Source organism: Oryctolagus cuniculus, chromosome 1 (genome assembly GCF_964237555.1).
Source record: "Oryctolagus cuniculus chromosome 1, mOryCun1.1, whole genome shotgun sequence".
NCBI classification, from domain to species: domain Eukaryota; kingdom Metazoa; phylum Chordata; class Mammalia; order Lagomorpha; family Leporidae; genus Oryctolagus; species Oryctolagus cuniculus.
Genome location: NC_091432.1, coordinates 11,569,465 through 11,639,185, shown reverse-complemented (window position 1 = coordinate 11,639,185; position 69,721 = coordinate 11,569,465). Strand labels below are relative to the sequence as shown.

The following is a 69,721-nucleotide window of genomic DNA, read 5'->3' as shown; positions in this document are numbered from 1 at the left end:
GCGGTTCCCCCTGCCACTTTCCCCACTTCCGCGGGGGAGTGGCACACCGCCAGCCGGCTCTCTCGGGGGCTGCTCAGGTGTTCCTTCAGATAGGTGTTCCTGGTGCATGTTGTCTCTCTCCTCCTTTATAGTCCTCTTCCACCAATCCCAACTCTGCTACCCACACGCCGAGTACGCTGCTCTCCTCCAATCAGGAGCAGGATCAGCTCCTGCAGGTCATCACTCAAGTTGGTGAGAGGCAGCTGCGTAGAAGTTGTTACTCCCTTCTCAGCGCCATATTGTGGGAGAGCAGATGCATAGAATAAGTCTTAATTCCAGTAACAGTCTAGTCCGAGTTGCTCCCCACACATGCTCACTGACATTGTATTGTAGAAAACTGATTGGCTGTCATGCCTGTCCCCTGGGTCCTGCCCACCAGCTCCACTGACATGGTCGGTTTCCTGTCCACACACTTATCTGCCTGCTCCACAGTACTTGCCCCAGCGTGCCATGCTTGGACCACTGCAGTAACAGCTTTCCGTCCATGTCCAGCACTGTGGGCAGCCAGCATGCTTGGCACCCTGCAAGGGCTCTCTCATTCTCAGGATAAAGTCCCAACTCCATTGTCCAACTTTTTAGGATTATTCCTTAGGATTACTTCCTCATAGGCCATCACCCACATTCCGCCTGCTGCTGCTCTCTCTGCATGCCTCCTGCCTCGACTCTGCCCTTGAGTCATCTTCCATCACTTTCTCATCTGGGGTTTGGCACTTGCTACTCCTCCAGCTTAGAACACTCCATGACCATTCGTATTGGACTTGATTCCAGGTGTCACCTCTTTTGAGCAGTCTCCCCTGATTTTCTCTGCAATGACTGTTGTCATAATCACCTGCTTACTTGTCTGCTTCCTTCACCACACTAGAGACTCTCTGAAAACAAGGGTTGTGTTTTCTTCATTCTGCGCCAATGGGCAGTGGTGTGGGCACCAGGCCTGGTGCACGGTAAGCGCCTTCTCTCCAAGGGAACTGACTCCGGGCTTGGGCATCTGAGGGGACCTCTTAGCAGCTGTATGGTCTTCAGCAAATTGCTTAACCTCGTCAGTGTCTTCGTCTGAGAAATGGAGAATAGTAACAGCTTAGAGGTGATTTCGTGAGGATCCAAATGAGCTAGCCCAGCACTGTGACTCATATATATGAAATGTGGGGGAGTCTTCAAAAAGTTAATGGAAAATACATATCATGAAAAAGCTAAGCATGAATATAGAAATTTTTTGTACCAAAATAAACTTAGCTTTTAATTCCATATTTAATATCGCATCTCATAAAGGCTAGAATGAGAAATAAAGTTGGAGGAAGAACTGAAGGTGATAGTGGATACATTTTAAGGTAGATGGTCACACCATCGTCTGCTCGTGTAAACTGGAGCTCTTGGCACCTAGCAGCAGGTCAGTTTTGTTGGGGAGAGGGGCCGTCCTTCACGCTGTCGGCTGCTCACCATTATCTGTGGCCTGTATTCACACGATGCTACCTATATCCTCTTCCCCTTGGCTGCGACAACTGAAAATGTCTCCAGATGTTACCACATGTCCTCTGGAGGCAAATTCATCCCTGGATGAGACCTGCTGGTTTAAATAAATGTCTGCTGAGTGGTAACCCCCCACCATAGGTCCATATCCTAATCCCTGGAACCTATGAATATGGGGAGGGGGGAGAGATTACATTAAGAATCTTGAGGGGAGGAGCTTATCCTGGCTCATCAAGGGGTCCCTGACTGCACCCCAGGGTCCTGGTAGGAGAGAGAAGGAGGGGCATCACACAGACCATGCAGAAGGGCAGGTGCTGTGGAAATGCCCTGGCCACCAGCCCAGGAGTGCCAGGGACTCCCTGCTTCCACCAGAGGTGGATGAGGCAAGAGACAGATCTGCCCTGGGGACCCTGGAGGGAGGGCAGGCCTGCGACACGTTCACTGCGGACCCCTGGCCTCCAGGACTGCAAGAGAAGTCCCTGAGAGTTTGTGGTGATTTCTTAAGGCAGCCGAGCAAATCCACACAGAAGGAATACCTCCTCCATAGGCGTGGCTTCACTGCCGACAGGTGTAATCCAAAACTCTCATTCCCCCCACGCCGGAGGAGCCAACAGGCTGCAGCCCCTCTGTATTGATGTGCAGCTGTTTGTGGATAGAGTGGACAGATCTGAATATCAGGTACTCTGCCGGGGCCCTCTGACTCAAATGGGAGGGGCCGGGGTGATGTGGCTTAGAGGCAGAGCAGGCAAAAATAAAAAAATAAAAAGCCTCGGGAACTTCGATCAGAGATGAGTTGTTTGGAGCCAGCTTAGGCCACAGCCTAACAATAGCGGTCAAGGTGATGTGACTACAGAAGATTGCTTTCCTTTTCTGATTTCCCACAGTTCCTCCAGTGTGGTCCCCTAGCTTTGATTATGACACAAAGGTCAAGTTTCATATGGGGGTGGGGTTGGAGGAGGCATCTCTCTGTTGACCCCAGCCTGCTCAGGCCCTCCGTGGAGTGTTGGGTTCCGTGGGAACCACCTTACAGGTTCAATGGGAACTGACCAGGGGGAAGAATCCCACGCATGGGATGGAAGAGACGCCGGGCTGTCCTTGAAGAGAGTTTTCATGTCTCGGGCGGTGCTCAGGGAAGAAACAAGGGTATTGGAGACGCTGAGTTCTGGCTCTGAGCGCTGTGGTTCTTCCACAGAACCAGCAGTTCTCACTGCGAGGTTTCCGGGCTCCCTGAGACCCTTTCAGAATTCTCTTCATGATACCGTCCAGATGATGTGAGCTGCCTAGAACAAAAGCAGCAAAGGGCAAAATTGCCGGTGCCTGGCATGATTTATAGCTGGGGCACCCAACTGTGCTGGTAGCCAGTGGGTTCTTCAGCCCTATGCACTTGGAGAAAAACTAGGGGGAGCTACTGCTGGGGTACTCCACAATGCCCTCAGTGCAATACGATGAACTCACAATCCCTCAGCACACGTCTTTTTAATATTCTCTGTGTCAGGGAGAAATGGACACAGAACGCTTCTGCTTGCCTCCAGCAAAAGCACTTGTGCAAGTCTTTGATCTGCCAGCTGAACTCACTGGCTTTTTTTATTTTTCTTCATGAAACACCATTTGCACTTTGAAACGATGGTTATCAAGACTTAAGGATTTGGCAGACAATTTTTGAAAATGAACGAAGTGAGCCTTTTCCCTCAAGGAAAGCCACCGACAGTACTCATTGCCAGTGGTGAAATTGGAGCTTTCGAGTGAAAATTAGAATTTTAGGAAACCAGGCTCTGCCACCAGGGTCTTCGCATCTTTCCCACGCTGGAAGCTTCCTGATGGGATCACAGATGATGTCAATGACTGATTTCTTGATACCGTGAGTAAAATGTGTGACTGTGGGGAAGATGTGCCCACCTCTCTGTACGAGCGTGTTCCAGAATGAGTGCTGCATGTTATTGCAAAATCATGCCTCCCTAGGAGAGCCTTTCCAAGTGCAAACTAGACCGGTGGATTTCCGTTTCCCAGTGTAACAAAGGTCATTATAAGATTTCAGATTCCATATTGCAGCTAACCTTTAGAAACTCTCACTTGTCAAGTCTTGCTGTCATATGAGAGAAGAATATCTATAATTATCTTTAAAAGGCAATTACAATAGTCCTTTCTCCAACTGCATATGTGAGACCAGATTTTTCTATATTCTCCAACCAAAACAACAAGTTTCAACAGATTGAATGAAGAGGCAGCTATGAAGATTCAAGTATCCTCTATAAAGCCAGACATTCAAGAGCTGCCAAATTATGAAACAAAGCCACCGTTCCTCATAATCATGGGGTTTGGAATATATAGTAATTGTTCATAAAAACCATTATTTGTGTTGACATATAATCAGTTTATTTTTGCTCTTTTCAATGGATTAAAATATTTTGAATTTTTCAATTTTAATCTCTAATGTGGCAAATATCAATAGACAGAATCCACATCAACAGAAGCTCTTTGGAATCCTTCATGATTTTAAGAAAATAAAAGGGTCTTCTGATCAGAAAGCTTGAGAACTGCTACCCTCTGTTTTCTAAAAGGTGGGACATAAGCCCAGCAAACACGTGGTGGCTGCCATATTAGGGGTGATGTCAGGTGTTCCGGGGTCTAGGATGTGCTGGGACCTTGCCCCTGGGATACAGAATAAGCTTTTTCTTCACATCCCCTACCACTAAGAATGAGCCACAGAGCACGGTGGGCCTCTTCCAGTTGTAGAGCAGATACTAATCTGGGGATTCTGTCTGACTCGCTTGCCACGTGCCTTGAAGGGCTGCCAGTTCTCAGTGGGGATCCACAGCCAGAGAAGGAAGGCTCTGCAGCAGGTGCAGGCAGTGGTGCAAGCCGCTGCACTGCCCTGGCTATCAGACCCACAGATCCAGTCTGCCGGAGACACCCACGTGCAGCGAGTCTCTGGAAGTTTCCACAGGAAGAGCGTTTGCAGCATGAAGCTCTGGTGTGCAGGACCAAAGCTGCGTCTGCTGTAGCAGAGAACCTCTGGGCATTTGCAAACCATCAGCCAGGGTGCTATGGGCTCTGAGAGGCTGTGCTTGGGGATGAGCTGGCAATGACTGGGTAACCTGAGGGTCCACTGTAAACTGGCTAGTATCTTACACAGCAGGTTATGAGATCTGGGGAGAGGGGCAGCCACAATCCAGTGGACAGTATCCTGACTCAGGCCCAAATAGGTTCCAAAGGCACAAGTAGGTTACATGGACAGACGGCATCTTCTACTACAACCATATTTCTCTTTCAACTCATACCTATGACCTCTAGGAAGGTCCCCTTGACAGAGGAGGGGGACCTTGAGCTTAGTTCTCAAGTGGGGTAGCACAACAGAGTGGTGCCAGAAACAGACAGAAGCTGCGTTACAGCCTCACTGGGCCACTCTGAAGGACAATGACAAAAGGAAATCCTTGTAGTGGGTAGAGATGTGTGAGTGCATTTGGTCTTCCACTCTATATAGGACAAGTGGCTTGAGGTAGGGATACCTGTGGACTCTTGGGCAGAGGCCCAGAAGGAGCAAGACTAAGTAATCCAAGACAGGGACACCCAGGGTGGAGGCGTGGATGGCTACATGGAGGTGGGCACAAAGTGTGAGCCCAGCAGAGGAGCTCTACCCCAAGGCACGCCTACACCAACACAGTGAACAGGGTGCCCCTTCCTGTGGCTATGAGCCGGCCTCTCTCTCGGTCACGCCAGTGCACGTGCAGTGGGTGGCAGGAATGGAGGCTCATGGGGAGCAGACATTCCCAGGAATGTCAGGAGCTACTTCCTAAGTCTGTGGTGGGGAACTTGTTTCCCAGAGTGTGACCAGTTCCACGATGCATCCTTTAATTGACTTACCTTCTTTTCTTATTTCATGCGTCCTGTTCTTCACTTCTGTCCCCCTGGGATCACATTCCCAGAAAACCTAACTCTCGCCCCCAGGTTCTAGTTAGTGGAGAATCAGGCTAAGAGTCTCCCCTATTTAACATTGCAACCCCTTCCTACTGCTCTTAACCCCCTTCACTCTGCTCTCTTCTCCATGAGCTTTGCTCTTATGTCTGGTGTTCATAATGTCTGGTGTTCAGAGTCTGCCACTAAAAGGCAGACTCTGTGAGAATAGAAATGTTGGTCTGCTTGGGTCGATGTGGCTTCCCCAGTACCTAGGACAGGTGAATGAATGACTAAGTGGTTAAAGGCAATGCATTCACATTTAAGAATCGAATATTTGGACCATGATTGACAAACTCTGGGTGTCAGGAAAGACAAGGGTTGGCTGTCGCTGGTTTGGGGGTTGTGGTCAGGACTAAGGAGTTTCAAAACTCAAGAGACTGAGGAGTAGGCCTGCCTTTGGCTGAGGGCAGGACCAGTCTAGAGTCCCATAGCACCAGAGCCTTTCCTGGTAGGGGAGCCATGTATCAGCCTAAACCTTAGGCTTAGGCAGCCACCCCCATCTCCCACAAGGGCTGGATCACCTGTAGTTGAGATCTCAGGGTCTTGGGTCCAGCGGATTTCAATTTGGAGTGTGGCCTGGCTCCTTCTTGGCTGCGGGATGTTGAGCAAGCCACCCCTATCCTCAGCATCATTATCTGCAAGGATGTGCTAAGGAGAGCCCGGATTTAGCAGGGTTGCTGTGAGAACGGAGGGGGAGATTCCACGTCGGTGTTTGACACATCAGACGTGCTCACTGAGTATGAGTGCGACACTCGCCCCTCTGTCACGTGGTGGGGGTGGGATGCTGTTCTCTGGCCTTTCCTCCTTCCGGCCAGAGTCAGGCTTCTCTCAAGGATGCTGCTTATTGCATTTTTGGCCGGGTCAAGGTCAGGAGAAAACCGGGAAGAAAAATGCCTGAGTTCTTCAAGAACGGTGAGCTGCTAGGTATCTTCTGCAAATTGAGTTCAAAAGGTCCTGGTTGCAAGAATTATAAATGAATGTGAATTCAGCTGAGTGCATCTTCCAGCTCCTGTGCCAATGTGGGCTGTTGGGAAGGGGGCCAATCATTCAGTGCAGCCCCAGAAACACTCATCCTGCGCCCCCTGCCAGGAGCCCCTTCCCACCCCTGCACTGAGCTCCTTGGTGAAAACTGCCCATCCTCTCACCTGTCCTCTTCTTCCTGTTTCCTTTCTTTCTTTTCTTTTCTGTCTTCTTTTGGGTCTATAGAAGAATCCCCTCCCCCCTCCTCCATGCCATTTTGTTTCTCCTAGTTGTGCATGCACACTGAAGTTAACAAAGTCAAAACAGTCAGTGTTTGTCTTTCTCCCCAAATAATAACTTCCTTTTTAAAAATTTATTTATTTAAAAAATCAAAGTCACACAGAGAGAAGGAAAGGGAGGGAGGGAGAGAGAGAGAGAGAGAGAGAGAGAGAGAGAGAGAGAGAGAGAGAGAGAAAGTCTTCTATCTGCTGGTTCACTCCCCAATTGGCTGCAACAGCTGGAGCTGATCCTATCTGAAGCCAGGAGCTTCTTCCGGGTCTCCCACGTGGGTGCAGGGGCCCAAGGACTTGGGTCATCTTCTACTGCTTTCCCAGGTCATAGTAGAGAGCTGGATCAGAAGTGGAGCAGCTGGGACTCGAACCAGTGCCCATATGGGATGCCAGTGCTTCAGGCCAGGGCATTAACCCGCTGCATCACAGCACCGGCCCCTACTTGGGCCATCTTTCTCTGCCTTCCCAGGCACATTAGCAGGAGCTGAATCAGAAGTGGAGCTGCCAGGACCTGACAGGCACTCCATTATGGGATTCTGGCTCCATAAGTGGCAGCTTAAGATTGCCCCACAACACTGGCCCCCAGTTAGTGCTCTGTCACCTACTTCTGTGCTTATGTGTTTCTTTTCTGTCATTCCTATTTGAGTCTTAGACTTTCTTTCTGGGATTATTTTCCTTGTTCTTGAAGAACATCCGTTAGAATTCCCTTAGTGAGAGTCCATTCATTGTAATGGTCTCATTTTTTAAATCTTTTTTGTTTTAAAATTTATTTTATTTATTTGAAAGGCAGAGTTACAGAGAGAGAATGAGAGGGAGTGATAGAGAGAGATCTTTCATCCATTGGTTCACTCCCCAAATGGCCTCAGTGACTGGGCCAGGCCAGGCTAGAGTCAGGAGCCAGGAGCTTCATCCAGGTCTCCCATGTGGGTCAGGGGCCCAAACGCTTGGGCCATCCTCCATTGCTTTCCCAGGTGCATTAGCAGGGAGCTGGATCAGAAGTGGAGTGTCTGGGACTTGAACCAATGCCCATATGAGATGTTGGTGCTGCAGATGGCAGCTTAACCTGTTATGCCACAACACCAGCCCCTCACTTTTTTTTTTTATCTTGTGAAGGTGTCTGTCCTAGTCTTTTATATTTCTGTCACAAAAGACCACAGACAATATAACTTATAGAAACAATGTATTTATCAGATTTCTGAAGGCTTGAGATGTCCAGTGTCAAGCTGGCAGCACCTGGGGAGGCATCCTTTTCTGCTGTGTTAGAACCTAAGGGAGGACACCACGTGATGAGGGCCAGGGAGCACAGGAACCTGCAACTCAGATCTTTCTTCTTTCTCCTCCTCCTCTTATTCTTCTGATTTACTTGTTTGAAAGGCAGAACAACAGAGAGAGAGAGAGAGAGAGAGAGAGAGGGAGAGGGAGAGGGAGAGGGAGAGGGAGAGGGAGAGGGAGAGGGAGAGGGAGAGGGAGAGGGAGAGGGAGAGGGAGAGGGAGAGGGAGAGAGGGAGAGAGAATCTTCCACCTGGTTGTTCATTCCCAAAATGTCTGCAATGGTCAGGGCTGGGCAGGCTGAAGCCAGGGGCCTGGAACTCCATCCAGATCTCCCACATGTAGCAAGGGCCCAAGTACCTGGGCCATCTCCACTGCCTTTTCAGGTACGTTAGCAGGGAGTCGGAATGGAACCAGAGCAGCTGGGACTCAAATTGGTGCTCCAGTATGGGATGCTGGCCTTGCAAGTGGCAGCCTAACCTGCTGTGCCACAACACCGGCTCCTCTCTTCCGCTTCTCACAAAACCACTAATCCTGATGTTGGGGTTCACCCCCATGGCATCATCTAACCCTGATAACCTCCCATAGGCCATGCCTCCATCAACATAAAGGAGATTAAGTTTCCAACACATGAGCTTTGGGGAAGCCATTCTAACTATGGCTTCATCTTTTCAATCTCATTCTTGAAAACTATTCAAGGTAGACAGTCATAGTTCCTCAGCACTTCTTTATTTATTTGACACTTTTCCAGTGAATTTTTGCTAATAGTAAATCATGATTCAGGGTCTCAGAATGGATATCATCATGACTTGGGATCCTCTCCACCACCTGGGAGAAGGACAGAGGAGAGGTGGGAGCTCAGATCTTTCCAGGAAATGTGTCTTCTGTCTGGTGATTGGCCCAGGGACTCGGACACACAATGGCACCATTTGCACTGGCCATCGTCCCCTTTCATGGTCATTGCCTTCTTCAGAAGTGGAAGACCAGGTGGTTCTACCAGCAGTTCGTTGTCTGGTTTGGGTTTGAAGAAGTCTGTAGTTCTTGCTGTGGTCTTGAGATGTCTTCTGCCGTGGTGCCGACTCCTGGAGTGGGTATTGGCAGGGGTTCTCAGAGGCCTAGAAACTCCCCAGAAGTACCTTGCTGTTTGATGTGACCCTTGGCCTCTGAGCTGTCTTCTGGCTTCCGTTGTTGGTATTGGGACAGTCACTGCCAGCACCTTTAATAACTCATCTTCTCTCTACTGATCAGCAGTTTAGCTAAATACTTGGTAAAGGTTTTTTTCTCATTTTCTTGGGTTAGAGGAGCTTCCAGAATCTGAGGACTGCATATTTCACCAACATTGGAAATCTTCCATTTCCTCCTAGAACTCTAAGTGAACATATTCAAGTCCTTGTTCCATCTTCTATGTCTCTTAACCTTTTACACATTTCCCATCTCTTTATCTCTGTGTGCTGTATTCTGAGTGAGTTCTCCAAACCTGTTGTCCAGGTCACTAATTCTCCCTTCAGCTATGTTAATCTGCTGTGTAATCTGTCCACTGAAATTCCAGTTTCAAAACATTATGTTTTTTATAAGTACTACTTGATTTTTTTCAAATCCTTCTGGTCATTTCTTGGTAGTCTCTTGTTATTACCCACTTTATCTCTTTAAACACATGAATCATCCTTATTTTATATTACATACACTATCTTTATAAGTCTAAAGTTTTTAAACATCTGACTCTATGGTTTACTGCTTTGTGCCACTCTCCAAAATTCCTTGTGACTTGACTTTTAGGATTTAATGCTTGCACGTGAGCTCATGTTCCTGGTGACTTTTCTGTGGGAATCCTTACAGGCCTGAGTTTAAGGTGAATTACACCAGGGGTGATTTGCATCTTCCTGCCATGTGCCTAGGGAAATGTCAGGAAAACACCTTCACTTTTTATATTGCTTGTTTGTTGTTGTTGCTGTATGGCATATTGCTGCTTGGTTATTGATGCTGTAAATCCCACTTCCAGACCCATCATGGGCCAGCGAGCAGTTAGGAGCATTTGGAGCTGAAATGTTTTTTCCCTCACCTGCAAGTCATGGCTGAGCCAGGCCAGCTCTGTGTCCACTCCGTTTGTGTTGCTTTGTGGTGGTCTTTGCTGTGGTGGCGGTGGGGGTCTTCTGATTCTGTTTTTGATTTTTCTCGAGCTCTGGGTTTTGTCCAGGCCCGTTGAACTGGAGTTCTTGGCCATGGGGATCAGCAGGCTCCTCAGGGACGCCTTTGCTCCTGCTGTCTTTGGACTTGGACTTGTCACTTCCGACAGCTGATGATTCGTCCTTACTTCTCGCCACCTCAGCGGTGCGTTTTTAAGGATGACGTGAACTGGTTTTGTTGGACTCTCTTTCTCCGGTGTTTTGCATCAGAGACATCTCAGCTTATGCTGTCTATCAAATTGTCAGCAACCATATCTGGCCATCTTTCCCAGCCTCTCTTAATCACGTTTCGCTCAGGACCAGAAGACCGCGTATTGTGGTCGTCTCACGCTGGCTTGTGGTTTGGTCGCTGTGTTTGTGAATTGCATGCTCCTTGCCCACAGAATTCCACACACGGACGTTTGGGTAAATGCAAATGGAATTCCAGCAGGGAACCCAACACACCCGTGCACTGCCCTGTGCTGCTACACACCATCCACTAGGGGGCAGCCTCAGCTGATGGCAGAGACCATTCTGCCCCCTCCGCTCCACAGGGTCTCAGGGTGGGAGGAGCCTGGCTCCCTGTGGCCCCAAAACCTCTTGCATCAAACCACCCCTTGAGCAGGACTCGATGGAGGAGGACCCCCCAATAAGTGAGGAAACAAAGATGAGGATGTGGGGAGTGGACAGGGAGTGGCCGGCCAGGAGAGGTGACCTGAGAGGGGTCACAACCAACCCTCTTCTGGGCTAATTCAGGATTCTGTTTGGACATCTAAAGAATCTATTGGTTCATTTACTCAGCAAAACTTTATTCGGCACCTACTGTATGCCCACCGGGGAATTAAGCACTCTTAGTCCCTGTTTTCTTCCTATGGTGCCCAGCTGCTGCCGTCCACCTAGACAGCTCAGCATTCCCCAGCCTGCCCCGACCCTCTTCCTCCAGCCTTCTCCTTTTGCTGTTCCTTCCAGCCCTGAGCCTCCGCCATCACTGCCTGTTGAATCCCTCCTCATTCCTCCAGGGCTCATCGCCATGCTGGAATCCTGAACCCAGAGGTGAGGGGAGCTGGACCCCTCTGTACCATCTCAGGGGGCAGCCCCCACCTGGGCCAGGGCTCTTTCTCTGCAGAAGGAGGTGAGAGATGTCTCCTCCCAGGCTCACCCCAGTTTACGTTTCTCTGAGGGAGACTTGCGCTCTTGGCTCTCAAAGAAGTGCATCAAGGGGCAGGAACTGTGGTACAGAGGATCAAGCCACCACCTGCAATGCCAGCACCCTACGTGGGCGCCAGTTCAAGTCCCAGCTGCTCCACTTTGATCCAGCTCCCTGCTAATGAGCCTGGGAAAGCACTGGAAGATGGTCTAAGTACTTGGGCCCCTGCCACTCACATGACAGACCCAGATAGAGCTCCAGGCTCCCGGCTTCCACCTGGCCCAGCCCTGGCCATTGCAGACATTTGGAGAGTGAACCAGCAGATAGAAGATTTCTCTGCCTCTCTCTGTCTCTGTCGCTCTCTTCCTTTCAAATAAATGAAATCTGTAAATATGCCTTTCAAGTAAATGAAATCAGTCTTTAAAAAAAAGTGCATTGAGGGGCGGTGTCGCGGCATAGCAGGTTTAGCTGCCACTTGGGACACCTGCATCCCATATCAGAGGCCTGCCTCTGCTGCTGACCCAGCTTCCTCTGAGTGTGCCCAGGGAACAGTAGATGATGGCTTAGGCACTGAGTTTCTGCCGCCCACCCAGGAGACCTGGATTAAGTTCTGGGCTCCTGGCTTTAAGCCTGGCTGTGGTTGGCATCTGGGGACTGAAGCAATGATAGAAGATACCACTTTGCCTCGCCCTCTTTCTCTGTCATTCTGCCTTTCAAAAAAAAAAAAAAAGTGCTTCCTGTTTCCCAGCTACCTTTGAACTAAAGGACATGGTAAACTTGGGATGTGACCCTATGAGAGCAGAATCCATGGAATGGGACATACAATGGATCATTCATTCCCCTTCCAATGTGTGTTAATTGAACATCTACTATGTGCCATGGGACACAGTCCCTCCGTTTCCCTCTTCATTAGAGGATCCTGGGGAAGTGTGTGTCCACACGTGTGTGTCCATGTAGTCTGACTCCATGACTCTTGGGGTTCACTCAGGCCTGGGGCAGAGGCAGCTGCACCCACTCAGCTTGCAGCTGTACCAGCTTGGCTTCCTGGAGACCGAAACCACAAGCAGAAGAGAGAGGCGTGAGAGGCACTCACAGGCTGGGTTTGGTTGTCTGCGTGTCAGAGAGCAGCAGAGAGAAAGGCACACGTAGGACCAGCAAAGGGCAGGGCAGGCAAGAGGGGTGCACCTGCTGGCCCCAGGATGGCGCTTCCCACTGGTGGACACGCATAGTGACAAGATGGCCCCGGACATACGGCTCCTCGTCGTGATGGCTGGATTGCTGAGGGCAGCTTTCCCAGGTAACCAACGCCTTTGTTACCTCTGCTGCTTGTGCTAAGAACCTGGGTCTTGTCCTTGGAGCCCGCCTCCTGGTTGTTTCCCGGAGCCGTTTAGCCAAGACTGTATTCTCGTAGCAGGGGGGCCCTGGCCATGCCAACAGCAGCCAGGGCTGGGAGAGGCACCAGGGCTGTGCCTGGACAGTGTTCCAGTCCCGAGAGGTGCCGGGAGTGAGACGGTGTGAGCACAGTGCTGTGTGTCGCACCAAGGGCTCCCTGGTGCTGCTGCTCTCCAGGGGGAACAGGAACTCCCCCCACGTCTTTCTCGCCACCTTGCAGGAAGCAGCCATTCCCCTTCCCAAAGGCAGGGCCTCTGCTGGTCGGATTTTCAACACCAAAGCTGAGCTCAGGGCTCACCAGCCTTGTGCCAGAAACAGCTCTGGAAGGCCCAGGAGACTGAGTGACTGGCGGCCTCAGCTCCGCCAGCTGGGGTGGTCCAGGGCACATTTAAGTGGCAGGCTCTTGAGGGCCACCCTGCTCTCCCACACCGGGGGGTGGCCAGAGCACACTTGCGACCTGCGCAGGGTGAACAGGTGGCTACAGACCTGTGCTCACCACACATGCAGGCCCCTGTCAAAGAGTATGTAGAAGTCTAACTGGTCAGGGGTGGGCAGAGGTCCAGAGAGCCTGCCCCGGGGGCCAGGAGACTGGTATGGAGACAATACTGTGGACACAGGGAGCCTGGGTCCACCCTGCAGTGGGGAGCCAAGTGCTTTCAGTTTGTAGTGAGGGCAGCCTGGGAGGCCCCATCAGGACGGGACATGGGAAGCAGGTGCACACGCTCCTGCCCAGGGCTCCTCTCTGCCCCTCTCTGCAGGCACGTGCTCTGAGCCTCTGGGCTGCTCTGCTCATAGCTCTGGGAGTGTGAACTGGTGTGCCCCGGGCTCTGTGGGGTCGACCCTCGGCTTCACCTCCTTCCTTGCGCTACCAGAAGTTACCAACCCAGGAGCCCATGGGGACAGACAGACGGGCTCCCTCCCCATCTCCCTTCTCGCCACTCCCTCTGCTCTTCCCTGGGAGGCTCAGGGTTCAGCTGGAGTGGGCAGGCCCTCCAGCGGGAATGAGGGCTGAGCCGGGTGCCGGGCTCCAGGCTCTGCTGGCCTGTGCTGGACCCTGGGGAACCAGCTTTGAATGGCGCCCAAAGGGGAAGCAGGAACCCGGGAGCCCGGGCAGAGCCCCGGCCTGGCCTGCTTCGTTCCTAGCACAACACTCACTTCTTGTTTTTGAAACTGCATTTATAGTTGACTCACTTTTTGTTCCTAATATCAACTGAGTTTTGAAAGGAAACTGTACGTCACGATTGTAACTGGAAAGGTGGTATCATTTGTCCTAAGCAAAAGGGAAGGGATGCATAAAAATAAATGGTGGCAAAAAAAAAAAAAAAAAGCCAGTCTATGTTCTGTCCGGCCCCTCGCTGGGCGCTGCACCGGCATTCAAGGCCCTCGCGGGGGTCGGCAGCTGTGTAAATGCGCCCCAGAAGGAAGGACTTTCCAGGCAGAAGGGGAATTGCACCCCAGGGAGGCTGGGCCCCTGTGCCCAGCCTGAGTCTTTCTTCCCCTACACCTTGACCGCGCAGGCCCAGACCCCAGCAAGCCCCCAGAGGGGAAAGAAAGAAAAAAAGATGGAGGAGAGAGAGGGAGGAGAAGGAGCCTGGAGAATGAGGGCTGGGGTAGGGTTCCAAGGCCTCCGCCTGTGTCTGAAGCCTAGGTCGGGCTGCCTGGCCCTGCCCTGAGGAGCACGGTGTGGGGGAGCCTGGCCCACCTGGGGACTGGCAGACCTGGCCATGGCCCTCCGATGCCGGAGCAGACCTCCCCAAGGAGGTTCCCGGCTCTCTGCCCTGGGCCTCACACGGCTACATCCTTGGCCAGGTGGGCCGGATCCTGGGCTGGCTTCTCCCCAGTGCCTGGTTTGTGTTGGTGAATGACCAGCACTTAGAGGATTGGGTCCAAGTTTCCCTTGGGCTCCCTGTAGGCCTGGGTCCAGGAGCCTCCGCTTCTGTGCCTCTGGGGACGAAGATGTAGGGAGAATGAACTAGAAGTCTTTGATGAGGGAGGGTCCTGCTCTGACTCCCATGTGGCTGTGCTCCTCTCCTTCTTCTGTCCTCAGTTTTCCTGTCAGTGGAATGGGGGTGCTTTGGGGAGATACAGGGGTGCCTCCGGGTCTGACCCTCCAACGCTGTAACAAGGGCTTTTGCACCGGGGCAGTGCCAAGGTCCTGACTCGAATCCCACTGGTGCTGCCATTTGGCGTGGAAACAGGGGCTTGTGGTTGCTTTGAAAGTATTTCAATTCTTTAACAAATTTAAAAACCTGTTTCTTCCTTAACTTGGAAGTTTAGCATACAAATCCCATTTTATTTATCAGCTCAGTAATTTTTAACAATGACTTTCAAGGGGCCTTTGATTAATATTTCAGCAAACCAGTTGGACAGTGTAAGCTTCCTTAAATAATAAATGTTCTCAACAAGGGAAGCCAATTAAGTTCCCTTAGATCTGTGCTGTTCAATGCTGTAGCCCCTGGAAACGTTCATTTAAAACGTCGCGGCTCAAATGGAGATATGTAAAGTGTAAAATGTACAATAGATTGTGAAGGTGAGTTCCAAAAAGAACATAATGTGTCTCATTAATAAACATTAAGTGAATTGCATGTTGAAATGATAATACCTGGGATATTTTATATTAAACAAATTTTATTATGTCCCCTTTTACTTTTTAACAATGTCACTATTGGAAAATTTTAAATTATGTATGAAAAGGCTTCAAAAAGTTCATTGAAAAAATGTGTATTTTGGAAACACCATGCAAGGATTTCTTTTCTTTTCTTTTCTTTTTTTTTTTGGCACCAAATTTGGTTTTCCATAAAACGTTTTGAAATCCCCTCACATGTAGGTTGTGTTGTATTTATATGGGGTAGCACAACCTTTGGCATCCTAAACTCCAATTACAAGTATAATGGATTCCATTCTTGGGGAAACAACCTTCCCAAGGATTTCAGAGAATGCCTTCAGATCTAAAAACTCTGCTATTTAAAAATATGAACTGAAATCAATTACCACATCACATCACATACATGAGAAACTCCACTGGCCAAATATTCCGAAACATCCCAGGTAGGAGCTTGCAAATGTAAGGGGATACTTCAGTGTGCGGAAAATAGAATTAAAAGATAAGCTTATTTGGGTGTGAAAACAAGTTTGAAATTCACACGTAGTTTTGTCAGCACACACATTTTCCGCAGACTTCGGAAGCACCCTTGTAGAAGCATCAGGGGTTTTTGTTTCTTTAGTCATCTTTATTTTCTAAATTCTAATCTCCCTGTGCTGAAAAGTCACTGGCCCACGACCCCTGGATCCAAACTGTATAAACGTAGCCTTCGGTGCCTGCCCTCACCAAGGGGGCATCGCCACTGGCTTGCACTCCATCAAACACACGCGTCACCTTTCCTATTCTGATTTCTTTCCACGTTCTCCACGCCTGGCCAGCTCCATCTTGTAGATGTCTAAGTGACATAGGACTGGTGTCTACACTTTCTGCCTTAGTCTGTTCAAAAAGGTGGGTGACTAACACGCGGAGCCAGCAAGCTCATAGCAGAGGTGGTGGTGGTGGTGAGGATCGGGGCAGCTCCTAAGGTTCATTTAACCAACCACGGATGACTACGGAAGGATCTAGAATGAGTGAGAAACACCTCCACGGCCTCCCTCACTTGGTCTCCGTTCACTGGTGGCACCATCCCCATTTCCTTCCAGGAAAGCTGGGAACTCAGTTGGGCCCAGCTGTTGGGAGTCTGAGGTGAAGGAGCTGGGCTTCTCCTTGGGACAGGGAGGAACCAGCAGGTGACTCTGTCTGAGGCCCTGGGACAGTGGCTGGGAGAAACTCTGACTGCCTGCTAGGAAAAGGCACCTGTCCAGCCGTTCAGCCTCCCAGCCTGGGCCATAAACCTGAAACCGGCCACTTCACTGCCCAGGCCAGGTGCTTGGGCTGCACTGAGCAGACCTCATGGAGCTGGCGTCCCGAGCGCCACCCTTTCCCGCTTCCCAACACCTGTCCCTCTGCCTAGGGTCTCTGGTACATTCTTTAGTGCTGGGTTTCCTGGGCCCCACATTCCAGTCCACCTTCCTGGGGTTTGCTAAAATCAGCCTGGCCATTGCCATTTGGTTTTCTCTTAATCAATGCCTTAAGGTGAAAATGAATTTCTTTTAGAAGAAAGCTTACAGCACTCCCTTAAAGGGAAAGCCACTGAAAATCGCTGTAATAATAACGGTGGAAATAAGACTCACGGAAACAAATGACATCATGAAATCCCAGCTGGTCCCATTACTGCTTTCCCCTGCTGAAAATGGAGGGCTGTGGGTATCAGAGAGGCAGGAGCCCTGGGTCCTGCCGGGAGCTTTCTCCTCCAAGTCATTGGAAAGGCTGATGGGGAAGCAGAGGGGCACAACCTCCTTAGCAGGTGACTTGGTGGCACACAGGGCCATGTCCGTGACCCCGAGTCATCGTGCAGACGTCCGGCTGCGTGCCCTGCTCTTTGGAAATGTGGACGCCCTCCTTACGGGCCCGAGCCAAGAGAGGCTGCATGCTCAGTTTCCTGCTCAGAAAGCCCCGGATCAGGTGGTCCTCTAGCCCCTTGGGCAGCCCCTGGATTTCCCTGGGGAACCTTGAAGTTGGGGAGTGACACCCAAACTCAAGTCGCCGACTCAGCTCTGGGAAACTCAGCACCTGCAGCATGGCTGGCGGAGGCTGGGGGAGAAGGAGCCTTTGACAGGGAGAGGTGGGGGTGCATGTTTGCAGCTCTGGCCCTGCCTTGCTGGGTCATCTCAGTCAAGTGGCCTCCTTTCTCTGGCCCTGGTTTCCTCCCTGGAAAAAGGGGCCCATTGAACACTGAGGACACAGCCTATCCGTTCTGGTACTTTCTGTTCGCTCCTCCAGTAGGGCTGCAGCTGCCAGGAGCAGAGGTCCAGCCACCAGAAATTTAGCACCCTGTCACACCGGATCCTGTGCCATATGGGATACCGTGTTGCATGGACTAGCATCACAGCTCCAGCCAGCACCCTGCCATGTGGATTCAGAGACCCTGCAGTCAGGCAGACTCGGGCACCCCACTCCAGCTCAGCACAGGTTGTCCCTGTGCCTGCGTGCTAGAACTGAAAACATCTAGCTCACCAACACGTGGTACTTTACTTTATTTGTATAACATATCTGAAAATAAGCAAACAAAATACAGTGCTCAGAAACTTGAGAGTATAATGTCATGTGGCATGCCAAAGATAATCCCTTGTATTTAATATAGGATCTGATGGTTAACGTAGCAATGTTCGCACGATGAGCTCAGTTACCCACATGACAACCCCATTTCATAGATGAGGAAGTGGAGGTTTAGCGAGGCTCAAAGACTTGTCCTAAATCTCTACTAGACTTGGGCGGGCAGCCCAGGGGTCTTTCCTCCTTGAAAGAGTGACCCCACCTGGCTGCAGGCTGGCTTCCATCCTGGTCTGAGGTTTCTCCCTCAACGCCACCTCTCAGGGTTGCAGCCCCATCACTGCGTCCCAGGACAGCCTGGAGGTTCCTCTGAGGTCCTGGTGTCCCCCGGAAGGCATCTGAGTGACAGACACCTTCCTCCTTATGGCACAGCCTCATGGGGCTGCCCGGCAGGTGTCGTGCACATCAGGGTCAAGAATGAAGAAAAAGTTGCAGTGGCACCGTGTTCCATGGGAAAGCTGGCAGGCTCTGTCAGCTCACATCTATTCAGCACCTGCTGTATGCCATGTCCTGTGCTGGCATTGAGCTACAAGATGTGGAGGCTTGCCCTTGAACACTTTCTAGTGTTGTCAGGAAGGTGCTGGAACACACCAGGGTCAGCCTGGGGTAGGTGTGACAGCAACAGGTATAATCCAACGATGACTGTTAACGACCATCTGGTGCACGGGACTTGCCATACTTGAAGCTCAGTGTGGAGCACATAGCCTGTCCCACTCTGACAACACTGGGAAAATCACCCCATTTCATGGTCAGGGGAAACAGGCTCAGAAAGCATTGTCCATAGCGGAGGCTAATGCTTTTTTAAAGATTTGTTTATTTGAAAGGCAGAGTTATAGCAAGAAAGATGGAGACAGGGAAAGAAGGAGGGAGGCGCCAGGGAGAGCGAGAGTAATCTACCAGCCGGCTTGGGGCTCCATCCTAGCTGTGCCTGGCCAAAGCCAGGAGCTCAGGGCCCCATCTGGTTCTTCCTGGGGCCCTGGCACATTCTCCACTGCCTACCCAGGCACATTATCAGGGAGCTGGATTGAAAGTGGAGCAGCCAGGACTCAAACTGGAGCTCCGACACAGGATGCTGGCATCACAGGTGGCGGCCGGCCCACTGCACCGTAATGCTGTTTCGATGCTGACTTTAAATCCATGTTGTTAAGTCTCCAAAATCCATGTTCTTAACCACTCAGCTGGGAGGGTCAAGGGAGGAAGAGTGTGAGAAGGGGTGGCTTCCTAGAAAGGGGACATCACTGTCTCAGAGGGACTGCCCAGTGGGGACAAGGAGGCCTTTGCGAATCAGGAAGAACGGCACAAGCATTGGAGGTGCCGTCGTCTAGTGACTCGGCTGTGCCAGCACCAGCTTCCTGGTCTTGGTGATGCACTCTAGTTACAAAACACATCGCCCCGTCTGCCGAACTTCTCTGTGTCAATTCTGTTATTTTTTTTTTAGTTTGTATTTCTTTTTTTAAATACTTTTAAAAATTATATATTTAATTGAAAGGCAGAGAGACAGAAAGAAAGGGAGCGTCTGAAACACAGACAGATCTTCCATCTGCTGGTTCACAGTGGCCCAGGCTGGTCCAGGCTGAAGGCAGGAGCCTGGAACTCTATCCAGGTCTCGCATGTGGGGGACAGGGGCCCAAGTCTTGGGCCATCATCCACTATCTTCCCAGGCTTATTAGCAGGGAACTGGATTGAAAGTGGAACAGCCAGGACACGAATCAATGCTACCAAACGGGATGCTGGCGTGGCAAGAGGTGTCTTAACCCAATGTGCTACCATGCCCTGTTCAACATGAAAAGTTAAGGGAACAAAAGGATTTCAGGCAGAAGGGCCCACTTGTGCAGAAACCTGCAGGTGAGATGGCCACATGGAAGCTGCTGACCACCTGCCCTGCTGGTCCCAGAGGCTCTGTTGGGTGGGAGTGGCCACAGTTTCCACAGGAGCAGAGGCCCAGGCTGGTAGCTTTCTCCTGGCTCATCCTGGTGTGTGGTGAGGACCCCACGAGTATAACAACATCAAGCACAGGGAGTGGCTGGCAGAAGGGGCACCCCCCTACAGGCGAGGGCCTCCAGCGCAGTGCTCTCTCCATACTTGAAACCTGCCTGCCCAGCCCAGCGCTGTGAGGTGGGAGCTGCTGTCCTCACTTGGCTGATAAGTGGCTGAGGTCTGGAGAGGGGAAGAGACTATTCCCAGGTCGCACCACTCAGAGATGACCTATGCTCGTAGATGACTTGTCCTTATGACTTGTAAGTGGAAAACGGACCGAGTTGGGGAGAGGACTCCCACTCACCTCAAGGTTTCTGTCCATCCCTCGTTCTCTGGGACTTTGCATCAAAACCACCTCCATCCGGGTGGCCACAGGACCATGTGGACTCTGAGCTCCGTAACTTTTGTCCATGCTGAACCTCAGTTTCCCCTGCGGAAAGGCAGGGTCCCAGCAACCCTCCCGGCCCAGGGCTGAGCTGGGGCTCCATGAGATGTTGACAGTGATGGACTTGGAGAAACAGCAGGCTTCAGGGATGCTAGGAGAGTCCTATGGCCACAACTGCTGCTGGGGCTGGGGACCAGCCAGGACCCAGGAGGACAGCAGAGGGAAGGCAGAGGGAATCCAAGTTTTCGCCCACCATTTCCTGGGCTCCTGCTGCCCCACTGACTTCTGCCCCACGGGAGAGGCTGTGCAGGAGATGCCCCCGGGTCTTCACCATGTGCCGGAGGTAGAGGCATGTTAGAAGGGCCAGCCTGTAAGTTTCCAAGCCACCCCGACCTCCATCATGACCCCGAGCTGTACTGGGGTGCCTGGGAGCTGCCAGCAGATGCCAGGGTGTCCGTGCTGGGGGCTGAAGTCAGGGCCAGGAAAGGGCCAGGCTGTGAGAGTGAGGAGGAGCCTCAGGGCTGGGAGTTTCTCGGGGTATCCTGGGGGCGTCTACTTCCAGTTGGAAGTCACTTGGTGAACCCTGTGCCAAAGAGGATGGGGAGGTGAAGCCCCTGTGTCCTTAGAGCCAGGTACGCAGCTGAGCATGGCTCTGTCCATTTTACAGAAGGGCAAACTGGGTGTCAGAGAGCTTGACCAATGCCCCCAGTTGCTGTCGGCACTGGGGCCAGGGCCATTCTCTGTTGCCAGTCCACCCCCATCCAAATGGGGCTTGGGGAAGGGATTTTATCTGGACGTCAGGATATTTTTTTTTACCAGGGTAGTCACCTCTTCTGGGAGGGTTGCCTGGGAGCAGAGGTGGGAAGCATCCCTGGGCTAGGGGGAGGCCCAGTCTTCCCTCTGTTCTGTACGCTTTCTTTTCCCCCTTCCTTCCACGGCACTCAAGTACACACAGTTGCTGCGTGGATTGAGTGCTCCCTCAGGGTGCGCCTCTGATGGCCGCCATGTTGCCCAACCTCTCATTTTGGAGTTTGACTCAGATCCTGTCCACCCCAGCATCAGTTCTTCCTGCAGCCTGACAATTTTTGTCATTCATTTGTTGCGTTCCTACTGGTCACTGGGTTCAGTCACTGAAGATACATAACAAAGCCCTTGTCTTCAAAGAGCTTATAGTCTAACAGACTGAACAGACAAGCAAGTAAACGCAGTTTTCAAACAGTATCATTTCAGAAAGGTATTTCAAACCATTTGCGGGGAAAAAATGGAATTAAAACATAAACTTGGGTGCAGTTTTGAAAGCCATGCATAGCTTTTACAAACTACCCGTTTTCCACAAATCTACTGAAGACCCCTTGTTTGCACGGATTTCAAGACTTTTCACATTGAAAGGAACTTATCTTTTACTTTCATTTTCCACAAACATTTTGAAGGACCTTTGTATGTGCAACAAGGGAAACAAGGCAAGTTAAAAGGACCAACAATGACAAGAGCTCCAGGGAAGGCTCCTGAGGGCCTCAGAGCAGAGACCTCAATGATGAGACAGGTGGAAAGCCAAGATCAGGGAGAAGGCCACTGCAGACAGCAGGTGCAACAGCCCGAAGGCAAAAATGCAGCTGACATTCCGGGGATTTCAGAGAGGTAGGGAGTGAAGAAGCTGCAATTGGAGAGGCAGGGCTTGGGGCACATAGCGAGGGATATGGGAAATCACAGGAGAATTCTAAGCATGGGAGGATCAGATCTGATATATCCTTTATCCCTATACAATTAAGACTTTTTTTTTTAACATCAAATCCCTTTTAAAAACTAAGTTAATTTAAACCTAGAAATCGTCTATCACCACCATTTATTTTGAACCAGTGTTACTTCAGTAAATAGAATATATCCATAGGAGCCCATAAAACATAGAGAACAGGGGCAGGGGTTGGCCTGGCAGTATAGACGTGGCTTGGGATACCTGCATCCCATATCCCAGTACCGTGGGTTTGAGTCCCAGCCTCCTGCTAATTCAGACCCTGGGAGGCAGCAGTGGGACTTTCCCCTTGTGTCGTGAGAAGGCTGCCGGATTGGAAAAGGAATACTTGGCTTACGATGAGCCTCGTACTATTCTATCCACTATCTCCCATCCCCTTCTGAACCATGCCTGGTTGGGGAAACATTTCCCTACCTGGTGGAAGAACTCAGTGGGTGGGGGGAGTGGGGACCGTGGGAGGCTGCGTTGGAGGGAGGGAAACACAACTTACAACAGAGGGGACAAGCCAGAGGGTGCCCCCAGGCTCTTGCCGTCAGACCCTCCCTGGCCCAACACACACCTTTGACCATCCAGGGGGCAGGGACGAACCCAAGGTCCTGATACCACCTGGTCTCAGCTCCACCCGGTGCTAGATGACTATTCCCACAGGACAGTTCTCACGGACTCATGTGACAGCAGCCACATTAGATGACATGCACAGGGAGGAAAGACGTTTCCAAAAGTCCCCAGGCCAAAGCCGGAAGCCCAGGGACTCAATCCAGGTCCCTCACGGTGGGGCACCAGGGACCGGGCGACTTACTGAGCTGTCACCACTGCCTGCCAGCACCCTGCTCCTCACACAGCACAGCCTTTCATTCTTGAAAGAGGTTTTTAGGGCTCTGCAGTCTTGAAGGCGTTTAGTCAGAACAGAGGTGGGCGTGCTGCCGGGCGTCACGTCCACCATGTCCGGGGCTGTGAGGCCAGCTTTGACTCCGGGGCCCGCCACTTCCGCTGTGGGCGTAGGCGAGTTCCTCCACCCCTCTGCGGTAAAGTGGGTCAGCTCCTACGCTCGGGGCCTCCAGAGAGACCCAGGCCCGCCCTGGAGCCCGGCGGGGATAAGTTTTAGTCACCTGCGAATGCGGGGGTTTTGTCGGCCCTCGCCCCGTCAAGTGCAGTCTCAAAGCTGAGTCTCATGAAGCCCTTGTGGGCCGGAAGTGAATGAGGGCTCATCCTCCAACTTGCGGCCTCCTCTCTGCTCCCGGAATCCCTCGGAAGCAACTGCGCTCCCCACCAGAAGCCAACCCCCTCACAGGTCTGGAGTCCAAGGTCAAGGCGTCAGCAGGGCTGTTTCCCTCTGTTCCTGTCTGTTTCCTGGCTCCTGGTGGGGCCCTGGCACCGTCGTACACGCTTCCCCCAGACCTCAGTCTTCGTCCTAATTGGGGAGGAGGGGGGGTCTTCCCAGGCGTGCGCAGGCACAGTGGCCTCTGCCTGTCACCTTTGCAGGCGGAGGTCAGGCCTGTTGCGTTAAGGCCCGCCCTCCTGACTGCATTGGAACTTGGTGACTTCCAAAACCTTCAAATCAGGCACTGGGAGTCAGGAGTTCATTTATTTGCAGCTCACAGCAGTGGGGTGTGGGTGTGTCCTGTAGTGGATCATTTGTTAACACGCAGTCAGAAAGAAAGCCCTGGATTACTTGGGTGATACGGCGTCTCTGTCTGTGGTCTTTGCATCTCTCCTCTCGCTACGGGGACGTCTCGTGTTTGTGGGTCCCTCTCATTTCCTCAGTGGGCCATGCCGGTTTCTGAGGGCTGCTATTTTGTTTGCCTTTCCCCAGTTCGTTTACAGAAGAAATCCTCTTCCCAGGAAGGGGTCGGTTTGGGGCTGGTGAAGGGAGAGGCAGTGGAAGGGAAGTTGGGCCAGCTTTTCCAGCCTGGTGTTTTTACTGAGAACTGAGCGTCCTGGCTGGTCCTCTGGGGAAGAGACAGGAAACCATTCATGGTCCACCATCACTTCCTGGAATCTCTAGGGCTGAGCAGCTCAGAGCTGATAAAGGTTTGCGTTTTTGGAAGGTGAGATGGGGTATGCACAAATGCACTTGAAAGAGTTGGGAAAATGGTATTCAAATATAAGCTTAATTTGATGCAAAACCAGTTTTGAAATCCATATGTAGTTTGTTCAAAAGTCACATTTTCCATGAACTTTTTGAAGACTCGCTGTGCTGTCCATTACGTGAAGGATTGAAATCGCCTGTCTTTACATCTCTGCAGCAAAGCACGTGGTCCTTTTCACACCACGTGGAATAAGTGAGCAGCCGCGTGTGAGCTCAGGTCACGTCTTGCCTTTGGCAGAGTCTCTGGGCGTCAAGAGTCACGAGGGGTTGTGCGAAGGTGGTACTAGAAAGACTACAGAGATTTAGCCCGGAGAGCCCATTCCTCTCTTACTCTCCTGACAGCCCGAGGAGGTTGGGGCTAACACCACCATTGAGGTTGGCAAGGATCACTAAGGCCTCAAGAGGCTAAGGAATCCACGTTCTGGTATTAAGAGGAAGAGCTGGGATTTGAACACACAGGATCCTGGCTTCAAAACCCACACACATCCAACTCTCCCGTGTCCTGTGCTCTGCCTTGTCTTGAGGAGGCTGGCTTCTCTGCTCCCCCGGACTGCAGAGTTTGGAAATAAAATTACCAGCTGGTGGAGTAGAATGAAGGGCACACCAGGAGTGAGTAGGTGGGAAGCCACCTGGCTGAGCCAGGCTCTCACCCCAATGCAGTAGGTGCCAGTTGCGGGAACCTGGGATGCCAACTCTAACTCCTTGGAAGTTCCAAACATCCGTCCAACTTTGGCATTGGCCAGGCCTCTTCTTGCCCGGGTTGGAAGGTCTGAAGACTTTGTGGCAGTGAGGGTTGATGGGAAGAGGCATTGACAATGACGTTAGTCATCACTGAGATTCAAGGGTGAGAAGCAGCCAGGTATCCCCAGCATTAAGGTCAGGGCTTGCATCGCTTTGCGTAAAAGGATGGAGGATCCCTGGTGCCAGGTCACTGGCAGGAGGAGGAGGTGTGCTGAGACCGGAAGGCCACTGCCCTGTGTAATTCTCCTCCCAGCCCGCTCGCTTCTGGGAAGATGCGAATCCAGTATCACAGGTCCTCTGGCCAAGACCCAGATATCCACTCCTCTCAGTGAGTTTTCCATCCTCGAGAAATCCTGCTCTTCCATGGAGGTCCCTCCCAAGTGTCCCCTGCTCTTTGGAGTCACAGTTATTCCCTCCCACTTCTGAGTCTCCCCCAGTGCACTTTCTGAACCCTGAGACAGCACGTACATGGGGCCAGAATCAGCCGCAAGTACTGGTGCATCCTGCACTGGAGTGTGGGCCTGGCACACAGCCCAGCTGAGAGTAATGAAACAAGAAAGGAAAGAAGGAATGGTGCCTCCCTGACCAAGGGTTGAGAGAGGTGAGAGATCAGGGCAGGCACTAGACCTGGAAGTTAGAGGCCATTTGGGACGCCTGCATCCCATTTGGAGTGCCTGGGTTTGAGTGTCGGCTCTGCTTCAGATCCAGCTTCCTGCTAATGCACATCCTGGGAGGCAGCAGGTGGAGTCACTGCTGGGAGGTCTGGGTTGAATTCCTGGCTCTCAGCTTTGGCCTGACCCAGCCCCAGCTGTTGCTGAACCAGTGGATGAAACAGGCGCCTTTCTCTCTCTCTCTCTCTGCTCCCTCCCCCCAAATAAAAGCAAATGAATTAATAGAGCTGAGAGCCCAAGAGAACCTCAGGGCAATTGTGTGGCCTGACAACCAAGAGTGTGGGTCCTGCTATGGAGCAACCTGAAGTCAGTCCCCACTCCACCCCTTAGTTACTGCAACCCTGGGCAAGTCCATTTCATGCCCCCTGAGCCTCCATTTTCTCATGGGGGAAACTCGTGGGCCTCCGTGGAGATAAATAAGAGCATGTGCTATATATGCAGATCAGGGTACACATGGTGAGCCTCAGATGCTACCTCCCACCTTTATGTCATGAACTTGAATCCCGGGACCAGTTGGAACCTGAGACACGTAGATTCCCATGGCCACTGGCTGCTGCCAGCCCCCAGCTGTTAATGACAGAAGGTGGCCACAGGACATTGGTCTGAACATCCCCAGTGCTGTCCCAGCTTCTCTTTGTACTTGCTTCTGAACCTGGATTTATTGAAAGAGAGCAGGGGGGCAGTGGATGGGAAGATGACTGTGGGCCCATGGGGCGTGCCAGGTGTCCCTAAGAGCCACTCTGGTCCCAGCCCTGCCTGCTTGAGAAAGGCTGGGTCCTTCCTACGATGCCTTAGCACCAGGGCACCTTCTCTTGGGGGTCTTTAGGGCCCCAGAAAGGTCTCAGCACCCTCCTGAGTTGGGGGACTTTTGTCCCTCACCCACGCTCAACTTAATTCACCAAAAACTGCTGGTCCAGCAGCTCAGGAGATGGTGAACAGGGCCCCTCTTGAGAGCCAGTGGGTGGGGCAAAACCTCCGGGAAATCCTGCACAACCCAGCACTTTCGGCCGCCACTCCTGCCGAGACCCAGGTCAACCTTTGCACAAAGGGCCAGACTCCCCGGGGCTTTCATTCGTCGATTTTCTATCTTGAGCCTGGAGCCCAGCACGCCAGGTCCTGCCCAGGCTCCAAGCCTCTGCCCAGGTTCTCCTGTGCTTTGTCTCGCCTGCTGAGCCTGCCTGATAAAATGGAAAGAGTAAATTAGGGAACAAACCTGGATTCAAATTCTGGTTCTGTCCACTCCAAAGCTGGTGACCTTGGGCTAGTAACTTCCCTTCTCTGAACCTCTTTGTGCAACGGGTTTTATAGGAAAAGCAAGGAAGTCCTCGGACATTCCAGATCCTCTCTCTGGGCCCCAGTGACATGCTCCTTGACCTTCAAGTCCTGACCCAAAGGTCACCTCCTGAGGTAACTTCCTAGACTCACCAGCCACCCCCACCAGTCTTTGTCCTCTGCATTCTTGGAGCAGGTTATTTGTGCCTCTGTGTGTGAGCAGGTTATTTGTGCCTTGAAGAGACAGGATTTGAGGCAGCTCCTGACACCTGGGCCTCCCTCACCTCTCCACCTTCCCCCAGCAGAGCCCAGCGTGGGCCTGGCCCCGGGCATGGCTCCCGGGCATGCTGGAGGAGGTGACAATGCTGTGTAGAGTCCCCCTTGATAGGAAGGGCAGCCAGAACTGGTTGAGCCCAGGAGAGCCTCTGTCTGGAAGCAAATCCCTGCTCTGTCTCTTACGAGCTCTTTGGTCTCAGGAACTTCTGATTTCTTAGCCCCTGAGTGCCCCCTGTGAAGGGGCAGTAATGGGGGTGCCCACCTGCGGCACTGTCAAGATCAGAGACACACAGCTTTGGTACCCACAGAAGAGCAGGGCACGTGGCTGTGACTCGGACAGTTCACAAAGGATTTTCACATATGCTTTCTTTGTTGGTTATTTTTAAATTTTAGAGATTTTATTTATTTGAAAGTCAAAATTACAGACAGGGAGAAAGAGATCTGTTCACTGGTTCACTCCTGAATGGCTACCAGAAGCCAGGAACTTTGTCCAGGTCTCCCACGTGCATAGCGGGGTCCCAGGCACTTGGGCCATCCTCCACTGCTTTTCCCAGGCTATTAGCAGGGCACTGGATCAGAAGTGGAGCAGCCGGGACACAAACTGGCACCCATGTGGGATGCCAGTGTTGCAGATGACGGCTTTACCTATACGTCACAATGCCAGCCCCTAAATTTTTTTAAAGAATTTATTTATTTGAAAGGCAGAGTTACAGATGGAGAGAGACAGAGGGAGAGAGAGAGAGAGCGCTCTTCCATTTGCTGGTTCACCCCCCAAATATCCACAAGAGCCAGGGCTGGAGCAGGCTGAGGCCAGAAGCCAGGAATTCCATCCTAGTCTCCCACATTGATAGAAGCGGCCCAAGCACTTGAGCCATCTTCCACTGCTTTCCAAGGCACTTTAGCAGGCAGCTGGATCAGAAATGGAGCAGCCAGAACTTGGATGGAATGCCGGTGTTGCAGGTGGTGGCTTCACCTGCTGTGCCACAATGCTGGCCCCTGCTTTCATTTTTTTTTTTTAAAGTTTTTGTTTTTATTTTGATCACTAAAGTTGTATACAGTAAAAATGTTACAGACTTTAGAAAATACAGAAAAAAATAAGCTTACCAGTATGCCTACTTTCAAAGAAAACTGTTACGGAATCTTCTAGGCATTTTGTTAGAAACACTGCAAGCAGAGAAAATGTTCTAACAAACCCCAGGCATTGCCATCACTCAGATTTAAGAAATGTTTACATTTTTGCCATGTTTGTTCAGAGCCACAGCCATCAAACAGAAGCCAAGATGCTGTAGAAATACTCCCGTTCCTACCCTCCCAGACACTCACTGTCTACAGCATAGCCTGAGCCGCCTTTCCTTCTACCTTTCATTACACAGTAATGCACCCACAATGCGAGCAGGGTCCTGGGACGTGTGTCACATCATATATAAACAATATCCCGGCTGGCGCCGCGGCTCACTAGGCTAATCCTCCGCCTAGCGGCGCCGGCACACCGGGTTCTAGTCCCGGTTGGGGCACCGGATTCTGTCCTGGTTGCCCCTCTTCCAGGCCAGCCCTCTGCTGTGGCCAGGGAGTGCAGTGGAGGATGGCCCAGGTGCTTGGGCCCTGCACCCCAAGGGAGACCAGGAAAAGCACCTGGCTCCTGGCTCCTGCCATCGGATCAGCGCGGTGCGCCGGCCGCAGCGCGCCAGCCGCGGCGGCCATTGGAGGGTGAATCAACGGCAAAAGGAAGACCTTTCTGTCTCTCTCTCTCTCTCACTGTCCACTCTGCCTGTCAAAAAAAATAATAATAATAAAAAAAAAAAACAATATCCCACCGGAAAGATTGCACTACACCTCACTTTCTCTTTGTTTTCAAGCCCCATCCAAGTGGAGACTGTGGACCTGGCTCATTCATCTACCTGAGTCATCCAGGCTGGGACACAGCACAGCATCTCTGCTTCCACTGGTGGGCTGTTGTCTCATGTTTGTTCCCCCTGATTTCTTTCCTATCACGAGCAAGAATGCCTGCAACAGCAAGACTGAGCCAGGCTGCAGCTAGGAGCTAAAGCCAGGAACTCAGTCCAGGTCTCCCATATGGGTGGCAGGCACCCTACTATTTCAGCCATCACTGCTGCCTGCTGAGGTCTGCATCAACAGGAAGCTGGAATTGGGTGTGAAGCTGGGACTTGAATCCAAGTTCTCTGATATGGGACACAAGTGTCCTAACCGCCACAGCAAGTGCCCACGCCTAGGCACTATATTTAAAAGAGTACGCTCATTCTGCTCACTTTGTAGTCTGCTTTGCCAGCTATGCAGACGCACACACACATCCATCACACTGACGCAGCTGCATTCCCTTGTGACCTTATGTCAGTCCTGGGAGGTCTTCGCAGCTGTGAGGTGAGAGAGGCAGGCTGGGATAGGAAGGGGACCTGCCCAAGGTCACGTGATAGGAAAGAACAAGCTGGGTCTCCACCCAGGCACGTTGGGAGCCTAACACCTGGCAGATGGTTTGCCCCGGACCTGATGAGCGGCTCCTTCCAAGACCCACAGAATGGGAGCTCCAGAGTCAGGGAGTGGACGTCCTCCTCTCCCACTCAGCGGCCTGAAATTCTACAGGGGACTGAGAAGAAGGGGCACGCGAAAGGCCAGTATCTCTGGAGCCAGTTCCTTGCTGTTGTTCCCTGGGGTGTTTCCTGCACTGCTTCCCTGCCTGTGTGCTCACTGTGTCTGCTCTTACATCCCGAGCTGCAGAGAAGGTGTTGTCTGGCCTGGGAGCCTGAGCGAGCCTGAGACCTTGAGGCCAAGACCACAAGTGCCTTTTCTTTTAGAGGAACTCCTGTTACTATGGCAACTGCAGCCTGCCTCCCCTCTCCAGGAAAGTGGATGCCAGGTTTGCAGAGCCAAGGCTGGGAGCAACCAAATTGTGGATTTGAGGGAGCTCAGATAAGGGTCAGCAGAAAATTAGGGAGAGAGGAGCAAAGACCGCAGCCTGGGGGGACCTGGAATCGCCTCTTTGGAGAGAAGGCTGCAGGGCCCTTGGTCATCCGGCTGCCTGGGGCAGAAGCACAGGGGTCTTCTGAAAGTTCATGGAAAATGGAAGTAAACATGTTTATTTGGGGACCAATTTTTTTTTTTAAATCTGTGCATGCAAGGAGACTTCAGAAGTTTATAAAAATGTGCATTATACATTTCAAAACATTTGGCACCAAAATGAACGCACCTGTTAGCTCCATTTCCCGGGAGCTTTAGGAAGTGGCCTGGTATGCTTATGGCCAGCTGCCTTCCCACATCCACAGTGGTCCTGTGTGGCCAGGGTGTTGGGTCCAGGGCCAGGTTACAGCTGGCACCAGCTGGGCTTAGTGGCTTCCTCAGGGTCACAAAGCAGCTTCCCTCAGGGTCAGCAGTGATGGGTTCAGCCCACTGGTCTGTCTGTCCCCGAAGTCCCTGTCCTACACTGTGGACAAAGAATTTCCCAAGAGTGGACGCTGTGACGCAGGTGAATCGGTGCCTGTCCTGCTGCCTCCATCACCCCCTTTCCACTTCTCTCCCTGCCCAGGTCCCCTGCACGGGCAACAAGCTCAGCAAATGCTAGTGGAACTGAGTGCAGGCTGGCAACACAGTTCTCAGCCTTCAGAGGAATGGGGCCACCTGCTTTCACTTTCAGGAGCAAGAGAGAAAGAGGGGGAAATGGCGCCTACCCCAAGGCCAGGCGTGCCTCATTGCTCTCAGCTGTCAAATTCCTTTCAGCAGAGACCACGGATTACCCTTCACTTCTCCTTGGATTCAGGGCTGGGAGAGGAGAGGATTTAAAATCGGGGCATGCACAGAGGGTGTCACGCACGGCCACATCCTCTGTGCTGTGACATGGTGACAAAGGAGAGATAAAAAGACTGCATTTCTTTGACCTGAGTGACTGCAGCCCCTTGGGTCCCGGACTCTTTGAGACTTTGCTGTCCATCTCTCTTTGTCAATCAAGTGGGCAGAGTTGTCTTTGCATCCCCAAGCCCTCCCTGGGTGTGATGGGGCAATGGGAGGACAAAGGAACAAAAACCTTGTAAAGTGATAATCAACACATCAAACCAAGGGGGAACCAAGGGAGAGAAGCAGCTGTAACCTTTCTGGGCATGGAGTGCTGCCTTGGGGACATTCCGGTCTTTCTGCTGCAGGCTGTCACCTGGGCTGGCGAGGAAGACACTGTCCCAAGGAGCCTCTGCACAGCTTTGGTTTCTAGAAATAAAGGGAACTCCAAGTCCCCCTCTCCCAGTCAGATGCTGCTGCTTGTGTGACCCAGGGCTGTGCTTTCCGATGGTAATAGATTCCCATCCCTTTCTGGAATGTTCTCCCTTAACAGCACCCAGGGAACTCTGGCAAGAAAAGTCCACCACAACCCCAGGACACTCCCACTCGGGGACCCTCCGCGACTCCGCTGGTTGTGGGTTCCCCTTTGCCTCCTGGCCTCTGGAACAAGGGGGTTTCTGACAGTGAAGGAGCCAGCGGGGCAGGGGCGGGTGGCTCCCAGCTGAAAGGCCAGACTTGATCCTGTCCATGCTATGAGGACTGTGGGACAACAGTCACCTCTGACCCCTGCCCCAGGAGAGGACGGGCTGCTCCCTGCTGCTCATCTTTGGAGTCAGGGGCCCTTTTGGAAGTTAGTCCCTGGGGCTTGAATCGTGTCCCTGTTAGGAGTCCATGCTTGATCATTTCCAAGTTCAGGGCTGAGTTGGGTATAGTTTGAAAATCCCCCAGGTTGTAAGCCTCTTACCCTCTATGTTGTCACTGACATGTCCCAACCTGGTGGAGAAGAGTGGTTAAAAATGTGGCCTCTTGCCACCAGTGTTGTGACACAGCAGGTTAAACCGCCCCTTGCGACACCAGTATCCCCTATCAGAGCACCAGTTCAAGTCCTGGCTGCTCTGCTTCCCATCTGGCTTCCTGTTAATGTGCCCCGGAAAGCAGCAGAGAAGAGTCAGAGTGCTGGGTACCTGCCACCCACGTGGGAGACCAGGATGGAGTTCCTGGCTCCTGGTTTCGGCTTGGCCCAGCTCTGAGCATTTCAGCCATTTGGATGTGAACTAGCAGTTGGAAGATTCTGTCTCTCTTCTTGTCTCTGATAAATTAATTAATTAATTTTTGAAAAAAGAATGTGGGTTTTGAAATCAGGACAAGCTGGATTCGAATCTCTAGGCTGCCATTTTCTTTTCCATTTTTTTAAAGATTTATTTATTTATTTGAAAGTCAGAGTTACACAGAGAGAGAGAGAGGTCTTCCATCTGCTGGTTCACTCCCCAGACGGCCGCAACGGCCGGAGCTGCGCCAATCCGAAGCCAGGAGCCAGGAGCTTCTTCCGGGTCTCCTACATGGGCACAGGGGCCCAAGCACTTGGGCCATCTTCTACTGCTTTCCCAGGCCATAGTAGGGAGCTGGATTGGAAGTGGAGCAGCCGGACCTTGAACCGGCGCCCATATGGGATGCCGGCGCTTCAGGCCAGGGCATTAACCTGCTGTGCCACAGCACCGGCCCCTAGGCTGCTGTTCTCAAGCTGTATAATCTTGGAGAAATTACTAAGCACCTCTGTGTTTCAATTTCCCCACTTCGTGTGAGAATTAAAGCAGCTAATTCATCTGCAGTACTTTGGTGCAGGGCCTGTGTGTAGAACGCGTGGAGGGCGCTTTCTCAGCTTTTATCACTGAGCTGCTCCGGGAGCTTTGGGATGGGAGCCTGGTGGGTCCCCGTCAGAGCCATGGGAAGCATCCGTGCCCTTCCCTCATCTGTCTGCATCCTGCACTCAGGATACCTGAGATCCTAACCGCTCCCGCCGGGGTGGGTGGAAAGAATATTAGGTGCCCACATGGCTGCCTCTCCACCTGCAAACCGGAGCCACCTGTGCTGCCGCCCATGGAGTTTCCGGACAGTCCTCTGACAGTGCTGTTCCTTTTAAACACTGGAGCCTGAGCCAGGGCCTGGGAGGCAGCCAGGCAACCTCACTTAGGGCACAAAAGGCTGCTGCGTGTAAACTAGGATGTGTTGTGATCTCCTGAGGCTCAGGGACCACGTGCCAGTGCCTCCGAGGGACACGCCCAAGCCGTGCCCCAGCAGTGCCCCAGGGCAGCGGCCGGGAGGACCTCCTGGGTCCCAGGAGATCACTGCCTCCCTGAGGCTTCGGGGTCTGCTTCCCCGGGTCTCCAATTTTGTGATTATTCAGCAAGATCATTAGCCTGGGCGGTGACCATCACCACATTTGCCTGGTCTCAACAGTTGACAGCACAGTGGTTCACAAACAGCCTTCCAAAAGAAGCATCGTGCACTCCAGCTTGTGGATCAGAGGCTGCAGGGCCCAGGCTGGCAGGGTGCTCGGCTGCCAGTCACCCAGCTCAGAAGAGAGCGAGGGCTCCAGCCCAAGCCTGCGGGTACAAGGCCCCTGTTCTCTTCCCCCAGGCAATGCTATTTTCTACAAACATGATGTAAGCCACAGTGTGATGTTAAATTTTCTAGTAGCCGTATTAAAAAAGGAAAACGAAACAGGTGAAGTCAATTAATTTATTCATTCATGTAAATTTCTAATTATTTATTTGAAAGGCAGAGATATACAGATGGGCAAGACAGAAAGACAGATCCCCATTTCTTGGTTCACTTCCCAAATGCCTGCAACAGTCAGGGCTGGGCCAGGCAAAGCCAGGAGCCCAGAACTCAACCTCAGTCTTGCACAGGACCCCAAGTACCTGAGCCATCACCTGCTGCCGACCAGGGTTCACATTAGCAGGAAGTGGGAGCAGAGCCAATACTTGAACCTGGTTGCTGTAGTATGGGATTGCAGGCATCACAAGCAGAGTCCAAATTGCCTTGCCAAACACCGCCCCTGAAGTTAATTTAATAATGTTTCATTAATCCAATATATCCAAAATATTATCATTTCAATTTGCTATCACCATAAAATTATTAATGAGACGTCTCATGTCTTTTTTTCTCAGTACATCTTCAAAACACAGTGTACACTTTACATTTAAAGCACATGTCAACTTGGAACCTAAAATTCCTCCAGAAATAGTCATCCGTGGAAAAAAGGAAACTCATGTAATCCAAGTTGTTCAAAACATTTTTTAAAGTTTTCGAATGATGGAGCTGAGCATCAGTCTTTAAACCGAAGTGAACTGAATGAAGTGGAATGGAATGTTCAGTTCTTCATTTACTGCTGGCTCCCGCGTTGGGCAGCACAGCACCTCTGCGTTAGCAGGATGATCTCCCCCATTCCGAGCTTCATGCTGCTCTGTTGCCTGACCTGTTGGTCTATGATGACAATGGCCCAACCCCTGCACTGATAGACAAGAGGCAGCAGCTAATTTTCTGTCTGTAACAGCAGAATGTTGGAAGCCATGCACTGTAGTGCTCGAAAGAGTAGCTTTTAGAGCTGGACGGCCCAGGTTCAGATCTGGCCTCTCTAATCGATCGGCTCATGGGGTAGTTGTGAGGATTCAAACCAGTCCTACATGTAAAGCACACAGATAACGGTTGTCATCTAGGGGGCAGACAGCACGTGCTCAAGTGATGTTGCCTTTCACTCTCTATGTTGTCTAATTATGATCAAAGAAGGTAAGGGTTGGAAGAGGTCAAAAGCTCATTAATCTGTTGTTATGCAAGTGAGAAAACTGGTCCAGAGAAGGCCAAGGTCTCATCCAAGGTCACACAGCAAGTTAAACACCTGCTAATGCTCTATCCAGCAGTCCCTCCACTGGGTCAGCCACGTGATGTTTTCAGAAGTACCTTGAACCCTCCAGCCACATGACATCTTCATTTTCTCCCTAGTGTTGAGAGTGACTTTGGCCAACAGGGCCATGTTGTCTGCCAGGCCCTCTCCGTAGCTCAGGTGAGCAGAATGGTGGGGTAGTTGGGAAAACTCACTGAGTGAGTCCTGCAGCCCAGCCACCCTTCCCAGGGGTTGTGCATTTATCTGGAGGCCTTTAACGTTCACTTTAATGTAGAATATTTGGAATAACACAAAGCAGAAGGGAAACAGGAGGAGACTTGCCTATCAGAGACATGTCGTATTGTTCCTACGATCTTCTTGAAGTAGAGGTTGAGGTTATTTATGTTCTTTTAGCTCCTCTTCTGGGTGAGGCATTGTATCAGGGACCAGGTACACAGCGGTGAACAGAGCAAATGCAATAGCCTGCCCGTGTGACACTCGGAACCTGGTGGGACTGATGGCTACTCAGCAGCCGTGATCAGAAGGACTGTGTGATTGCACACGGCTGGGCCCACAAAGGAAACTCCAGGGCACAGTGAGGGGCTTGCACTTGACCTCTCCCTGGGTCCTTGAAGTGGTGGACGGCAGGGGCTGGATGGGAGAGCACAGACCCTCTATATAACTCCGCATTTTGCTCCTACCACTTGCCATTGTGTTGGTCACTGCCTCCTCCTACATCCTGCAAAACTCATTGTAAAGAAAAAAACTTTTTTGGCAAATACTTCTGCTATGCTGCCTTTTCTTAATCAGTGCCTCAATCACTTTGAGGTGATTCAGCTGCCTCCAGTTTGGGGGTTTTGCTTCTTTTTCTTTTCTTGTTGGGGTTTTTGTTTGTTTTCTATCAGAAGCGGAAGCTTTTTGTCTCTAACAGCTCTGCACCGCAGAGCACTCTGGAGGGCCTCGGTGGAGCGGCTTATTCAGTCCTCATGACAGGCCGGCAACATGGGCACATCTTGTTCCCATTGTAGAGAGGAGAAACCCGAGGCTCAGAGAGGTTAATGATTTGTCTGAGCCATGCAGTTCGAAAGGCTGGGCCTGGGCCAGGCCAAAGCCAAGAGCCAGGAACTCCATCCAGATCTCCCACGTGAGTGCCAGGGGCCGAAGTACCTGGGCCATTGTCCACTGCTTTCCCAGGCCATTGGCAGACAGCTGGATCAGAAGCAGCCAGGACTCAAATAGGACTCTTGGCAGGAGATGCCAGCATCAGAGTTGGCAGCTTAACCTGCTGCACCACCACGCCGGCCCCCAGGATGTGTTCTTTCAAGGGCCCAGAGGACCCTTAACAACAACTTTTGGTGTAAAGACTGCTGACATTTGTGCTTGCAAACACTTTTCCACTAATTTTTTTTTTTTTGAGTGTGCCACACTTCCCACACTGGTTCTTCTTGTAGATTCCTCCTGCAGAGTTCTGTAGTCCACGGCATTTCATCATCTGTCATCCACTCAGCTGTGTTCCCACGCATTTCTCAGCACGTGTGATGGAGCCACGGGGCAGCAGGTGCACCCACTTGTAGCCGGCATATACCCATCACCTGCAGCTGAGGCCGATGTTCTGGTGAACCTTGAGGGGGCCAATGCTCAGAGTCTCCCTGGCTGTGCTTCCCTGCAGTCTTCCCTGGGGGCCTGTCCCATGTTGGGGCTTCCGTGTGAAACTGGCCTGAAAAGGCCACCTGCCTCCTTCCTGTGCTGTGCGGAGCTCTCTCAGCCTCTCTGTTCACCTCTGCTGAAACTGCTCCTGTCCATTCCTTCCCCATCTTGCTCCATGGCCTTCCAGAATTTGGGGCCCAACTCAATATGACAATGGGGAGTACACAGATAATTCCAGGTGGCAACTGACCTGAGTGTAACGGTGAGTCACACGGCAATAAAAGTTTAAATAATTATTCTATTTCAATGTTCTGTCATTCTTTCTGATAGAAGCAGCCCCTTTTTTATTTTTTTAACTTTTATTTAATGAATATAAATTTCCAAAGTACGGCTTATGGATTACAATGGCTTCCCCCCCATAACGTCCCTCCCACCCGCAACCCTCCCCTTTCCCACTCCCTCTCCCCTTCCATTCACATCAAGATTCATTTTCTATTCTCTTTATATACAGAAGATCAGTTTAGCATACATTAAGTAAAGATTTCAACAGTTGAAGCAGTCCCTTTTTAAAGATAATTTTATGTATTTAATTTATTTGAAAAACAGAGAGAGAGAGAAAGAATCTCCCATTTGCTGGTTCATTCCCCAAATGCCCACAATGGCTGGGGCTGGGTCAGGCCAAAACTAGGAGCTGGGAACTCAATCCAGGTCTACCCTGTGGGTGCTAGGGACTCAACACTTGTGCCATTGCCTGCTGCTTCCCAGGGTCACATTAGCAGGAAGCTGGAGTTGGAGATGGAGCTGGAACTCACGCACAGGTGCTCTGATTCGGGTTGCAGACTTCCCAAATGACACCTGAACCACTCGGCCGAACGCCTCCCCAAAGAGACAGCCTATTTGATGATGATGCATCTTTTAACGTGTCTAATATGGTTTCATTGTTAGTATACCTATTGTTATAATGACCTTCTATTTCAAGCAAGCAATATAAAAGTCCCCTTATATGTTTTAATGCTTTCTCAGTTTTTTGTATGTCAACACATGTGCCTAACTTTGTTAGTGGGGATGGTGGAATGGAGGTTCTTGTCTTCCCATAAGAATTTCAGACACGAGACGAAGCAGTGGTAAGCAAGGTGGCAAGATATCACGAGTTAGAACATCCTTCAGAATGAATGGCTATCTCTTCAGACGAGCTGCAGAGACTGCCAGCAATTCAGGCTGGGGTGAGCAAGGTTACACGGTTTTATGGAGAGAGCACACAGGATAGGCCAGGCGGGTGGCCTGAGAGCTGGGGGTGCAGTCTGCATTCAGACTGGGGTTTCTAAGGGTATAGGGCCCAATTCTTCCCACCGTTTCCCCCTCCCCCTCCTCCAGACAAAAGGTTTGCTGGGTGTGAAATGGGTGAAATTTCTCCCAAGTTTTTATTACCCAGCGCAATCAGACTGGGCAGAGAGGATTCTCCTGGGAAGGTTTCCTGATGGGGAAGACCAGGGGGCCCCCTGTAAAGTTACTGGGGTGTGGGCAGGACTTTGTAGTGTAAAATACTGGGCTGTGCCTTCTCACGGGTGCTTTGTTTTCCCAGGCCCCTTTCACACACCTGGGCTAATTTCTACCTGCCTGCCTGCCTAAGGACTTCACATAAATGCGATTCTATCCTACCGGAGCTTTATACATACAGCCTTTAAAAATCGCTCTCTTTCATTGCGTCTTGCTTTTCTGACTCAGCGCAGCATGGCAATCCTCCAGCCAGGGTGGGTCTCTTTCCTTCTTAAGGGCTGTGCAAGGTGCCCCCCTGAATGGGTGTGATTTACTCCGCGGTTCTCCCACGGATGGCCGTTCACTCTATTTCCAATTTTTTGTTGTTTGACAAACTACAGTGAACGTTTTTTTATGTTCAGACATCTGGGGGCTATAAAGTGAACTCACAGGAAAAGGCTAACGGTTCCTTTTCAAATGGATTTTGTTGCAACAAAAGAGAGGACCGATTTAAAGGAAATGTGAAACACAGGGCCAGGCAAAGTGGTAGCTGCGTGTGCTAACACGGATCCTGCTCTGGGGCCGCTGTGAACCCAGGCCTGGCTGCAAGGGGGCAGGGAGGGGCCTGCTACCAGTTTCTGCTTTTGGCCCTGCAGTTCGGAAGTCAGAATACAAGGGTCGGGCTCTCTTCTTGGGATAGGGGATGGGAGATCCAGAGGGAGCTAACGCAGAGCTGAGCTGGAGCCCTCCACATGCACACGCACACACCCACACCCACACCCACGCAGTCACAATCACCTCCTAACACACGCAGTCACTCCCACGCACACTCACCTACACCCTGCCGCCCGCCTCCCAATCCTGCCTCCTCCCCCTCCCCCTCCCCCCAGCACTGAAAACGACAGCGGAGCCCTGGGACCGTTGCTGTGGGAACCAGGATTCTGAAATCCTAACTTGTGGGCATCTGAATTCTTGCTCTGAATATTCCATTAGCTGCAGAGTTTGTGCTCGGAATCCTGAGTGATCTCCCCTCCAGGGGGTCAGGCTGGGCAGCGGACCAGGGAGCTGCTGAGGATGGGCAATTACAGCCCTCGTTCCTTGCTGTCTGGGTGATGGAGTGGCCCAGATGGAAGCGCGGAGGAGGGCAGCGCCTGCAGGGGCCGTGTGCATGTGTGCGTGCGTGCGTGGGTGCGTGCTCATCTGGGTGTGAGTCTACGGAACCTTCTCGGGTGAAGCTGTGAGAATGCTTAGCATTGGTGCTTGGGTCTTCAGCCTCTGTCAGTCAAGCCAGGTCAGGTGAGGCTGTGATAACAAGTGCGCCCCCAAGTCTTCCTGGCAAAGCCCAAGGCAGGTCGGCACCTCCCTCCGTCTTCTGGTTGCTTCTGGATGTCAGGGCCTCTGACATCTTGCAACAGGCAAGACACCAATGGGGGTGGGGCGCTGGCTCTCTCCTCCCTGCCTTGGCCAGGAGCAAATGTGCATTCTTCTGTGTGGACTTCAACAGCCCCGGCATCACCGCAGGAGAGACCAGGAAAGGCAGAGAAGTCAGGCCCTGCCGCAGCCCTCCCTTTGCACTTGGCAAACCAGAACAGCTCAGTGCAGCGCGGGGTCCATTCCGTGGGGACAGTTCAAAGCCTGGCTCTGCTGCTCGCTAGCTGGTGGCCTCGGGCCACTCATCAGTCAGGCTTCCCACAGGAAACAGGCGGCACACTCAGGAGTTTGAAGGAGGCTTATTCTCCAAAGCACTACTTGAAAAGGAAAATGCAGTCACCAGGGGCACAGCTGGGCTGATTCCACTCTGGGCCCGAAGAGACAGGCCCAGGGGTCAGTAGGACCCTGAAGAAGGTCAAGGGAAGGACAAGGGACAGCCTCTGCAAGGGACCTCACGGGCAGGAGGCAGGCAGAAGCACCCCAGCTTCACTCTCCTGTCTCCTTCCTGTCTCTGCTGGGGCTCCCCACTGGCTGAACTCAATGAAAGCATTAAAAGGCCTAAGAAGATTTCATCCGAATAGCTCAAACTCATGGGGCAGAGTGGACGGTGATTCTGCAGGGACAAACGGATGTTGTCTGGCATGGGCAAGCGATGTACTAACTAGACCTCCCTTTCCCGCCGTGTAGAATGGGAGTGCTAACGCTTGCCTCACTGTGTGTGCAATACATTGCACTTGGGTTTGCATGCACAAGGACTTGACTCTTAGCGAACGTTCGTTTCTCAGGGTCTGAAAGCACTTAGTCCGCCATGTGCTAGTTAGCCTCAAGCCGGGCAGAGATGTCTCAGAACAAGTCCTCCACACAAAAGTTGTTCCTAAACCACTCCCGTTTTTGAGCTTCTTCCATATGGCAAGGGTTTCACAGGTGTTATCTCATTTCAATCTCACAGCATTTTCCTAAGTGTCGCAAACAATGAACTGGAGTAGGCAGGGAGAGAGGGGCTAAGCCACCTATCCATGGTCACCCGGTCAGGAGGTGGGCCTGCCTCAATGCCCACTGTCATTCCTCCCTGCTCTGTTTTTGTTTGTTTGTTTGTTTGTTTGATAGAGTGGACAGTGAGAGAGAGAGACAGACAGAGAGAAAGGTCTTCCTTTTGCCGTTGGTTCACCCTCCAATGGCCGCCGTGGCCAGTGCGCTGCAGCCGGCATACTGCGCTGATCCGAAGCCAGGAGCCAGGTGCTTCTCCTGGTCTCCCATGGGGTGCAGGGCCCAAGCACTTGGTCCCTCCTCCACTGCCCTCCTGGGCCACAGCAGAGAGCTGGCCTGGAAGAGGGGCAACCGGGACAGAATCCGGCACCCTGACTGGGACTAGAACCTGGTGTGCCGGCGCCGCAAGGCAGAGGATTAGCCTAGTGAGCCGTGGCGCCGGCCTCCTGCTCTGTTTTGATTTCTGAGATGTGTATGTGGTTCCTAGATAAAGCAGAGGACGCAGCAGTGTGGCCAAGGTCAAGGACCATGTCCTTCCAAAGGCTTCCAGGACATGGCCATGGCGGGTTCCAGCACATGCCCCCTGTGCTTCTGGCTATCCCCATGCCCTCCCTGCACATCTGGCCTCACTCACCCACCACGGCTGTTGCTGGTTCATTTCAGGTCCTTTTACAGCCCCGTCTGGCCAGCCCGATGCCAGCCACACACAGAGCAAGCTCTCGGAGCCAGGTGAGCCAACCACCTCTCTGGGGCTTCCCAGGTCAGCTCCCGGAGACGGAGCTGCTGGAAGAGGGAAAGGGACTTTTCAGGCACCCAGGAGGCTCCCTGACCCCAGACAATGCTTCTTCCCCCCTCGACGGTCAAAGCGTTGCCATTATAGATCCACTCTCAAAAGCCACGTGTCTGAGAGACCACCAAGAGGTCACACACACGTGGGCAAGGTTGCCACAGAGCAGTCTCAAGGGATTTGTGGAGAACAGTTGAAGAGCTCTTGGTGGCATGGCAGACGCCACCAGACCACTCTTCATTTACTCAGCAGAGAGGTTCATTAAGAACTTGCCTCCTCGGAGCAAAGCTACAAGCTAGTGCTGGAGGCCCAGTCCCATGCAAAAATGGAGGATGGCTCCCCAGGAGGGACCCTGGCGGAGGGAGGAGCCCACCTTCGAGCCCACAGCCAACCCCAAGTCTGTCCTCCAGTGCAACACTGTGGAAGCCCCCAGGACAGGACCCCCAGAGCCGCAGAGGCAGCCCCTGAACCAGGGCCCCTGAGCCCAGAACTCTGCCCTGGAGTTAGGGACAAGGGGAGGGGGGCCAGCTTGTGGGGACAGGATCTCTGGTCCTCTGTTGCCCTAAGCCTAACTCGCCCTCATCTCTAGGGTCCCTGCTGAGCCCCACCTCCTCCTGACTCTAAGGAGAACCACCGGATCAGGCCCTCGAGCGGCCTTGGGATGGGCCAGCTCAGCCGCATGTTGCAGACTGGAAAGCGGAGGCTCCCAGTAGCAGGGCAGGGATCAGGGGTGGCGGTCCAGGCGACCACGCCTGCGATAGCCACAGTCGGATTCCGGCGATCTCAGCTCGTGTCCTGCACTTCCAGGGCTCCGCCTGGTGAGCGGGAGCAGTCGCTGCAGCGGGACCGTGGAGGTCTGGTTCGGCGAGGCCTGGAAGGCGGCATGCGGGGCGCTGTGGGATGGCCGCGCTGCCGAGGCCGCGTGCCGCGTGCTGGGCTGTGGCGGGGCAGAGGCGGCTGTGCAACCGGCCCCGTCTTCCCCGACGCTGCCCCCGAGACCTGCCGTGGGAAACTCCAGCCAGACTGCGAACGCCACTTTGCCGGTCGTCCAGTGCTCCGGCGCCGAGTGGCGGCTCTGCGAGGTGGTGAGCCAGGCGTGCAGCAGCGACGGGAGGCCGGCCCAGGTCACCTGTGCAGGTACGGAGCACCCTGCAGCCTCGGCTTCTCGCTCGGGTCCCCATCCCGGCGGCTCTGCACTCTTCCATGCCCCCTTCCCCAGGGCAAACACCGGTGGTGCCCACGCCGGAGGGCCTTTCCCGCCCCGCCCACAACTCTCCCGCCAGACCCCCAGGCTCCCGCTCCGCCCCCCACAAAGTCCTCCCTCCCCCAGAGCACCGTGCGCTGCGCTTGGTGGACGGCGGCAGCCCCTGTGCAGGGCGCGTGGAGATGCTGGAGTACGGCAGGTGGGGGTCCGTGTGCGATGACACCTGGGACCTGGAGGACGCCCACGTGGTGTGCAGGCAACTGGGCTGCGGCTGGGCAGTCCAGGCCCTACCCGGCCTGCACTTCGCTCCTGGCCAAGGGCCCATCCACCGCGACCAGGTGAATTGCTCCGGCGACGAGACCTACCTGTGGGACTGCCCGGGGACGCCAGGAGAGCACTATTGCGGCCACAAGGAGGACGCGGGCGTCGTGTGCTCAGGTCAGTGGGAGCCCGGCCCAAGTGTCTCAGCCGCCAATGCTTCTCCACCTGTTGGGTGCTCGGCCTGGGGTTGGTGCTTCAGAGAGCATCCCTGCCCTTGGATGATCACAGCCCGGACAGCGAGATGAGACCTGGGGGGGTCATAATTCAGGGGCAGGAAGTAGTGGATGCCCCAAGGAAGTCGGGTGGAGTTTAGAGGGGGCACATAACCCAGGAGGGGTAAGCCTGTCCACTTGCTGAGGGAGGGGACGCTGGAGGTGAGCCTTTTTCCAAGAGGGAGTCTCCCCTGGTTTCCAACTGCAAGAGGAGACCAAAGCCATTAGGCCGTCCAGGCTCTTGTCCCACGAGACTCAGGGGGGTGGGGTGGGTATTAAGGCAGATTCTGATTCTGCAGGTCTGAGCAAGGCTCTGTGTTCTGCATCTTTGTAAGATCCCAGGTACTGCTGATGCTGCTGGTCGTTGGACCACACATTGAGCAGCCGGGATCTAGGGTCAGCCAGAAGAGATGAGAGGGTACAGAAGCAGGAGGGAGACCCTGTGAAGTCTGGGGACTGACTGGCTGCAGTGGTCTCTGCGTGGGTGCTGTACCGGGGTGTGAGGGAACGTGGCCACAAAGGACCTCCTTCTCCTCCCCACAGAGCACCAGTCCTGGCGCCTGACTGGAGGCGCTGACCGCTGCGAGGGGCAGGTGGAAGTGCATTTCCGAGGGGTGTGGAGCACGGTGTGTGACAGTGAGTGGTACTCACCGGAAGCCAGCGTGCTGTGCCGGGCCTTGGGCTGCGGAACCCTTGTGGACAGGCCCAGGGGGCGGCCGCACTCGCTCTCGGGCAGGATGTACTACTCCTGCGAGGGAGGGGAGCCCACCCTCTCCAACTGCTCCTGGCGATTCAACAACTCCAACCTCTGCAGCCAGTCCCACGCCGCCAGGGTCCTCTGCTCAGGTATCTCGACCCCCAGCCACCCCTCTCTACCTCCTGAGTTGACCCAGGAATTTCACCTGAATCTGTCCTAAGCTTGAAGCCCGAGGGCTCCGCTGGAATGGATAGTGAGAGAGAGAGACAGAGAGAAAGGTCTTCCTTTTGCAGTTGGTTCACCCTCCAATGGCCGCCATGGCGGGGGCACTGCGCTGATCCGAAGGCAGGAGCCAGGTGCTTCTCCTGGTCTCCCATGGGGTGCAGGGCCCAAGCACTTGGGCCATCCTCTACTGCCTTCCTGGGCCATAGCAGAGACCTGGCCTGGAAGAGGGGCAACCGGGACAGAATCCGGCACCCTGACCGGGACTAGAACCCGGTGTGCTGGCGCCGCTAGGTGGAGGATTAGCCTAGTGAGCCGCGGCGCCGGCCTGCTCCGCTGGAATTGATCAACATGAAAGGAATCTTGGCCTTTGCTGTGCTGAGCTGAGGAATCAAGGCGATCTTTGCTATAGATGCTCAACTCAGCCCCAGTCACAAATCCAATATTGCCGAAGGCACTGTAGTGTGCTAAGAAGTGGTCTGCGCTCCCGGGAATTGGCTCAGGAGGTGGTATCAGTTTGCCATCCCAGGGCTGGTGATCACAGTACAAATTAAACTAAGAGACACTGATAACAGCAGCAGCGGCAGCTTCGGGCCTCATAGTGGCCAGGCATTGCCAAGCACTCAGGGGCACTTGCTGCAGCTGGGTCCTCTGCCCCCCATGATTTGGGTTCTAGTGTATGGCACTGATGGTAATCACACCACTAGTATTGCACAAAGCATAAAGGAAAACAGATGCTGGCAAAGTGAACTCCTCAGACGCCAGCCAACCTTTCCATTGAGCGCATTTTCCCCACTTCAGAGGTGTCAAAGAGTGAACAAGTAGGTTAGACCCGAAGACACGTGGTGTGCTGGCATCCCTGTGGAGTGTAGATACCTGGTCATGAGCTCCAGCCCTGCCTTGGACCAGCTGGGTGGCTTCACACAGCCCCGCCCCCTACCCCAGGCGTTAGTTTCGTGAACATGTGCATGCTGGTGCGAGGCACCTCCCAGGGTACCTAGGAAGCCAGTCAACATCTGCTGAGAGACTTTGTAAGCTCATCTCTCTGTAAGCACGCCTGTCAAATGGGGATGCTGATTATGATAATGAAGACAATAGATGAATAAAACCAAAGCCCAACCAGCAAAGGGATTTGTGGTCTGTAGCAGATGATACAGAAATGAGGATAATTCTTCTGTTAAGCCTCTTTTTCTAACCAAAGAACCTCCCAGCATTGAACCCCTGACCTCCTCCTTTTTGAGAGGGGTGGGAAAGGAGAGACTCCTTAGCTCTGTGCCCCAGCTCCGGGTCACGGGTCTGCCTTGTTCAGTGTCTAGCACGAGGCCCAGCACACAGTAGGTGCTCAGTGGAGTGAAGAGGCGGTGCTTTCTGCAGGTTCCCGGAGTTTGCACAATCTGTCCACTCCCGAGGTCCCTGCGAGTGTCCAGCCGGCCTCTGTAGGTGAGTGTTGCCGGGGCATAGTCGCTCTGGCACACAGGGGCTGTGTGCACGTGCAAGCTTGCTTGTGTGCTGTGTGTGTGCCTGTCTGGGGTGGACGATGGCTCCCAGCCCCAGCCCAAGCCCCAGCCAGCGGACTCCCTGGGCTCTTTGTGCTGCTTCCCTCTCTGCCCCGGCAGGCGTCTCCTTTCCTGCTCTCCTGTGCGTTCCTATAGGCTACTGCTGGAGAGAGGCTGGGTGGTCCTGGGTTGCTGCTGGCTCCTGGGGACCAGCTGGTGTTTCTGGGAACTGGGCCTTGTGCTCTTCAGCCACTATTCCCAGCCCTTTCCTCCTGAGACCTGGGGCAGAAGTGACAGCCAGCGGGGCTTGGCCAGAGTTAGCACCCAAAGCCTTACCTCCAGACCCACATTTGCTCGTCTGCCAGCATCAAGGCAGATTCCTGGGGCTTGGGTCCTTGTTGTGCCTCTTGCTAGCTGTGTGATAGTGGGCACCCCTGAACCTCTCTGGGCCTCCGATTTCTCAGCTATAAAATGGGGATGATGATCCTAGCATTGCGGCAGATTTTTGGGTTATCTGATCCAGGCATAGAGTCCCTCACAGCCCTGGCACAGCCATGGGGCTGGCCCCAGTTCCTTTGTCCTGCCTCCTGACTCCCTCTCACCTGTCTCAGCCACTCCAGAGGGGGGAGGGCACAGAGAGGGACTAAACCCCAGGCAACTGCACAGGTTGTAGGGTGGGCTCCTGCCTAGACCCACAGGCAAGCCTTGAACACTGTCCCTTGCTGAGGTTGGGATGGGGAGCCCCACCCTTCCAGGACAGCAAAGAGGGACCTGGCCTCCCAGCTCTTGGTCTATGAAGCCCTGCCTCGGCCCAGCCCCGCAGAGCCCACACTCACTGGGCTCTCTGTAACCCCATCACCTGTCCTCTTCCTTACTCCTGCTTCCCTCAGCCAAATCCAGCTTCCCACCCCTGCGTAGGGAAAGGAGAGGGGAAATTGAGAACAGGAAGAAGGCAGGCGGGGGGAAGGGCTAGCCCCCTCCTGTCCCTGTCCCTGTGATCTGCACACGGCAGGGCCTCTGCACCCAGCCAGGTGGACGTGGGTCTTTCAAGCAGGGGTGAGGCTGCAAGGGCAGTGCATTGTCGCAGCAGAGCAGGGGCTGCGGGGTGGGGAGGCCTCTACCCACAGACCACACTCCCTCCCCCATGGAGGGTTTGTGTGGCAGGGAGGAGTGTCTTGGCACAGACCAGAGACCCACCCTCCTGATGTTGGCTTCACAGCCAGGGTGGCTCAGGGTCACCTTCGCTGGAACACCAGCCGTGTTCCTCATCTGTGGAGAGTAAGATGCCCCTTGAAGGCCTCAGGTCCCCAAGTCCCTGTGAAACGACCCATCAGCGGGTGTCTCCCACACTGCTTGTCTGCCCCTGAGGCCCCTGATACTGCTGTCATAGTTGTGTTTCCAGGGTGCCCGGCATACAGTCGGTGCTCAATAATTGCCTGTGGAACAGAGACCAAGTATTGAAGGGCTAGCAGAGGTCCCAGTGGGCTTATAGCCATGGGGAAGTTTCAAGCAATCACCCTTTCACTAGATATGCATTTATTGAGCACCTGCTGTATTCCAGGTACCCAAAAGCAGATGTGGAAATCTTTTTAAAGAAAAGGAGAGAATAAGTTAAAAAGGGAAGGGATTCAGCTCTAAAGAGAATGGCAAATCAGAAAGAAAAGTGAGAATTCTGTCCATTCTTCTTTCTCTCTAAATTGAGGTTCTTGTTTCCAGAACCTTCTGTGACAGTGAAAATGGAGGACAAGGAATCCCGGGAGCTGGCACTCCTCATCCCCTGCATCGTCCTGGGAGTTCTCCTCCTTGCCTCTCTCATCTCCATAGCCTTCATCCTCTTCAGAATCAAAGGAAAATATGGTAAGTGCAGGGTTTGGTGAGGCACTGGGAAGGCACAGGGACGGGAGGCCGCAGATGCAGGGTGCAGCCCTCCCCAGGCGATGTGAGCCTCCGAGGAATCCCAGCAGGAGTGGCATGATCCAGCAACACCCCTCAGCCCCGGGGACACCCAAAGTGAAGGGAAGGACTTTCCCAGCATGGCCAGCAGAGGCGGACCCAATGATGTGGGTCCCACAGGAAGAGCAGCCGGTGTCTGTGTGTGTGTGTGTCTGTGTGTGTGTCTGTGTGTGTGTGTTTGGGAGTGAGGAAGCAGGTGGCTGGATGACAGCAGCCAGGTAGACTGGGCAGGGCAAAATGATGACCTGTAGACTCTCTGCCTCCCCTCCTTCAGCCCTCCCTGTTACCATGAACCACCAGCACCTGCCCACCACCATCCCAGCAGGGACCAATAGCTACAAAGCGGTCCCCATCACCATCCCCAAAGAAGAAGGTAGGACGTCCCCTACCCTGGGTGAGGGGGGTGGGGAGGACAGCAAGGGTAGGCTTTCTGCTTAGGTCAGAGCAGTGCCAGCCCCCCGGAGGTGAGACCCCAGCCGGCTCTGGGACCTGGAGCAGCCAAGTCCCTCTTGAGCTTGATGGGCAAATGACCTCCAAGTTCAATCACCCCTGGACCCTGGGCTCGTGAGGTCCCCACAAATACAGGCCAAGGGCATTGTGGATCTTGGTTCTCATGGAAAGCTGCCCACCCTGTTCATAGAACATAGTTTTAGTTCATATTTTCCAAGTTAAAAAGAAACTGGGTCAGTCATCCATCTCTTATAAGAACTAAAAGCTCTTGGAAGTCATGCCTAAGAGTTGGAGTTTAATCAGCTTGTATTATGAATATATTTAATCACCTTTATCAAAGAGTCCAAAGACGTGAAAACCAATGCAGTACTCGGCCAGATTTTACATATATTCTTTGCACTCCATATCTATATATTTGAGAAGAGAATAGGAATCTAGCATCCAGAGCAAGGCCACACACCACGAAGTCACGGAAGGGTCTAGGGGTTTAGAGCCGGGCCACCTGCCTCTGGGCAAGGTGAGAACCTCTGTGGACCTCGGCTGTAAAGTGGGGATAAGAATGAACCTACTTCACAGAGTGAGTGAAGGTCAGATGGGGCCAGATAGTGCCTGGCACCTAGAAAAAGCTCCATGAAGTGTTTGCTAAGTAAATAAAGAAATGGCTATTGTTAAGCTGTTTAGAATGGACGAGGCGAGTTAGGAAAACCCACACTGGATGGTCCTGCACAAGACGGGCTACCTGGTGCTCTCCTGCCTTGTCTGCTGTCCCCACTACCCTCTCTCTTTTCACCTCTCCCTATACCTTTCTGTCCTCCACTTTGCCATATTCCCCTCCTCTCCTCTCTCCCCAGTTCCCAAGCTGCCCATCCAGGTCCGGGCCCAGCCTGCCGAGGACTCAGATTCCAGCTCGGACTCAGACTATGAGCACTATGACTTCAGCGCCCAGCCTCCTGTGGCCCTGACCACCTTCTACAGTGAGTGCCTGGGCCGGGCTCCCCAGGACTCAACTGCCCCCATCACAAGTCCCACCTGGGACCCCTGCAGGGTATAGGCAGAATCCCCCCTTGTCACCTACTGCATTGGCTGAAATGGGCCGACACTGAAGTTTCAAAGCTCTCTGTGACCCAGGAGCCAGCTCCATGTCTTGAGGTGTTTCCGCTCTGACCCTTATCTTGTTTCTGGCCAGGTAGGGTCTGATGGCCTGCATGAGCCAGCTTTTCTGTATTGTAACAGAATGCCTGGTGAAGCTCCCTGGGAAGGAAAGAAGTTTTTTCTGGCTCACAGTTGTGGAGGTTCACAGTCCAAGATCAGGCAGGCCCCATGGTTGAACCACTGGGTAAGGCTGGAGAATGGTAACAACAGGAGCAGAGGGAGAATGGCTGGGCCTACCTCGGGCCTCTTTTTTTCTTTTCAATTTGAAAAGCAGAGAGAGAGAGAGAGAGAGAGAGAGAGAGCTCCCATCTGCTGGTTCACTCCCCATGTACCTGCAGCTGTTCAGTTAGGGCCAGACCAAAGCCAGGAGCCAGGAATTTCATTGTGGTCTCCCGTGTGGGTGGCAGGGATCCAAGTCTTGAGCCATCATTGAGTCTGCAGGACTCACTCATGTTTTGTTTTTAAAATTCATTCATTTAGGCTGGTGCCGTGGCTCACTAGGCTAATCCTCCGCCTTGTGGCACCAGCACACCGGGTTCTAGTCCCGGTCGGGGCGCCGGATTCTCTCCCGGTTGCCCCTCTTCCAGGCCAGCTCTCTGCTGTGGCCCGGGAAGGCAGTGGAGGATGGCCCAAGTGCTTGGGCCCTGCACCCCATGGGAGACCAGTAGAAGCACCTGGCTCCTGCCTTCGAATCAGCACGGTGCGCCGGCCACAGCAGCCATTGGAGGGTGAACCAATGGCAAAAAAGGAAGACCTTTCTCTCTGTCTCTCTCTCTCTCTCACTGTCCACTCTGCCTGTCCAAAAAAAAAAAAAAAAAAGATTCATTCATTTATTTATTTGAAAGGCAAAATTACAAAGAGAGAGGAAGAGACAGAGAAGAGAGATCTTCCATCCCGTGGTTTATTTCCCAAATGACCAGAGCAGCCACGTGTGGGCCATCATCCACCGCCTTTCCAAGTGCATTAGCAGGAAGCTGGATCAGAAGTGGAGTAGCCATGGGATGCCGTGCCAGTATCCCAAGTGGCGGCTTAACCTGCTGCACCATAACGCTGGCCTCCTCACCCCAACTCAGGGTTTTAGAACTCTCTGGGGGGAGGTGCCTTCCAAAGACACGCTCCCAGTAGCTGAAGGCCCACCCACTGGGCCCACTTCCTAAACGCTTAAGTTTAAGATACGAGGGATCCAGGCAAGAGACACAGTTGGGATGGTCTGGGATGGTTTCTTGTGCAGCCACACCTCTGTGTCCCATGTGGACCTCCCCACGCACCTCCCCCCCACCTCTGCTCCCCACCGTTACATAGCTCAGACCTGTGCGCCGCTTCCCTCTGCCTGCCAGGGGTAGGGAAGGGTAGATGGAGCTTCCAGTGGGGGCCTGGGCTGTGCTGGGAGGCTGGAGCAGGCCAGAGAAGCCCCCACCTGTGTGGAACCAATTCTCTAGCCTCTCCCACACCCACTGTGTGTGTCAGGATGTGTGTGGCAAACACCCCTGGAATGCCTGGAGCTTTGTCCACGTGATCTGGAGTGGCTCACACATACCTCCCCTCCATTGGCCCCACTGGCCCCCAACCACAACCCCGTCCACGTCCCAGACAGCAGGGAAGACAGGACGCTGGAGCTGCCGGCATCAGCCCCACTCCCGGGCCGCCACCCAGGAAGACAAAGCCCGTGGCCTAGGCAGCTCCGTGTCCAGCACAGGCTGGGGCTGACACCAACATCCTGGACCCTCAGGTCCTGCAGACTCTAGGAATCTCCGTCTCTCTGATTCTCAAACTCGAAGGAGCCACGGAGGCTGTGATGCAATGATCCTAGACCCCTTGCGCGAGTCTCCTCGGAGGGGCAGGCACCAGCGCTGTGCCTGCCCTGAGCTGCTAGCACACAGGGAGAGACGCCAGGCCTCTTGCTAGGTCCTTAGGTCTCAGGAGGCTCAGCTGGGGCGCAGGGCACCAGGGTTCCCGGCCCGAAGCAGCCGTGCTGGTGTCAGGGTAAACCGCAGTCAGCCCCAGTTTGAAGTCCAGGGTCTGCCTGGGTGAGGGGGAAAGGCCAAGCCCCCTCTACCTCTTGGGGTGTCCCCCTGCCCTGGGCTCCTGGGACCAGGAGGCAGGGACTTCGCCTTCCCCACCGCCTGCTCTGCCTGCAGATTCCCAGCGGCACCGGGTCACAGAGGACGAGGCCCAGCAGAGAAGGTTCCAGATGCCCCCGCTAGAGGAAGGTGAGTCAGGCTGGGGAGGGAGACAAGATGACAGCTTTGCCTCCAGCTCAGCTCCCCTGGAGACACAGCAGTCACCGCCCGCCGTGGGTCCTCCCCGATGTTAACCGTCCCCGTAGGCAGCAAGTTCTTCCCAGAGTCTGACTGGAAGCCCTCTTGCTGCATTGCTTCCTGTTTCCTCAGGACTTGAAGAGCTGCATACCTCCCCCATCCCGGCTGCCAACCCCATCGCAGACGCCCCCTCCCTGGGCCCTCAGCGTCAGCACAGGAGCCAGAGCGAGTCCAGCACCTCCTCCGGGGAGGACTACTGCAACAGCCCCAGCAGCAAGCCCCCCGCCTGGAGTCTCCAGGGCTTTCCTTCAGAGAGGAGTCCGCTCCTGGAGCAGCCCCCAAACCTGGAGCTGGCGGGCCCCCAGGCGGCTTGCCCGGGTAAGCCGTGCAACCCCGAAACCTCCCCTGCTCCATCCTGATGCACCCCAGCCTGGTTGGAGCCAGGCTGAGTTCAGGGTTCTAGTCCCAGCCCCGCGGCCCCTGGCTGTGGCACCTGGGGCAAGTCTGCCGCCTCTCCGGGTGTCACTTTTTACTTTGTGAAGCCCAGGCCTGGGCTGCCCTGAGTGGCGAGGGCCTCCCGGCTCCGGCAGAGGCTGACTGGCCCCACGGGTCTCCAGCAGGACCCCTGGCTGACGACAGCTCCAGCACCTCGTCCGGGGAGTGGTACCAGAACTTCCAGCCGCCGCCCCAGCCGCCTCCGGTGGAGCAGTTTGGGTGTCCAGGTGCCAAGGGCAGGGCGGGGGGAACCGGGGACGGACTGGGGTGTGGAGGAGCGGGGAGGCTCTGGATCCACTGGATGCATCAGCTCAAGGCAAAAACAGAGACAGGAACGGGAACAGAGGAGGGAAGGGTTCGTTTTTAAAACAAAGCAAGCGTAAGAGGGGGTGAGGAAAATGAGTTGGACTGGATGGGGAAATAGTCAGATGTGGCTTTGAGAGGGAGTGAGCTCCCCGTCCATGAAGGCATGCAAGCAGAAGCAGCTGGTTGGCCCCTTTGGGGGAGGTTGTGGCAGCAGGGGGGCTCCCAGCACTCAGTCATCCACCAGGCACCCTGTGCCAGCACGGTGACCTGAGCCAGCCAGGCGAGGCCTTGGCGGTGAGCAAGGGGCTTTCACACAGCACAGCAGGGGAGGGGAGGGGGACTCAGGCCTGCTCTGCTCTGTCCCCTGGGGCAGCAGGAGCTGTGACTGGGCCTCCTGCTGACCTGAGCCTCCCGGCCCCCCACAGGGCCCCCCAGCCCCCAGGCTGACTCCACCTCCGAGGACGACTATGATGACATCGGAGCAGCCTAGACCGGGTCCAGTCCGGGCTCCTGAGTGGCTCTCCAGCGCTGGCCGCCTGCTCTGCCTACTCCTGCCCCGCCCCGCCCTCCCAACCCAAGTCCCGCAGGGCTGAGATACCCACCCCCCCTTCCCCGGTCCCACCTCCCGGCCCGACCCCCAACCCTTGGCCCGAGAGCAGGAAGGGAATTCCCAAGGCAGCCCCAGGGTGGGGAGACCCTGCAAGCCGTGGCTCAGGCATGAGCTTGCAGAGTCCGGGCCGCCTCCCGCAGCTGCTGGGGGTTCCGGGGGACGACGCCTAGGCCCCTTCCCGTCCTCACTGGAGTCCCTGAGTCTCAGACAGCTCAGCACCCAGAGGTCCCGAGAAGGGCAGCCGTGTGCTCGGGGCTGCTGGCTGGTGTCACTCTGTAGGGGGTCCTGGGGAACGCTGGTCCAGGTCTTTGTCCAGGGTGCCAACGGCACAGGCAGCTGACAGCGAGCAGGGTGACTGCAGGCCCCCACGCAGGAGCTGGGGTCTGAGGGCAGTCTCGTCTCTAGGGACCTTCTGAATCCACAGGCCTGTACCCTGGGAATGGTCCCGGACAGCCAATCCTTATTTTAAGCTTCCTACAGTTTACAAAGATTAACCCAGCCCAGAGCCCCCATAGACCTCAGGGTCAGGGGCCCAGGCCCTGCAGGGGACAGGAAGGACGGAGACATCTGCCAGAGAGCAGCCCTGGGGCTGCACTGGTCCCCTGGGTCTCCCTGCATTGCTCCTGGGTGAGCACGCAGGGCTGCCCGGAGAGCTGAGGCCCAGTGAGGCCCGAGGATTTCCATCCTGAATAGCTGGGATTAAACTGCTGAGTGAAACCAGGACGCGGAGTGACAAGTCCTTGAATTATCATCGAACCCAGGCATGAGTGCAAGTGTGTGTGCGTGCAAGTCACACGTGTGTGCCTGTGTGTGAGGCGTGCCTTGGGTTCCCTCAGCAGCAGATGGGACAAGCAGTTGAGCTCAAGTCCTTTGTTTGGGAATCGATCCCAGGGAGCACTGGTGAGAAAATGAGGAAGAGTGGGGGAGGGAAGACAGGACGGGAGCTGGTGAGCCGGCTGTGACCTTGGGCCACTGGGGCTCCATCCTGCTGCGGGCTCTGGGAGGCGCGCCTGACGGCTGTCCCACTAAGTAAGGGACAAGGGGACGGGAGGTGGATGGGCCGACCTCTGCCTGACACTGGTTGAGACCATGACCCCCAACCCCAGTGCCATGGAGTTGCTTTGTGAGTGGCTGATCACTCACAGAGATTGACACGTGGAGAGCCACAGGCATTGTCAAGGGGATAGGTCCAGGCGGAGTGTGGCCAGGGCCTGCTCTGTGTGTCTGTGTACATGCGTGTGTGCGTGTACTCATGTGGGCCAGGGTTGCTGCACTGGATGAGCTCCTGCCTGGACCCCAGACAAAGCTTCCAAGACAGGACAAGTGCGGAGGGGCTTTCTGTCCAGTCCAGGAGCATCAGAGAGGGAGGGGGCCGTGGCGCGGACTCACGTGGAAGAATTGGGGCCCTTCCTCCGGGGCTCTGCCCGCCCAGGAGCTGCAATGGCCGGTGCCCAGCTCTGCCTGCCTGCCTGCAGGGTCAGGTGTCCCAGCCCTCCTGGGAAGGGGATGGAGGGGGAGGTGGGTTCTGGATGCCACCCTCTGGGGCAGGACGGGCCTGTTTTCTGTTCACCTGTCCCAGGGGTGGAGAAAAAGCAGGCGCTCCCCAGGGCAACCGTCACAGGATGTGGTTGCCTCGCGTTGGTGGTGGGGCCCCCTCCTCGGCCCTCCTGAGCTCCTTCCTCCAGGGTCTGCGGGGGATTCCTAGGGGAGGAGCCACTGCGGGGGTGGGTGGGGCACGCTCCCAGGACCAGCCCAGGGAGGGGGAGCGGGGGGTGTGGTCTATGAAAGCCTTTTTTGATGGACATCAGGCCTTCACCTCCCAGCTCCCTCCATCCTGGCTGTGTGGCCTCAGACAAGGCGCTCAGCGTCTCTGAGCCCTTGCCATAAGGTTGCCTGGAGAGTGGGCGTGGCAGTGGGGGGCACCTAGGAGGTGGTGGGGAGGGGCCAAGGCTTGGCGAGGAAAGCTCCCTCATTGGTAGGTTAATGACTGCAGGCAGAGATCTCTGGAAACCAGGAAGGGCTGGGGAAGAGAAGGGCCCTGCCACTCACACAGTGCTGGGGGAGGGGCGTGGGTTCGTCTATGCCACTCTCGCTTGGTCACTGACACTTGGGGTCAGAAAGATCAAGTCCCACGTCAGGGAGCTAGGAGTGCAGTCCCAGAGAGGGTGACACATTCTGAGTCCTTTCAACTCCCCACCCCCACCCCTCCCCCTGCTCGGCTCTTGCCTCCGACAAACACGCCACAGAGGACAACTGCCCCGGAAAGCCCAGGACACGCCGTCCTGCCTTCCCCCAGCCCCGGGAAGCCTGCCTGATGTCCAGAGATGACCATACTGCCCAGGGAAGGTGCTGGGAGCTGGTCACAGAGGCCCTCCTCCTGAAGTCTCCCAGAGCTTTGGGTTAAAGTCAAGTGGACGGTGCACAGTGGACGTGGCAGCTGAATCCTGACTCCAGAAACTGTGGGGGAGGGGCCGCTGAGGATGAGGCGCAGGGCGGCGGTGGGGTGGGGGCTCAGCAGGGGAGGCGGCCGGGAAGGCTTCCTGGAGACTGTGTCTGCGCTGAGTGGGATGAGTAGGCGTGTCCTCGGGTGGGGTCAAGTCGGTGGAACGGCCCCAGGAGACCCAGCAAGGAACTGCACCGCTGTCTAAGGAAGAGTCGAGTCTCACACCAAACCCACCTTGTGGACCAGCAAACTGAGCCCCAGAGAGGTCAATGCCCAAGGTCACAGCCCTGAGAGGTGACGGCACTGGGATTCAAATATGAGGCGGCTACGATGGTGCTCCCCAGGGGTTGGGGGAGACTCATTCAGTCCCTGCGACTCCGGAGCCCCCGCCCGGCTTTGGGATCAGCCCAGGCACCGGCTGTGTGCAGAGATGTGAACTATTCACGGCCTGGGCACCCATTTAGAGCCAGGCTCTGTGCCGGGCGCAGGGGCAGAGGGGAGTGAGACCTGGTCCTGGCCTCTGGGGAGGTTGCAGTCTCTGGAGCTCTGCCCTGCGGTGCACAGCCGTGGGTGGGCGGTGCTGATGGCGATAATGGTGAGCAGCATTTCCTGGGTGGCAAGCAGATGTTATTTCATAGAATCCTCACACGGGCACACTGAGATATCCTTCCTGATTTTTAAATAAAATTAAGGCCCAGAGAGGTTAAGCGACTAGCCAGAAGTCACACAGCGTGTCGTGGCACACAACACCAAAGCCCCAGTGTGAAACCGCCACCCTGCACAGAGGGGCCAGATCACGGGTGCCTGTAGCCCACGTGAAGTGGAGCGCATCTGTTCAGCAGCAACCAGGACAGAAAACCCCCCCTGAGCCCACCAACGTCCTCCGTGACGAACATCCAGGAGAGAGGCGGGAGCCCGCGCCTGTTCCCTCGGACTCCGAGACCGTTTGCCATGTGGGCATCTTGCCACACTGGGTGGCATTTGGGTTATTAAACAGTCCCACTTTTCACAGAGACAGACCCGCCAGGGCTGGGGCAGACGAGGCTCAGATCCAGGTGCCTTCCTAAGGGGGCGCTCTCCTCCCTCCCTCCCTCCCTCCCTCCCTCCCTCCCCCTCTTGCCTTCAGCAATTTTAAATTATGCATCTACTTTATTTAAAATGGACAGAGGGACAGAGCTGCTATCCACTGGTTCACTCGCCAAATGCCCAGAACAGCCAGTGCTGGGCCAGACGGGAGCCAAGAGCCTGGAACTAAATCGGGTTGTCCCACGGGGGCAGCAGGGACTCAAGCACTTGAGCCGTCACCTGCAGCCTCTCAGAGTGAGCATGAGCAGCAAGCTGGACCCCAAAGCAGATCCAGGCACTTCTGCACGGAATGTAGGTGACCCAAGCGGCAGCTTAACTCCTGCACCAAAAGCCTGCCTCTGCCCTTCTTTTCTTAGTCTTTCTTTTAAATGGGGAATATTTTTTCTTAAAGATTTATTGATTTATTTAAAAGACAGAGTTACAAAGAGGCAGAGGCAGAGAGAGAGAGAGAGACAGAGAGACAGAGACAGAGAGAAGGAGTCTTCCATCCACTGGTTCACTCCCCAAATGGCTGCAACAGTAGGAGCTGGGCCAATCCGAACCCAGGAGCTTCTTCCGTAACTCCCAGGTGGGTGCCGGGGCCCAAGCACTTGGGCTGTCTCCCACTGCTTTTCCAGGTCATAGGAGAGAGCTAGATTGAAAGTGGAGTAGCTGGGACTCCAACCGGTGACCATATGGGATGCCAGCCCTGCAGGCGGCAGCTTTACCCACTCTGCCACAGTGCCAGCTAAATAAGGAATATTTTTACATTGTTTGAAACTCCCGCCACATAAATTCATGTCAGTAAGACCTCGTCCATCCTGTCCTGCCCCACTGCAAGTGAACAGTGTTGCTCAGATGTGAATTCCACCTGCTGTGCACCTCCCTTCTCATACAGAGAGCGTCTTCTCTCTTCCAGCCTGGGCGCCTGGCTCATTTCACTTCTTACGGGATTCCAGAGAAATTCCCAAGACAGTAACGTTTCTCCCCACACGCTGCCCCTCCGTAACCCCCACGTCCTGTGAGACCCACACAAGCTGCGCAGGAAGAGGTGAAGACGCCACTGACTCTGCCCGGGTTTGTTGGGAGAAAGGATGACAAAGAGGGGACAACAGAATGGGCCTTTGAAGCATGTGCAGGAGTTGGCTGGACAGGGAGCGAAGGGCATTCTTACTGGTGACAAGTGTGATGCTTGCTGCCTGGAGCTGGGGTGGGGCGGGGGTTTGGTCATTGTCCTAGGGCACTGGGGAGTCGGAGCAGTGTCTAAGGCAGGGAGGTGCACTGGTGCCTAGGTTGCTCTAGAAAGACAGGTGGCCACAGGCCTGTGACTGGGCGTGGAGCAGGACTCCGGGGTTTGCAAAGCAAACGCAGACCTGGAAGAGGACTTTCCAGCCCAGCAGCCTCCGGGCGCAGCGATGATGACGACAGTGACACTGATGACATCAGCTTCCATTCCCGAGCTCTCGGCTCCCCCCGGGCGGCCCTGTTCTGGGCGCATCTGTGCCCCACGAGGCACTAGCATTGCCCGTCTTACTCAGGAGGAAGAAACGGGCTCAGGAAGGTTCAGGGCTTTTCCCAGAGCCATCAGCACCTCACAGTGTGGCCAGGCCTTGGCTGCCTCTCCCCGAGGCCTCCCAGGGTGCTGAAGTCCACACCAAAGGCTCCTGTCCCTGCCTGTTGATCTTCCTGCCCCGGGAGCACCACACCCACTCTGCATCCTCCAGAGGACTGCAAAGACAGAGGGGAGGAGGCCAGGGCAGGGTTCTGGCAGGATGACCCCCACCCCAGGGTCCAGGGACAGGGCTCCGAGGCTCCCAGGCCACCCCCAGGGAGCACGGCCTTGAGCCTCCCTTCACTGGCGGGGCACTGCCTGGTGGTCCCCAGCCTTCCCCACTGGAGACCTGGCTTGGCAGGTACACCTGCTGCTCAGCCTCTCCATCCCTCCCTATCACCCCCATCTGTGGTTTCCACTTCCGTCCCCCCCGGAAGAGACCCTCTCGGCAGGGCCGGAGATGGGCAGATAGGATTGGAGCCCATGTGGCCCCTCGTGGACCCCTGTGGCTGTGGGGGCCGCGTCCTGGCTTCTCGCAGATGGGCTAGGGTCTCCACAGCAGGAGGAGCAGGGGAGACCCAATAAGGAAGGGACAAGTTCAAAGCCGCCTCAATGGAAAGTTCATCTCCCGCCACATCCTTCAGCTGTTTACCAGTTTGACGGGGTTCAGGCATCCGGAGATGAAAAGAGGCTCACCCCTATCGTCGAGGAAGGACCGAAATAGCAACAGAGGAAGACAACGGGCAGGGGGCAACGAGGCAGAGGGAAAGAGGAAGACGGGGCGGGGAACGGCGGGACGGGAGCAGACTGCAGGAGAGGCAGCAAAGCCAGGCAACACCGCTTACCCTGCCCCGAAGCCACCATGGGGCTCCGTCCGCCCGCCCACCACCACCCAGGGCCACAGGGGCATCTTAATCTCCACGGACTTCCATGAAAGAGATGTGAAGTCCCAAGAAATCATGGAACTAGTTCAAGGCCACCAGGCTAGGATGTTGGAGGAAAAGAAAAAAAAATGGAAAGCTACAAGGATCCGGAGCAAGAGGGTTGGACTGGGGGCTGAGGGAGGGCATTGATCCCCCATCCCAAAGACCCCAGCCTCTTCCTGGCCCCCTTTCCCCAGGCCCGCCTCCCTCCAGCCCCTGCCTGGGCCACCCACAGTGCAAGGGCAGGCAAGGAGTGGTCCCCCGGGACCATGAGATTCATTTTCCTTCTGGGTGAGCAGCTCACAGACCAGACGCCTCCCCCTCGCTACCTGGGGGTACCCTGCCTTCTCTGCCACCCCTGATGCCAGGCTAGGCCCACCCATGCCTCCCCTCCACTCTCCTGCACAGCAGAGAGAGAAAAATGACCCAGTCCACACACTCACAGTCACGTTCCTCCTCTGGCCTTCAGGCCACCCGGCACTTCTCCCTGGAGATGGCAGCGTCCCTCTCAGCCTCCCCGGCATGGGCCCGGCTCTGCCCCCCAGTCCAGCACCGAGGCAGAGGGAGGCTGCTCTGGTCTGAGACTCTCATGTAAGAGGGCTCTGTCACCCCCAACATGTCTGCATGGCTGAGACCCGGCACTGCTCTGGGTCACGTGACTGCCCGCCACCCTCTTCTCCCCCAAACCCGTGGTCCTTCTGTGGCCGGTGCCGCAGTTTTGAAAGTCCACTCCCTACTCTTGCCCTCATTCCTCCTACCTTCTTGGTAACCTGAGAGGCAGGCAGGTGCAGGAGAGGCTGAGTCCCAGTTAGAGGCAAACAGCAGCCCCAACAGAGGGGTCTGTCTCTGGGAAGGACCCCCAGCTCAGCCCACCCTCACCCTCAGACAGGAAGGAACCAACGCTCTGGGGTCTAGGGTCAGATGAAGCCACCCAGATGGCCTTCTGTCCCCAGGCCTTCTACCCCGAGGGTAGCTGATGCAGGGCCATTAGTGGCCAGCCAGGTCACCTGCTAATGTCGAGCACCCTTCCTCTCACCGGTTCTGGGGAGCCCTGAGGAGAACGGGGGTGATGACAGCAGCACTAACTCTGGCCACTGCCCCCTGAAGTCCCTGGGATCCCCATCCCCTGTTCTGGCTCCAGCAGCCTCACCTCGTGGGCTGCCCATGCTCGAGTCTTGCTCCAGCTGGGCCAGGCTTCCTGCTCCGTTCCTGGACTCGATGCCCCTCCCCCCTTTTTTTGCTGACCCACACTGGGATCTGCATGCACCTGCACCCACCTAGAAGCCTGCCTTCGACCCTACCCCTCACTAGCAGCCAGGACGGGACGCAGCACTAGACGCCCTGGCCCCAGAGGGTGAGCACCCTGTTCCACGTCTGGGACGACCTGTGTGTCACCCCTTTATCCTCAGTCCTCAGCCCAGTGTCCCCAGTGTCCCCAACCACACCAGTGGGGTGGAGACCCAGGGGTAGAGCGAAGCGGATTTAAAGCAACATTCCTCACACTGTCAAACTGCACATTTATTGGGAAAGGAACCTTCGGACATTTACGCACTCTCTTGCAGGGACTTTTCAAAAATGCCAGCGTCACAAAGCACAGAGACTCAGGACCCGCTCCGCAGGAAAGCAGCCCGAGACAGGAGCGTGAGGCACGCCTGGGCTGTCTTTTGCGCTGACGGACGTCACGGGGGACAGGTGGAGAAGTGGGACTGAGGTATGAGGAGTCGGCTGTGTTCCACGCATGCTGACTCCCTCACGTGGAAAGCGTGCTTTAGTAGGGTGAGAGAATATCCTTGCTCTTCAGTGAATGAAGCCTGACATGTTTAGGGGTAGGAGGCAGCAGACTTGTAAATGGCTCAAAAAAAACCTGATCTGTTTGTGGTGTGCGTGTGTGTGTGTGTGTGGTGTGTGTGTGTATGTGGTGTGTGGTGTGTGTGTGGTGTGTGTGTGTGATGTGTGTGTGTGTGGTGTGTATGTGTATGATGTATGTGTGTGGTGTGGTGTGTGTGTGTGGTGTGTGTGTGTGGTGTGTGTGTGGTGTGGTGTGTGTGGTGTGGTGTGTGTGTGGTGTGTGTGTGATGTGTGTGTGTGTGGTGTGGTGTGTGTGTGGTGTGTATGTGTGGTGTGGTGTGTGTGTGTGGTATGTGTGTGTGGTGTGTGTGTGTGGTGTGTGTGTGTCGTGTGGTGTGTGTATGATGTGTGTGTGTGATGTGTGTGTGGTGTGTGTGATATGTGTATGTGATGCGTGTGCTGTGTGTGTGCTGAGTGTGGTGTGTGTGTGTGATGTGTGTGTGGTGTGCCGTGTATGTGTGTGCATGTGTGGTGCGTATGTGTGTGATGTGTGTGGGTGTGGTGTGTATGTGTGTGGTGTGTGTGTGTGTGGTGTGTGTGTGATGTGTGTGTGCATGTGTGGTGTGTGTGTGGTGTGGTGTGTGTGTGTGGTGTGTATGTGTATGATGTGTGTGTGGTGTGGTGTGTATGTGGTGTGTTGTGTGGTGTGGTGTGTGTGTGATGTGTGTGGTGTGTGTGTGTGTGGTGTGTGTGTGGTGTATGTGTGTGTGATGTGTGTGTGGTGTGGTGTGTGTATGTGATGTGTGTGTGTGGTGTGTATGTGTGTGTGGTGTGGTGTGTGTGTGGTGTATGTGTGTGTGATGTGTGTGTGGTGTGGTGTGTGTATGTGATGTGTGTGTGGTGTGGTGTGTGTGTGGTGTGTGTATGTGATGTGTGTGCATGTGGTGTGTATGTGTGTGTGGTGTGGTGTGTGTGTGGTGTGGTGTGTGTGTGTGGTGTGTATGTGTGTGATGTGTGTGTGGTGTGGTGTGTATGTGGTGTGTTGTGTGGTGTGGTGTGTGTGTGATGCGTGTGCTGTGTGTGTGCTGTGTGTGGTGTGTGTGTGGTGTGGTGTGTGTGTGCTGTGTATGTGTATTGTGTGTGTATGTGATGTGTGTGTGGTGTGGTGTGTGTATGTGTGTGCAATGTGTGTGTTATGTGTGTGGTGTGTGTGGTGTGTGTGTGTGCGGTGTGTGTGGTGTGGTGTGTGTGGTGTGTGTGTGTGTGATGTGTGTGGTGTGGTGTGTGTGTGTGGTGTGTATGTGTGTGGTGTGTGTGTATATGTGTGTGGTGTGTGTGTGTGGTGTGTATGTGTGTGGTGTGTGTGTGTGTGGTGTGTATGTGTGTGGTGTGTGTGTGAGCATGTGTGGTGTGTGTGTGTGTGGTGTGTGTGTGGTGTGGTGTGTGTGTGTGGTGTGTGTGTGTGATATATGTGGAGTGTGGGGTGTGTGTGTGGTGTGTGTGTGGTGTGGGTGTGGTGTGTGTGTGGTGTGTGTGTGTGTAGGCAGGTGGGGCTGGTAGATGGGTAGCAGTTTGGGGGAAAGAAAATTATCACATGGGAAACCTCGGTGAGGAGCATCCAGGAATTCTTTGTATTATCTTTGCAACTTTTCTCTATGTCTGAAATTGTATTAAAATTTAAAACAAATTTAAGGGAAACTTTGTGTTGCTGTTATAAGCGAAAAGTCTGGCTCCCTTGCTATAAATGAGGGTAATTCTAGAACAAAGCCATGCTATCCGTCTCATGTGCTGCCTCAGCACATGGGTGTCCTTGGTCATGTGCAGAGATGGGCAAGAGTGAGAGAGACACTAGGGTCCTTGCGCCCACCAGGGACCACCTTGCAGTCATGAGAAGGCCTGGCAGAGGTGTAGAGGGAGGCACCTTCTCGCGACGTGATTGGTGGTATTTGGAGGCCTGTGGCTCTGAATCCTGCAGCATTCATGGCGTGAAAGTTGAGGGAATGCCCTTAGGAGCCTGGCACCCACACAACAGGGCCCTGCTCTCAGGACGTCACTTCCGTGCAGTCCAGGGCCGTACTGGGATGGAGGAGGGGCCAGGGCAGAGCTGGCTTCTCTGGGTCCAACGTTCCTGGGGTCCCCCGAGTCCGAGGTGGTGGCCCTGAGGCTAGCACATGCCGCAGGTGCAGACGCAGAGCCGGGGCAGGTCAGGGCTGCGGCAGAAAGGAGAACTCCATCAGTGGTGAGCGAGAGTGGGGCAGGACTGCGCACCGCGACTCCTGTCCCTTCAGGGTCTGTGCCCTCCCTCGTGCCCCTGCCCACTCTGCTCCCTCTGACTGGCAGTGAGCTCTTCTCCCCATCTTTCTGAGGACACATTTCATTTCTAAAAAGGCCTCTTTAACAGGAACATCACGTCGCTAGGCCAGAGTCCCCTGCCACCCCACGGTTGGCGCCGTTAGTGAGCCAATGTTGATCCTTTATTAACTAAAGTCCAGATGTTATTCTGATTTCTTTAGTTTTACCTAATCTCCCACATTAATCATCCTGCCTCCCCAGACTCCTCTTGGCTGTGCTAGATTCTCACTTTATTTTTGGCAACAATGATAGCTTTTTAAAACTTTTTTCTTTTTATTTGAAAGGCAGAGAGATCTTCCATCTGCAGATTCACTCCCCAAATGCCTGCAACAGCCAGGTCTGGACCAAGCTTCAGCCAGGGAGCTTGGAACTCCATGCTGGTCTCCCACACAGGTGACAGGGGCCCTGGTACCTGAGCCATCATCTGCTGCCTCCCAGGGTGGGCATTAGCGGGGCCTCGAGGGGAGATGGAACTCAAAACAGGTGCTCCAACAGGGGATGGGGCCATCCCCAGCAGCTACTTCTCCACTGCATCCACACTCACCCGACGATGGTTTTGAGAAGCATTTGGGCAGGTGCTTCGTCAAATGGCCCTCACCTGCGGTTTGCCAGATGTTTGTCTCATGCTCACACGGGGGCTAAAGGTGTAGAGGAGGATGGCCAGAGAGGTGAAGTGCCATTGTCTCAGATCATCCAGATCACGTAGCTGTTGTTACCATGACCCATGGCGCCGGTGTCGCCCCTGAGGGCCTCCTGGTTTCCCCTCTTTCGCATGCTGTGTGGCCAGAAGGGAGTCACTAGGTACAGCTCCAATTTCAGGAGCAGGGAATTCTGCCCCACCGCAAATCACCTGGAAGTTTTCTTCGTGGGAGGTTTGCTCATCATCATTTACTGATATCAGCACGAGCTCATGGGCTGTCTGCTTCGGGTTCTGGCCCAATACTACCCTCTGCCGTTGCTCCAGCTGTTCCAGCTGCTCCAGCTTCGGCCGTCGGGAGCTCCTTCCATGGACCTCCGTGACAGTTCCACATACCCCTACCAAGGCAGGCTCATCTGAGCCCTTCCTGACCCTTCTGGCACTGCAAGGTGCTCCAAGCATCACAAAGGAAGGAGATTCTGACGACGTGCGCCACAATGTGGATGAGCCTGCAAGACGTCAGGCTTTTATCACAGCGACAAAGTGCAGGGGGCTGGTGTTGTGGGGCAGCTAGTTAAGCCCATGTGTGGGAGTGCTGGTTCAAATCCTGGCCACTCCACTTCTGATCCAGCTCCTTGGTAATGCACCTGGGAAAACAGCACATGATGGCCCAAATACGTGGGCCCCTGCCACCCATGTGGGAGACCCAGATGGAGTTCCTGGCTCCTGACTTCAGCCTGGCCCAGCCCCAGACATTGTGGGCATTTGTGGACTAAACCAGTGAATAGAAGATAACTTTCTCTCCCTCTCCCTCTCCCTCTCCCTCTCCCTCTCCCTCTCCCTCTCCCTCTCCCTCTCCCTCTCCCTCTCCCTCTCCCTCTCCCTCTCCCTCTCCCTCTTTCCCTCTCCCTCTTTCCCTCTCTCTCCCTCTGCCACTCTGCCTTTTAAATAAATAAATAACATTTCTTAAAAAAGTTGAAAAAGGGGCTAGTGTTGTGGCATAGAAGGTTAAGTTGCTACTTGGGACACCGGCATCCCATATGGGCACCAGTCTGTGTCCTGGTTGCTCCACTTCTGATCCAGCTCCCTGCTAATGGCCTGGGAAAAGCAGTACAAGACAGCCCAAGTGTTTGGGCCCCTGCTACCCATGTGGGAGACCTAGATGAAGCTCTTGGCCCCTGGTTTTGGTCTGACCCAGCCCCCGCCATTGTGGCCACCTGGGGAGTGAACCAGTGGATGAAAACTCTCTCTGTCTCTCCTTCTCTCTGTAGAAGTCTGACTTTCAAATACACAAATAAATATATTTTTTAAAAAGCTGAAAAAAAGATGCTATGGACTCCTCTGGTCTATTCCCAGCTCTGATCTTAAAATCAGTCATTTCTCAGGGGAGTCCTGGCTTTTCATAATATTTGAAAACAAGATCCAGGTGCTACGTGACCTTGCCCTTACTGGGGTGTGGTTGTTTCCGAGCCGTCTCAGTTGACGTGGCCAGGAGCTGTAAGTGTGCGCAGTAACCTGTGTATATGGGCAAATCCACAAATACTTCTCCATCTGGTGCATGAATGCCTCCCGCTCCACATGGGTCCTAACAGCCTTCTGTCGCCCACCAATAGCCCCCCACTCCAACTGTGAGAAACCTGGCTCCCACCAGCCCCCAACCATGTACTGAAGTTTCCAGCCTAGACGCCGTTTCTCTGTCTCATAGTTTTCCTGTCTTCTCCATCAAGGTTCTAAGTTCCTCAAAGCCAAGGTCTGAGCTTGTTTTTCTCTTTTGGTCTCCGCCCTCTCCCCCACCGACATCTAGAAGAATGTTTTGTAACATGAGTCACGTTTGCATTCTATTTTTCCATGACTTTTTTAAAAAAGATTTATCTTATTTATTTGAAAGTCAAAGTTATAGAGAGAGAGAGAGAGAGAGAGGAAGAGAGAGAGAGCTTCTGTCTGTTGGTTCACTCTCCCAAAAGGCTGTATCGGCCAGGGCAGGGCCAGGCCCAAGCCAGGATCCAGGAACTTCATTCTGTCTTTCAAACCCCTTGTGATTTGCTTCTCACACCGTCAGCCCTGAATGCCCTTCTGCAGTACATGTCAGGCACATCCACTGGTGGAGAAACGAAACGCGGAGCTGCTGCTGCAAGGCCCCTCCTTCCTAGCTGCGTTTGCTTGTGCATTGTTCCGAGACCTCGCGAGGCAGAGATGAATGGGAATGGAAACCCCAAAGGGCCAGCTCCAGTGAGAACAAGGACTCACGAAGCTAACTCCACTAGGGCCCAGTGCAATCTCTTCGGCCTGCTCTCCGGAGAGCTCTCAGGAAAATCCCTGAGCCTGGCTCTGAGCTCCACCTTGCTACCCTCTGTACAGGGCCGGGAAGCCCCACTTGGCTTCCACTGGCTCGCGCACCCTGCCAGGAGTGGATTGCACAGCCCAGCGCAGGCAGGTCTCTGGTTAATTGCCTCTCTCTCTCTCTTTGAGAAGCCGGCTTGCTGGCGCCTTTGATGAGTGTTTCTATAAATAGGTTATGCTGTAACCTGAACATCTGTGTCCCACAAAGGCTTTAAAAGTTGTAAATCGTTGCCACTGTCGTCATCCGGCACTCTGCTCCGATTTCTTTCATTATGCTTTTAAAAAGCCGATGCTAACAATTTTCTGGCTTATTTTTTACAAAGAAATTACTCACTGATTTATTTGAAAGGCACAGTGACAGAGACAGAAGAATCTTGCATCTGCTGGTTCATCCCCTAAATGGCTGCAACAGCCAGGGCTGGGTCACGCTGAAGCCAGGAGCCAGGAACTCCATCCTGGTCTCCCACGTGGGTGGCAGAGGTCCAAGCACTTGGGTCATCATCTGCTGCCTCCCAGGCACATCAGCAGGGAGCTGGATGGGAAGCAGAATAGCCAGACTCAAGGAGCACTCAGACAGGGGATGTGGGTGCTACAACATCACCCCCAGCCCCGATTACAACAATGGCAGGACTCAGCTTCACTCCTGCCGCTCCACCCTCACCGCAGGACAGTTCCAGGTTTTCTGGAGGCTTCAGATACGACTGTGGGAAGCTCTCCAGTGCCCAGCTGCGGGAGCCCAGGCCCTGCCGCAGGAGAGTGGAAGACCCCCTGCTCCCAGCACAGAGTCCTGCCCGAGACACGTGTGCCCCTTCTCAACACCAAAGCTCAACAATTAGGCCAGATGCAAAGATGAAAGGCAATTAGCAAGCTGGCTTTTCAAGCGTGGTGAGAATCCCAATGTTACCCAAAGGCAGAGGGCTAGTTGGCTCCCACGAGTCCCTTCACTTGTTTCTGTTTCCGTTCCATTCATGCACATTCCTCGTGCTCCTACTGGGCGGCGCCTCCACTTTTCCTACTGTGCACTTGCTCAGCGCCGGGAGCTTTGCAGGCACCATGACCATGGCTTTAACTCCAGCCACCCTCCGTGCTGGCTACTATTGCTGTACTCATAGACATACACATGATTCAAACGCCTGCCATCCCAGGTCTGCCCTGCACCACGTCGCACTGGTCTCTGGGATCTGGCCAGCGCCACGGTGTGGACTGGAGGGAGGAGACAATGGACTCCGCTCCTACATCAACGAAAGGACATCTGAATTTCCTCTACGAGGAAAACGCCCACACGAAGCCCTGAGAGAAGCCTCACAGGACGAGCGACAAGTTTATCGGCGCCATCTCAGCAGCCACCCCCTCCCCAGGGTCTCCTTCCGTGGGGTGTGGGGCACCTCCGGTCTGAGCAGCTTCCTTGGGTGGGTGGAGGGGCTGCAGGATGGGCCTCTGGCAGCACCGTCAAGGACATATGAGGGCACTGGCTGGCATGGGAGCCAGGGAAGTCTCGTCCCGCCTTCCGGAAGGAACTGAGCGCACCAGCTAACCGCTCCACCTGCTCGTCTCTTACCAGAAATCACTCCCCAGTTGTCAAACGAGGAAAGGGGTGACACCTGTGAGGACTCCCGTGGGGACAGGCGCTCGGCCTCAGGACTGCCAGACAAGTCCACGGCCATACCCTGACTTTGCAGACATCGAGGCTCAGGGGCCATCAGCGACAAGCTCATGGGCCACACGGTCAGTGCCAGGCCTGACACACAACTGCCACCTCCCAAGTCCAAAGTTCACGCTTTTCCCTCTCCGACTGGCAGCCAGGGCACCAAAGATGATGTTTTTTTTTTTTTTTTTTTTTTTTTTTTTTTTTTTTTACGAATCACCATTATTTGATCCAGAGAGTTCACATAGAATTGCAGATTCTTAATTTTTTTTTTAATTAGAAACTTTGGGGCAGGCATTTGGTCCAGTGGTTAAGAGGCCACGTAGGATGCCTGTTAGTATTGGAGTGTCTGGGTTCAGGTCCTGGATCCACTTCTAATTCCAGCTTCCTGCTAACCCCTGGGAGGCAGCAGGTGATGGTTCAAATATTTGGATCCCCATCACTCATGTGGGAGATCTGGGTTGAGTTCTGGGCTCCTGGACACCGCCTGGCCCAGCTGTGACTGTTGCAGGCATTTGAGGAATAAGCTAGCACATCTTGGAAGATCTCTATTTCTGTCCCTCTGTCAAATAAACAAAAAAAAAGCTTCAAAACAGGAAAATTGGAGCCCTTGGCAACCCCAGATCTGGAGCCTCAGCAGTCGGCTACAATGGGCTGAGATGGGCTTGGGATCCTGTCGGCACTGGGCTTACCACGCCGTCCCCTGCTCACAGCCTCTCCCGTCACAAAACCCAGCTCAGGCACACTGGGCTCACGGAGAAGCCGAGCAGGGCAGCACCCGCCCGGAATAAGCAGGAGGAGGGCACAGGAGACCACGAACACCCAGCCTCCTCCCCCACAGCACAGCCCAGCGGAGTGGGTGGCAGGTTGCGGGGGCTCCTCCCAGAGGGCCCAGGGCAGCAGGGACGCAGGGTGTGGCCTGTCGCTGGTCTGCCTGGCACTCACGTGACACCTCCCACCGCACCTTGCAAGCCCTGCCTGAGAAGCGAGCATTTCCCAGGCTAAGACCAGGGGCGTGAACGCCGCCCCCGTCCTGCAGGGCTGAGCAGGCACCAGCGGTGCGACGCATGCGCACGGAGAGCAGGGCTGTTTTCCGGTGATCTCCGTGCCTGGCCTTCCCCAAGGCTACTACAGAGCCTGGGAATGTTGTGTGCTTGGAATGGTTAGCCTCTAGGGTTGGCCTCTAGGGCCCGCTGATGGATGCCTGTTTTAGGACAGATTAACTCCTCCGACGTTCATCTGCTCACTGCAGACTGTGAAACTGACGGCTGCTGCAGAGCCCATCACCAAATTTGCCACCGCCAACCCATGCGAGTGTCTGAGATTCTGCTCCTCGCACCTCGCTCCTTTGCGTGGGGTCACTTGTAAAGCGGGTGTACCTGGGAGGTAGCGGCCAGGAACACCTGAATATGAATTGCTTCCTAGACCACTCAACATTTTGGAGAGAGCTCAGAGGTCACTTCGTCCAAACGGCATTGTTATTTTTCAGATTTCTCCATGGTCAAGTGCAGAGGCGGAGCCTCTCAGGGTTTCCTGGGCTTGGCCAAACTGTGACTATTATAGGATCTCCTGGCCTTTGGATTGCTGTCCGAGCTCTCGGCTATGCCGCTGTTCCACAAAACACAGCCCCTGGCTATATCCAAAAGGTGAGTGTCACTGTGTCCTAGCCAAACTTCATCTCTGGAGGCGAAAACTTGAACTTCACATAATTTGTGTGTGTCATGAAATATTCTTCTTTTTCCCTATCCCCCCTCCCCAGCCATTTATACATGTAAAAACCACTGATCGTTCCAGCAATGCAAAACCAAGCACTGGGTCCCTTTGGGCTGCTGTGGTGGTCATGGTTTGCTTATTCTGGGTCTAGAGGAATAGTTTTAAGAAAGCTGGTTTAGGGGCCAGCGTTGTGGCATAGTGGGGCTAAGCCTCAACCTGCAGCGCTGGCATCCCATATGGGCACCAATCTGTATCCCGGCTGCTCCTCTTCCAATCCAACTCTCTGGGGAAGCAGTAGAAGGTGGCCCAAGAGCATGGGCCCCTGCACCTGCTTGGGAGACCTGGAAGAAGCTCCTGGCTCCTGGCTTTGGATTGGCCCAACTCTGGCCATTGTGGCCATTTAGGGAGTGAATGAGCAGATGGAAGATCTGTGTGTGTGTGTGTGTGTGTGTGTAACTCTACCTCTGAAATAAATAAATAAATCTAAAAAAAAAAAAAGCTGCCTTAGAGGCCCTCGCACGTTTTGAAGTTGTTTTCTGAAATATTTCATCAAAGGTTTGATGAGGCAGGATATGATTCATGTCATATTTTCAATGCTGACATTTGCAAAGAAAACTCACAGCATCCTTTTAAATAAACTCGAGTGATATCGATATCACCACCACCCGTCGTCGGAACACACGAGTGAGCCGTTCTTCACAGCAGGTGCCCTCCCACTATCCCGTGGTCTCCTTGACCTCCTGGTCCACTCTTTCCACACAATTTTATGCTAATGCGTTCTCATGCCTTTACGTCTTTGGCTTATAGAAATCATCTTAAGAGTCTCTGAAGCCGGCGCCGTGACTCAATAGGCTAATCCTCCGC

At 54.1% G+C, this 69,721-nt stretch overlaps 1 protein-coding gene across 5 annotated transcripts; it reads left to right on the top strand.

Annotated features, from left to right (window-relative positions):
- Positions 1–12,369: 12,369 nt before the first annotated feature.
- CD6 (CD6 molecule) lies at positions 12,370–53,122 on the top strand. Of its 5 annotated transcripts, none has more exons than XM_008272075.4 (13): positions 12,370–12,582; positions 40,900–40,965; positions 41,831–42,160; positions 42,354–42,665; positions 43,304–43,606; positions 45,054–45,119; positions 46,892–47,032; positions 47,403–47,501; positions 48,430–48,552; positions 50,869–50,940; positions 51,121–51,366; positions 51,609–51,710; positions 52,215–53,122. In XM_008272075.4, exons 1-13 carry the CDS (start codon positions 12,522–12,524, stop codon positions 52,277–52,279), a joined length of 1,986 nt encoding a protein of 661 aa, XP_008270297.3. In that variant the 5' UTR covers positions 12,370–12,521; the 3' UTR covers positions 52,280–53,122. The 5 variants fall into 5 exon arrangements, with proteins under 5 accessions (XP_008270297.3, XP_008270292.3, XP_008270306.3 ...); XM_008272070.4 differs by having other exon boundaries at positions 51,606–51,710; XM_008272084.4 differs by lacking the exon at positions 47,403–47,501.
- The last annotated feature ends 16,599 nt before the right edge of the window (positions 53,123–69,721 follow it).

Bases quoted from the DNA above. Each gene is read 5' to 3' on its own strand.
- CD6 (XM_008272070.4), top strand. From the start codon at position 12,522: ATGGCCCCGGACATACGGCTCCTCGTCGTGATGGCTGGATTGCTGAGG. The intron at 40,966-41,830 runs GTGAGCCAACCA...CTGCACTTCCAG, and splicing joins GAGCAAGCTCTCGGAGCCAG to GGCTCCGCCTGGTGAGCGGG. The intron at 47,502-48,429 runs GTAGGACGTCCC...CTCTCTCCCCAG, and splicing joins CACCATCCCCAAAGAAGAAG to TTCCCAAGCTGCCCATCCAG.